Raw genomic sequence first — 72089 nt, 5'->3', positions numbered from 1 at the left:
TGGATATAATCTACATAATCATATTCTCCGCCATGATATGTGTCCTATACATATCTAGCCAAAATGTATTCTACCTCATATACCATATCAAACTCATCTTTTCCTACCACCTTGTGGACACCATACACTGTCTTCACAAAATAATTATTGTATTTGTCCAAGGACATCATCTTGTCTACTTCCTTAGGATAATTTCTCACCTTTTGAGGTCCATTGGGATGTGTTTCAATATGGTTTTCCTAGTGTAGACCTTGGTATTCCTTTCAAATTTCACTTGAATTTTAACTAAGTCCAATGGTTTGCTCATTACACCATCTAGTCCAAAAGCTTCAACGAAAGAAGCATGATCCAGTGTGTACAGAATGGTCCCATCATGCCTAAAGGAATTATTTAGTCATTGGATTGTAGCACTTAATCAAGGCCTTCAACAATTCAATGTCTATAAATACCTCTAAGAAGATGAGCTTTGCTAGATTCTTTTTTGATGGATTACATACAAGAATCTTCTCAAACCTATTGTTATAGAAGTATCTAAAAAGTTCATATCCATTGACATCAAGGAATGTCTCATCTCTACAAAATGCATATTCAACTCTCAAGTCATGATTATTTGTAGAAATAGGCTTTTATGAATCTAGGAATAACCTTATCCATTCATCTACAAGTCTATTGAGCTTCCTCTATCAGGTTTTTCCTCATTTGGAAGTAGAGGTCTTAGTAACCTCCATGTCTATAACTTGAATTTCTTCCACTTATCTTAACTATGAATTGAGAATCTAGAAACTCTACAACTACCACTGAAAACTCTAAACTCTTCGTATTGAACACTCTGCAACTTCTCAAATTATTCTTTTTCTACAAATGGTAATCTATTACTAGCATTAGAAAATTTCTTTATGCTATGTGTACTTCATCAATATTTTCTATGCATTGAAGTCCTACATGCACAAGCCTTAACTCAATTTTTCTATCATCTTAGTAGAGTGTCATCATAACTATCAAGCTTTGCATTCTTTTTACTTTCCTCAAATTTCATTGGTTCAAACTTCTTTTTGCTTTCTAGCTCAGAAAAGAAAAAGGTTTTTTTTCATGTCAAATATTTGGGCTTCTTTTTTTGCAAACGGTAATCTATTACTAGCATTAGACAATTTATTTATGCTATGTTTACTTCATCAACCATTTCTATGCATTGAATTCCTACATGCATAAGCCTTAAACTCATTTTTTCCTATCATCTTAGTGGAGCGTCACCATAACTATCAAGCTTTGTATTCTCTATACTTTCCTCAAATTTCATTGGTTTGGATCTTCCTATCATTTTCTAGCTCAGAAAAGAAAAAGGTAAATTTTCATGTCAAACATTAGGGTTTACAATCTTACAATTCACTTTGGAATTCAAACCATTCATATTCTCCCAAGTAAGAACTTTGGCCTTTATAATCTTACAATCAATCCTTCCTCATATTAGTGAAGAGCCCTTTCAAGTCTTTTATGATTTCATGATTAAAAGTCTATTGTAATTGGAGTCTTAACTATAAGGTCTTCTTCATAGCTATGAACTTACACTAAGTGGTTTACTAAACCTTTCGTAGTATTGTTTCGTTACACAAACTTTTACAATTTTATGATCAACAGTTTTGCATAGTATTAGACCTTGCTTTTTCATATCTTATGATGTCTCGATCACAGCTATCTAAGCATTTTCATAGTTTTAGAAGATTTCCTTCAACTTCTGCCTTTACCTCTCAATCCTATGAAAGTTGTTATCTCCTCTTGGTTATAACTTCAGAGGCTATAACATTTTATTTACCTTAACCCTTATGACCATATGCTAGCCCTTGTTTTGTATCCTTGAAAGTCTTCATGGTTTTTCCTTATAATCTCACAATATCTTTTCCTTCATATCTTTAAAAGTCTGCTAAAAAACATTTATGCTTATGTACTTTTCCATTCATCATAAGATTGTATCAATCTTTATCCACTACAAAATAGTTACAATGATACACTACTAGGACATAATAAGATCGAAACCTTCATAAAAAGCTTTCACAATGTTATGATTATATTGGATACCATAAGATTGAGAGACCCAAAATTTACCTTTATGATCCTTTGCTAGCCTTCACTTCATAAAATTGGGAGAGGGAAAACATAGAATTATGACTAGATGCATAAAAGCTCGATCATAATATTATATCACTTGATGGAAAACAATGAAATCGCGTGTGATCTCCCACTTAAACACAAAACCTAGGGTAAAGGCCATATCTAATTGTGGATCAATGAAAGTTTAATAACAAGGTAAAGCACAAGATCCTTAAGGCATTACAATATCTTATACTAGGTAAAATTTTCAAATTGGGTTAGGGAAAAAACTTATTAAGTTAGGGTTTTTACTGGAGAATTGATAACAATTGATAATAAACCCTAACTGCACAATACGTTGCAAGAAATTTTTGAATATTAGAATTTTCAAAATTTTGGCATAATGAAAATAAGGTATATCACATTGTTCTAATTATACTATTGTGACTCAACCTATACTATATACTGATATGAAAAATTACTAGTAATTCACTTTCGTATTATAAAAGACTTGTTGGATGTAAAATATATAAATATTAAACACCATAAATCAATCAATCAAAAGTCTCGCACTAGGATTTATTATGAAAACCAAATTTTTCTACAACCACTAGCAACATTTCACCACTTTTTAACTCTTTCAAAGTGAGCTCTGTTAGGAGCCAAAGCTATTAAAGGTTATAATATACATTGTTAAATCTGACTTGGTTAGAGGATTTAATCACCCTATTAGGAGTGGCCTTTTCAAAGGACTTTGATCGTTCCATTTAGAATGTCATCTAGCTAAAGGATTTATATAGATTGTTAAGTTCTTCAAATGACTATTAGGTCAACCTTTAATTAAAAGGATTTCTATATAGATTTTTTATGATTATTAGAAAGAAAATAGTAGGTTTTTTTTTTTCATCTTTTTGCTCTAATGAAAATAAGGGATATCACATTGTTCTACTTATACTGTTGTAATTCGGCCTGTAATATATAGTGATATGCAACATTACTAGTGATTCACTATCCTATTATAAAAGACTTGTTGGATATAAAATATATAAATATAAAACACCATAAATCATTCAATCACAAGTTTGGCACTAGGATTTATTGTGGAAACCAAATTTGGCAAAAACCACTAGCAACATTTCACCACCTTTTTACTCTTTTAAAGTGAGCTATGTTAGGAGCAAAACCTATTAAAGGTTATAATATACAATTTTAAATGTGATCTAGTTAGAGGATTTAATCACCCTATTAGGAGTGGCCTTGTTAGAGGACTTTGATCATTCCATTTAGAATGTCATCTTGCTAAAGGATTTATATAGATTGTTAAGTCCTTCAAATGACTATTAGGTCAACCTTTAATTAAAAGGATTTCTATAAACAAAATTCTGATTATTAGAAACAAAATAGTATGTTTTTAATTAGTATGTTTACAACTCACTTTTGTAGTTTCACATCACTATTTGGTTCATGCGTTGATTACTAATAAGTCTCGTTATCAATTGTGTCTCTTAACTTTCTTGGCAATCCTTCAAGAAATTGTCCTTCTTCACATCATCCTTAAGCCTTCTACTTAGATTCATCTATCAATAACATCAACATCTATGCAAGCATTTCTTTTCCTTGCTTCTCTCTCACACTCACATAGTCATGCGCACACACACTTCTCTTTGTCTCTGTGCCACATTAAATAGGTAATTATTTCTTTTCTATTTTCCATGATCACCATTGATCTTTAGGGTTTATGATATGATCCATAAAATTTATTGTATCCATCCATCTTCTTCCTCTTCTATAAAATTCTCATTGATCAAATTCAATCATAGGAATTATACCTATTCCTCTCCTTAAATTAAATGATCCAAATCATCAATATTATCTTCAACATGGTTTCCCTATCCTAAGAAATCAACTATATTGGCTGCAAATCATGATTCCTTAAATGCATTCAAAATACTATTACTCAAAAAGTACTAAGTTTTGATACTCGGTCATCACTTAGTCATTGGGTTTCTATAGAGATTGGTACCAACTATCTTGCTCAGTCGGTACTAATGCTTGATCAACACTAAATTTTTTGACACTTACTCTAGATCAATTGACACTAGCATCACTTGACATTCCTTACATTTTACTCATTTACTTGATTAAGGTTAAAATCAATATTATAAATAATCACTTTTTATCATTAGAGTCTATCTAATCAAATGTCCATTATAACTTCATTTTCATAACTCAACCCTTCCTCTAGGTATTTTTGTTATGAGAAATTTCTCAAACCATCTTCATCAATCAAAATGGACATGACATTTAGATCAAATAGAAACATATCTCATTAATAGATTTGACATGAATGGTAAAACAATAATTATTTCAATTGTAGTTTCCAAAAATCTCCCTCTTTGTCATTAATGGAAATACCTTAATACATCAGCTCAATACAGGAACACAATCTCCCTCTTTGTTGTCATCAATCCAATAGATTTCATTATCATCGATGAACAATATCATTGGTTTCATTCTAATTCTCATCTTGCATCCTTCATATTCAAATATCTCCCTCTATAGTATATATATCTCTTTCTCTCACTTTCATGATTCTCTCCCTTTGAGGTTTATCTCTCTCTTTAGTAATTCTCTCCATCATTCTTCTTCAATTATTCTCGCACTCTTTGAAAATAATGTCAAATATACTCAATTGATTTTATGCATCTTGATCATGTAGATTTTTGCATGTTTGGCTAAATTTTGTCATCTGTCTATAAATGGTCTATTATGTTGGTCTTCTTCTTACTATTCTTTACCAAATAATTTTGTAGTCTTTCATGCCATTCTTTTGGGGCTTGTTTCAATCCATAAAGAGATTTGTTTAGTTTACATACCATATTCTTCTTTTCTAGGTCCACAAATCCTTCAAGTTGTGAATGTACACTTCTTCCTCAAGTATACCATTTAGAAATACAGACTTCGCATCCATCTAATATAACTTGAAATTCTTGTAGGTTGAATATGAAAGTAGAGTTTTGACTCCTTCCAACCTTGTAAGAGGATAAGAAGTTTCCCCATAATCAACTCCTTCTTGAGCATATCATTTGCATACCAATCTTTCCTTGTTCCTTGTTACTTCACCATTTTCATTCATCATATTCTTGAAGCCCAACTTTCTTCCAATAATGTATTCATCTTTTAGTATTTGTACTAAAGTTCAAGTATTTTTCTTTTTAATTTTTTGAATTGCTTCATTCATTTATTGAATCCAATCTTCATTTCCCAAAGAATCATTCACTGAATTAGGCTCAAATTCATGAAGTAAGCATGTATCATCTTTGAGTCTATTTCTTTTGATAACACATAATTGAGCATCACCAATGATTTATTCAGGTTTGTGATGTCTTCTTACAAACTTGGATAGCACAAGTGGATTCTTTCTCTACTCTTCAATGGGCTCATGTTGAAAAATAATCTCAAGCTCATTTTCTCTTTCATGTTTAGGTTCTGGTCTAGATTCTGCATGCTCAACACTATCTCTTTAATGATTGGCATTGCATGTCTATTACACAAGATATTTAGTCAATTTCTTGACACCCATTGTTTGATGCTCAACAACCTATCATTGTACCTTGGTATTCCCTTTCCACCAGGGAACTAAAACTTTATTTTCTTGTTCAATAGGAGTGCTTGGAGTATCATCATCCACATAGATGAATGAAATATAATGTTCAAGTTCTTCTTTACATGTAAGGTCATTTATTTTTGCAAACTCATCAACTTTCACATTTTCACTTTCCATAACTTTGTTTGTGTTAATACTCAAAAACTTATAAGCTTTACTCTTATTGGAATATCCTAGGAATATACCTTCATCACTCTTTGCATGAATTTTTCCACTCCTATTATTTTTGAATATATAGCATTTACTTCCAAATATTTTTAAATATTTCATGTTAGGAGCATATCCATACCATAGTTCAAAAGGTGTAGCATTTGTACCTATCTTGTCTTGTACTCTATTCAGGGTATAGACAATATTACTAACTACCTCTCTCTAATACTTGTGTGATACTTTCTTCTCCATCATCAATACTCTTCATAATCCATTATTTGTCTATTTCTTCTTTTAGCTATCCCATTCTGAGGAGGGTTACTTGGTTCTAACATATGTCTTTTTATTCCTTTTTCATTGTAGAATGCATTGAACTCATTGGAAATGAATTCACCACCTCTATCAGATCTCAAACACTTGAGACTCTTCCCTATTTCTTTTCAACTCTAGCCAAATACCACTTGAATAGCAAATAGGCATCAAATTTAGCTTTCAAAAATATCACAGTCATTATCCTAGAATAATCATCAATAGATAGAATGAAATACTTATCTCTATAATAACTTTGAACATCAATAGGTCCACATAGATTAATATGAACCAATTCCAAAATATCACTAGATGTCTATGTTTTTCTCTTGAAAATAGACTTTGTTATTTTCCCTAATTAACATTGTTTACACATAGAATTTTTAGGCTCTTATAGTTTTGGCAACCATCTTACTTTCTATAGTTTACTAATATTCACCAAATTGTCAGAGTTTACATGCCATAACCAAACATCTTCTTGTTGTGTAAACAAACATGTCTGATTAGATAAATCTAGATAGAACAACTTACCTCTTGTCTGATCACCATTTTCAATTAGGTTACAATTAGAATCATAAATCTTGGCCTTTCTATGATGGAATTCAACTCTATATCTTGATTTGTTCAAATGTGAAAAACTCAACATGTTAGATTTAAGTCCTTCAACCTAGAAAACATTGTCACACTTGATTTTGTTAGTCAATTAAATTGTACATTTACTTTTCACAACACATGGAATATCATTACTAAACTTGAAAAATCCACCTTTGTATGGTCTAGTATCCTCAAATTTGTTTTTATCACCAATCATATGATTAGAGAAACCACTATCAATTATCCATCTATCGCTCTTGTTCACATAATAAATTAATGTAGTTTTATCATTTTCATCAAAATCTTCTTTCATAGCAACATAGATGACTTCATCATCATTACTTTTAGATTCAATGTCAGTTCTTGTTTAGTAATATAACAAGACTTCATACCTTTGTTTTTTGTGTTCTTCTTATAATCTCAGTCATGTCTTCTTCCTTTTTACTTTCTTTTCTTTCATCCTTATCTTATTTGTTAGGACACCTCGTAGTAATATGACCAACCTTGTTGCATGAAAAACAAATTCTGGGTAATTTACCTTTGTATTTAGATTTTCCTCTTCCAAATATTTTGTCAATAATGGCCACAAGTTCATATAGCTTATCATCAGTACCATTATTGTCACTCTTCACATGTTTGTCTTTCATTTTCTAAGAACCAATTATGATTTGAAAGAAGATTTAATAGTAGCAGGTGTATAGTTATCAAAGTTAGACATCTCAAAAGTGATAAGTCTACCAATTACACCTTCTAAAGTAAAAGTGTTACCTAGACTGCGTCTTAACTCTTGCATTGTAGAAACTCTAATAACATATATAGAGAGTAGAGTCCTCAATACTTTTCTTATCACGATTTCATCTTTTATTTCTCCATTTTCACCTTGAATAACATTGACAACTTCTTTGACTCTTGTGTAGTATTATACTATATTCCCACCTTATCTTGAATGTCATCAAATTTACCTCCCAAACTTTTCGATTCAGCTCTTAAGACATTGTCATATCCTCCATACATGGTCATCAATTTTCCCACATCTTCTTTTCACTAACAGATTATTTTATGTCATCAAACTCAACATAGCTTAGGGCTGAGTCAATCTCTAACATTGCATGATTGTATTATTTCTTTTGCTTTAGTTATTCAACTATTAGAGGAGTAGTAGTTACTTTCACATACTTGTTGTCTAGAAATATTATAATAGTGTAACTAATACTAGATATATGAAACCTCATTAAATTTTATTATGTATGAAAGTTCTCCTTATTCAACTTTGGTACCTTCCTTTTGTGAATCATGATCTTTATCTTTAATTATTTTCAAACTTCTCTCTACAAGCATTGTGCTCTACTTCCAATTTTTAGAAATGTTTAGAATAAATAAGAGGGGGGTGAATGAGTTACTCAAGGTCGATAACTACCATTTGAACAAACATCCACTATTCTTCTTATCCTGGTGTAATCTGTTCTCTACTATATATTGATAAGAAACATGTAAATGTAAACCACCATAAAATATTTTCAATCACAAGTTTGAAACTAGGATTTGACATGGAAAGAAAATATGGAAAGAACTGCCAACAACATGTCACCACTTTTTAACTCTTTTGAAGTGAGCTCTATTAGGAGCCAACTTTGTTAAAGATTACATTACACACTATTAAATGTGTCCTAGTTAGAGGATTTAATCACCTTGTTAAGAGTGGGATTGTTAGAAGATTTTTATTATTTCGTTTAGAATGTCACCTTGTAAAAGAATTTACATAGACTATTAAGTCCTTCAAACTTTTATTAGGTCAACCTTTGATTAAAAGGATTTAAGTACAAATTATTTACAATTATTAGAAAGAAAATAGCAGGGGTTTTGACCTCTATTCTTACAACTCACTTTTTCAAGTTTAGATCATTGTTCAATTCATGTGTTGATTACTAATAAGTTCGTTTGTCAACTCTATCTCTTAACTTTCTTAGCAATTCGTCAAGCACTCATCATTCTCCACATCAAACTTAAGCATTCATCTCAGATTCACCTATCAATATTAGCAGCATCTTTGGAAGTATTCATTTTCCTTTCTTCTCTCTCACACTCACACATTCATGCGTACGTGCACCCACACACACACCCACCCACACACACACACACACTTCTCTTTGTCTCTAGACCTCCTTAAATGGGTAAATCTTGTGTTTCCATTTTTAATGGTCGTTGTAGATCTTTATAGTTTACGATCTAGTCCATTAGGTTCTATGTATTTGTCCATCTTATCCCTCTTCTATAAAATTCTCATCCATCAAATTTGATCATAGGAATTATAACTAATCCTCTCCTTAAATTAAATAATCCAACTAATCAATCTTTTTTTCAACACAGTTTCCATATCCCATGACATCAACTAAGTGAGATGGAAATCATGATTCTTCAAATGTATTCAAAATTTTCTTACACAACAATTACTATGTTCTAACACTCAATTTCTACTAAGCTCGTAACCAACTATCTTTCTTGGTTGATAGTGATGCTCAATCCACATTGAATTTTCTTGGTAATTATTGTGGCTTGGTTAACATTAGAATCACTCAACATTCCTTACATTTTACTCAATTTCTTGGTAAGCTTTGAATCAATGATATAAATAATTAGTTTTCCTTATTAGAGACTAACTAATCAAATGTCCATTGTAACTTCCTTTTCATAATTGAACCTTTCGTGTAGGTACTTTTTTAATAAGAAATTTCTCAAATACTCTTCATCAATCAAAATAGATATGACATTTAGATAAGATAAAAACATGTCTCTTTAGTATATTTGACATCAATGACAAAAAACAATTGTTTCAATTGAAGTTTTGAACAGAGGTTAAAAAAAATGAAACTCAAACTTTTAATTGATTCAATTAGAAAATCACATGATGATTTCACATTGTAATAGATTGAATATTTAGAACAATTATTTCACTTATAAAAACTATTTATGAGAATGTAATTTCCAAACTAAACATCTCACCAATAATGTTGTTACTAATCTAACACTAACTATTGATATTGTAAAACGCTAATAAAATTCTTAAAACATATTGATGAACTCTATTGGTGAATTGGATTTCTAGAAACATAGAAATTATTATAGGTTATTACCCATGTATATTAATAGATTGGTCACTTTTTATCTAGAAAATATAATCAATTTTGACATAGGTACAAAATCTAGGATAATAATTAGAAAGTATGTGCATTAGGTTGTCCATCATGAGGGTTGTGATAGTTTAGCATCACATATGCACCAGCCTCAGGGTAATCCAAAAACACTTTTTCTTAAGGTTGTTGGTAGCTAAAATCACTTGTATGTGAGGTTCATGGTCACCCAAAACTAATTTTATATAAGGTTTGCAATCAGCAAAAACCTTTCATGAGAGTATGTAGTCAGCTAGAAACCACTTAAGAATTGTGTTAATTAGAGGTATGTCAGAAATGTTGAGAATTGTGCCTCAACCTTGCAAGATTTTTTTAGAAAACTCTAGAAAATTCTAGTTGGAAAACTCTAGGAATTTTTTTAGGAAATTCTAGAATTTTTTTGTGGTAGTATTCCACATGTTTATGAGTTGGAAAAAGGTGTATGAGTTGTAAAAAATGTATCTAGTCTCTAGTAAAATGTAGAAGGGCTATTTTTAGAGTGTAAACAACTCATTATATGAATTTTATGGGGGTCTAAACTAGAGGACAAAATTATGGACGAAAATGGTATTCTTGGAGTTACAAATTACAACTGGGTAATATGTGGCATGGTTGTTTTGCCTATGGTTTTGTAAAACCACAAATGGTTTCCAAATGGAAAATCACCATAAAAGGAGGGCTTGGGGAGGTGTTTGAACCATCAAGCTTAGTTTGCAAGACTAGTGCTAGAAAGAGTCTCTCTAAGTCCAAGTCTGAGTTAGAGTTGTGGTGATGTACTCCTATAAGAACATTCATTGCAAGTGTATTGTAATCTTTTAGATTTGAGAATACATTGTGTAGGTTTTGGTGGGTGGGGTTTTTTTCTTAGAAGGGTTTCATCATGGTAATCATTGTGTTATGACTTCATTTTTATTTTGATTAAGTTAGTATACATATCTTGAGATCTCTATAATAGGTAGTTGAATTTCCATAATTGTCTTCCCAAAGATTAGTGTAGGAAGTGATTCTGTACACCTTTGCTTCCTTACAAGGGGTATCAGAGCCTAGCCAATTTTGGTTCTATTTGTTGGGTACAAGAATTTTTGAGCTAATCAAGGTTTGAGTGGGAGCTTGTGCAAAGATTTTTATGTCTGTATTATAGGATTACAAAGGTGGAAAGTACATTAGGGAGGATTGATGTAGAGAATTTTTCTAGCACAAACTTTGAGATATGGAAGTTGAAGATGGAAGATCTATTGATTGATCAAGATCTATGGGGTGCAGATGATGAAAAATAACTAAGGCCCACAAATCCAACTTTAGCTTCAAAGTATGATTTGAGAGATAAAAAAGATAAAAGTCTCACTAGATTGTGTCTTGTAGACTCTATAATAATTAATGTCCATGAAGATCCTACTGTAAAGAAGCTTTCGAAGAAGCCAAGTGAGATCTATCAAGTGAAATCACTTGTGAACAAGATTTTCTTGAGGAAGAATTTTTATTCCTTGGGAATGGAAGAAGGTGGATAGATTTCTAAGTATCTTGATAGTTTCAATATGCTAGTGAGTCAATTGACCTTAGTTGGGGTGTGAATGGATGAAGAAGAAATCTGCCAAATATTGCTATGTTCATTGTCAAACTCATTGGACGACCTTGTCATGGCCATAGGGAGCACTTCAGCCATCTTGAAGATGGAGGAAATTTTTGGTTCTCTACTTTCTAAAGAGATGAGAAGGAAGGTCTCTCTTAATGCCAAAGAGGCTTTGAGTGTTCAAGGAAGACCAAAGGAAAGAGGCAAGAATGAGAAGCAGCATGGCCATTATAATTCCAAGAATAAGGAGAGATCAAAATCTCATGATAAGTCCAAGGTGATCTATTGGAATTATGGCAAACCTAGACACTTTCAAAAGGACTGCAAAGAGGAAAAGACAAAGAAGAAGAAGCAAGATTATGATATTGAGTCTAAGAAGGAAGATGGAGATGTTTTCATCATAGCCTTGGTCACTCATGTAGGTGATAACGTATGGTTGATAGACTCTGTGCATCTTTTCATATGACTCCTAATAGAAATTAGTTTAGTAAATATGAAAATTTTGATAGTGGTAAGGTGTACTTGGGTGATAAATCAGTTCTTGATATTGTTGGTCATGGAAGTATTCGTGTGAAATTATCTGATGGTAGAATTAGAAGATTTTATGGTGCCTTTCTATTGACTTGGTGGTCAACAACTCCTTTAGGGTTCGTGACATGGCTTAACTTCCTTTTGTGGATCTAGGTAAGTCTAATGTTTGTGATGTTCATTGAAAGCTCAAGCTTTTGGTGCAAAAAAAAACATACTAATAATTGGTATCAGAGCCTTGAGTCATGCATTTGAATCTTAGGAGGTCTCCTTCATTTCCATTAGTGTAGAACCCTTTAGTTGGTGCTGAGGGAGATATTGTTGACTTGGTGGTAAGCACCCCCTTCGAAGTTTAGGACATGGCTTAACCACTACTCGTGGATCTGGGTAAGTCTAATGTAAATCTTGAGATTTTGGTGCAACGAAAAACATACCAAATCTTGCATATCCCAAGACTAGTGAGGAATTTTTTATTTTTAAGAAAACTAATAGATGTAGGTGTGCATGTACAATTTTTTGAAGAAGGTGCATAAATGGTGAGAGGTGCTATGGTAATAACAAGAGGAAGTAGATTCAGTACATTGTACCAGATTGATACCTGCATAGTTGAGTGCAATAGTACTTCTAATAAGATTGTGAAGAGGACTACTTTGTTGGAGAAGGGGAGGGCTTCTCTTTCAATAGATGGTCATGGTTTTTGTGTACCCAAGGGTTCTCTATCTACTAAATCAGAGTTACCTATAGATAAGACTATGTTATGACACCACAGACTTAGCCACATAGGTGAGAAAGGTCTACGAACCTTAAAGAATAAAAATGTTTTTAATGGGTTGAATGGCTGCAATGTTGATTTTGATTTTTGTGAGCATTGTATTTATGGTAAACAAAAACACATTCAGTTTTACTACGTTCTTATAAGTCCTCATGTATTTTGGATCTAATTCATTCGAATGTATTTGGTCTAGTTGATGTTCCTTCTTTTGGTAGATTAGTTTATTATGTTTCTTTCATTAATGATTTTAGTAGAAGAACATGGGTTTATTTTTCTAGAAATAAAGCTGAAGTTTTCAATCATTTCAAAGAATTTAAATCAATAGTTGAGTTGTAGACTAGAAAGAAGATAAATCATTTGAGAACTAATAATGGTGGTGAATATTGCTCTAATATTTGTGACACATTTTGTAAAGATTGTGGTATTAAAAGAGAGAAGACAAATCTGTATTCTCCATAGTAGAATGGAGTTGTAGAAAGAATGAATAGGACCTTGATGAAGAAGGCTAGGAGTATGTTGAGTGAAGCTCGACTAGAATAAAATTTATAGGCCAAAGCTATAGCTATTGCCTACTGTCTGATAAAAAGGTATCCTGCATCAACTCTTGTTGATGTGACACCAATGGAAGCATGGTTAGGCCACAAGCCTTCACTTAGACATTTGAGAGTTTTTGGTTGTGAGGCATATGCTCATGTGTTAAATGAGAAGTAGACAAAATTGGACAACAAAGTTGTCAAATGTATCTTCATCAGATATAGTTATGGTGTGAAAGGATGCAAGCTTTGGGATCGTATTTCACAAAATCTATTTTACTCTAGAAGTTTTATTTTTAGAGAAACTGAGCCTTCTTCTATTATAGTGCAACCAGAATAGATAAAAGAAAAGAAAGATGTGATTCAACTTTGTGCTACACCTAAAGAAGTTGAATCAAGGCCCTTAGAAAGACAAGTCATTGAAGGGAGCTCTACAAGTTCTAAATCATTAGAGGAAGAGGGAGAACTTGATCATGAAATTGAACTTGAACCTAAACTAGATCTTGTTTGAAGGTCTAGTAGACAGAGGAAAGCACTAAAAACGTACGAATATTCTCTTGATGATTGGAGGTGTATATTTTCTTTGAATGCTAATATTGATGAACTCAAATGTATAGGAGACACTCTTGGTATGAATGATTTAGAGTCTTGGAAGATACCCATGGAAGAAGAGATGACAACTCTTAAGAGGAATGACACATGGGATCTTGTATGATTTCCTGAAGGACATAAGCTTATTGGTTGTAAATGGGTGTTCAAAAGAAATATGGGTTCAGATGGAAGCATTTAGTAGTATAAAGCACAATTGGTTGTAAAAGGTTACTCTCAGGTTATAGGAATTGATTATGGTAAAAAAAAAAATTCTCCTATAGGAAAAACAACATCCATTCGATTTTTACTTTCTGTTGCAGAAGCTTATGATCTAGAAGTTGAGCAAATGGATGTGAAGACAGTGTTCCTTCATGGAGATTTGGAGAAAGAAATTTATATGACATAGCTAGAGAACTTTGTGGTGAAAGGTAAAAGTAATTTGGTTTATAAATTGAATAAATCCTTGTATGGTCTAAAACAAAGTCCTAGGATGTGGTACCAAAAGTTTGATACATATGTATAGAGTTTGGGATTTGTGCAATCCAAATCAGATCACTGTATATACTACAAGTTAGATGGTGATTATTTCTTCATTATTGGCTTATACATTGATGACATGTTTTTTATTGGAAAAGGAAAAGGTTTGATTACATAATTAAAGTCTCAGCTCACAGCAAAGTTTGAAATGAAAGATCTTGGTGTAGCAAGGTACATTATAGGAATGGAGATTATGAGAGATAGGAAAATTAAAATGCTTTGGCTAGGATAGAGTAAGTATATTGGTACTATTTTGAGAAGATTCAATATGTAGCATTCCAGACTATTGAGTGTTCCTGTTACTATGGGAACAAAGCTTTCTAGCTCACAGTGTCCTTCATCCCCATTAGAGATAGAAGAGATGTGTCGAGTACCATATTCGAGTGTTGGTGGATGTTTGATGTATGCTATAGTTTGTACAAGACCAGATATTACCCAAGCAGTGGGAGTATTTTCCTAATATATGTCTCATCTAGGAAGAGAACATTGGGATGCAATAAAAAGAGCTTTTAGATACTTGCAAGCTGCCTCAAGAATACTCGATATGTTTTCATGAACAATGAATGAGAATTCTCTGGATATTCAAGGCTATGTGGATTTAGACTAGGCCAGTGATGTTGATAGTAGAAGATCCACTAGTGCATATATGTTTATATTATTTGGTGATGTAATCAGTTGGATGAGCAAGAAACAAGTTGCGGTCACTTTGTCCACTACAGAGGTAGAGTACATGGCAATTACTCATGCCTGCAAGGAAGTAATCTATCTAAATAGACTATGTTCAGATATAGAATTCAAATAGGGTATAGTAACAATTTTTATAGTGACAGTCAAAGTGCAATCTACTTAGCAAAGAACCTAAGATTTCATGTTATGACCAAGGAAATTGATGTACAATATCATTTTGTGAGAGATATGGTTGAGGATGCCAAGGTGAAGCTGGAAAAGGCAGAGACTTTAGTGAATGATGTTGATGCATTAACTAAGCCCATGAGCATAGAGAAATTCAGATGTTACTCAAAGTCTATGGGCCTCTCGACCCCTAGCAATTAAGTCCATTAACTATGGATCTCCAAACTCTTGGAAGGTGTTCAAAAAGTGGGAGAATGTTGAGAATTATGTCTAAACCTTGCAAGCGTTTTACAAAAAACTCTAGAAAATTTTGGCCAAACAAATCTAGGATTTTTTTTTTAAATTATAGAATTTTTTTATGGTATTGTTCCACATGTTTATGAGTTGGATAAAGGTGTATGAGTTATAAAAAATTATGTCTAGAGTCTAGAACAATGTAGAACGACCATTAGAGTGTAAACAACTCATTACGTGACATTTATGGGGGCCTAAACTAGAAGACAAAATTATGGATGAAAATGGTATTCTTGGAGTTACAAATTACAAGTGGATAACATGTGGCATGGTTGTTTTGCTCATGATTTTGGCCCATAGTTTTGTAAAACTAAAAATGGTTTCCAAATGGAAAATCACTATAAAAGGAGGGCTTGAGGAGATGTTTGAATCATTGATTTTAGTCTAAGTCTAAGTCCAAGTTCGAGTTGTGGTGACGCGCTTCTATAAGAACTTGCATTGCAAGTGCATTGTAATCTTCCAGATTTGAGAATACATTGTGCAGTTTCTAGAGGATGACATTTTTTCCTGGAAGGTTTTCCCCATGGTAATCATTGTGTTATGAGTTCATTGTTATTTTGATTAAGTCATTAAACATTTCTTGAGATCTCTACAATAGTTAGTTGAATTTGCATAAGTTTCCTCTTCACGATTAGAGTAGGAAGTGATTCCACACAACTTTGCTTCCTTACAAGAAAGTGCCAAGATGTTTAACATGTAGGGAAGATAGTCCAATTAAACTGAAAACTAAAGCCCTATAAGTAATTGGAGATAGGTACTTAATAATATCCATTTTTTCTATCTTTTGAAGGAATATTTCAAATAATTTATAGAATTTATTATGTGGGGTTTTATAATAAATTAACTATGAGCCTCAACAGACACTAAAATAAGTGATCCTCATTCAATATTTAATGTATTATGCACTTCTTTGAGCTACGCAACCCTAGTACAATTTCAACCATCCATATCCTATTCATGCCAGCCTTTTAAATGCTCCATCGAACTCTAAGATACATTAAATGATTCATCATGCATTTCAACTCATAATTTTGGCAAGCATGTGAAATACAAATATGATATGGTCTTATTCACGTAGGGCCTATTTGGTTGTAGGGATAGGAATGGAGAATAGGAATGCATATTGGGAATACGAATAGCTATTCCAATAACAACTATATTTTGGAAAGGGTATAAGCTCATTCTAGAGGGAAAATGAGCATATGTATTCCTATTCCATATTCCAATTGATGAACCAAATGAAAAATAGAAAATGTATTCCAAATTCTCTATTCCTATTCTAACAACCAAATGAGCCCATACTTACCAACCCACAAACTCTATAGGAAGATGATGTCAAATGATACATCTTTGAGTGACAATTGACACCACTATTATTTTTATTATTGTGGTGAAGAAGACTTCCACGAAAACTCTGTGAAAGATGTGTGATGGGCAGAAGTCAAGATCCTTTTATCTTTAATAATAATAAAGAAGAGATAAGTAATGTTATAGAGATTACATCAACTATTGTATCTCTGTACACCAATGCGATTTAAATCTATTTTAACATAAATATATTACCACAAGTGAATTCTATTGTGATGTCACATTAGATGGTAACTACAAAATGAAGACATGGATGGTGATATTAAGGTTCTAGGCATGTGATTTGTATTCTACTACAATTTTTTTGGTAATAGCTATAGGGTGAAAAAGTTAATATGTTTACCAAAAATAAATTATAATGAATAAATTTGGGTGTAATGCCGCACCAAATTTCATTTTCATAATAAGACATGGACGATAATTTATTTTTCTATTTAGATGTTGCCGCTTAGGTGAATATGATTTATTGTAATAGCTATACAGTGAAAGTAAAAATTAACACTATTGCAATCACTAATTATTAATCTCCTATCATAAACAATTATTAAACTACTGGAAATAAAGTCCCAAGTAATATCAAAAAATAACAGAACTGCAACTTCACAAATATAGAAAGAAATTCACAACACAATGAACACAATATTTTTGGACAAATTGTCCCTGAAAAAGGCCCTAAGGGAAAAACAAGTTCTACAAATGAGAAATTATATTAAACTTTAGCAAATCAAGAGATACAAAATTCCTTGCCTCTCACTGGTAGAACTCCGACAACCTCCTAATTTATCCTATTGATATTCCCCACTATTATCCCCATGCTAACACTATGCCCTTGCTAACATTGCAAGACAATTTTCTATCACTACAAATGCTTCTACAAAAACTTATCTTTCCAAATGACCCAATGACCCCTTTTTATACTACTCTATTTGGAAAACCAATGACTGAGACTAAATCAAATCAATGGCTAAGATTAAGATAACTCAACAACCAATAATAGAATTGGTTGCAAGGTGTCCAAAAGGGAATCACTAAAATTAGTAAATAATTATACTTGCAACAACCACTTACTAATTCCCAGCAAGTTGACAAATAGCAGTCCAAACTACCCATAACTAATGCTGCTATACATAGGTAAGGATGGACGGCTATCCAAGCTACCCATAAATACTGCTACTATTTTTGGGTCAAAAATAATAGTTGTTCAACTAACAATAATTAACACTCTCTCTTAGCGAGGAAGTTGTTCTACATGACACCCATCTTATCTCTGAAGAAGATAAATTTGGCCTTCCCCAAAGCCTTTGTTAGAATGTCTACTACCTGCTCTTTTGTAGGTATGTATTATAGTTGAGAAATACCTCATTGTATATAATACCTTATGAAGTGATACCTGATATCTATATGTTTAGACCCTTCATGAAACACTAGATTCTCAGACAACTTGATGCAACTCTGATTGTCACAATGTATCATAGCAGTCTCAACCTTCTAACCAAACAAGGCTACTAAAAACTTTTGAAGCCATATAGCTTCATATGTCACCATGCTAGCTGCTATGTATTCTACTTCTGCTAAACTTAGAGCCACAAACTTCTACTTCTTGCTAAACCAAGATACAACTCCTGATCCCAAACTAAAACAACACCTTGAAGTGTTCCTTTTGTCCATTGTACTTCCTACCCAATCTGCATCAGTATAGCCTATCAACCTAATACCTTCACCTTGGACATATTTGATCCCATACTCAAATGTACCATGCAAGTAATGCAATACAATCTTGGCTTCTATCCAATGCATTCTCTTTGGTTCTACCATGAACTGACTTAGACAGTTTACTGCAAATGCTATATTTGGCCTAGTGTTGACCAAATGCATAAGCTAACCAATCAATTGTCTATATAAGGTGGGATCTACATCCTTCTCCTTAGTTTTATCTACCTTCCTCCAATTTGTGATCATGGATGTAGACATGGCTTTGCAATCCTCCATCCCAAATCTCTTCAAGATTTCAATGCAATATTTCCCTTGACCAAGAAAAATATCTCCATTAGTTTTCCACACCTCCATGCCTAGAAAGTAGTGCATAAGTCCCAAATCCTTCATCTCAAACTCTTCAGCAAGATCCCTCTTGCAATCCTCTATGAGCCATAGTGAACTTGTAAGAAACAAGTTGTCCACATAAAAGAACAAGAATGAGAATCTCACCCCCAACCACCAAGTAGTAGAGTTTAGCATCTGCTTCAATCTTCACAAAGCCCATTCCTTGCAAGTATGTATCAATGTGCTCATAGCGCACTCTAGGAGCCTGCTTGAGTTTGTACAAGGCTTTCTTTAATCTGCACATGTGGGTCTCTTTTTCATGTGCTACAAAGCCTTCTAGTTTCTCTATGTATACCTCCTCCTTTAACTCACCATTAAGGAATGTTGTCTTGACATCCATTTGATGGATCTACCATCCCATATATGGTGCAAAAAAGATCACAACTCTTATAGAAGTATACCTAGCCACTGGAGAAAAAGTCTCCTCATAGTCTATTCCCTCCTTTTGAGAGAACCCCTTGGCCATGAACCTTGCCTTGTATTTCTTGATGCTACCATCTGCATCATGCCTTATCTTATAGATCTAGCATGATCCAACTACTTCTCTATTTGTTGGTCTAGGAACTACCTCCCACACATCATTCTGTATTATTGAGGAATACTCCTCAACCATAACATCTTACCATACCTGATGCTTTGCAACCTCCTAATAGCTAGAAGGCTCACTATCTACCAACTGACTAACTAATGCCACACAGTCATTAAACTTTGTTGGTTGGCTTCGCTATCTAGTACTCTTCCTCAGAGCTCTCACAAACTCCCGAGTGTCCCTTTTTGTATCTAGAACCTCATGGTTCTTGTTGCCAATTGTAGAGGATGAAATGTCAACCTATAAATCCTCTAGATTCATTTCATGTTGCACCTGTTGCTCTATACTCTGTGAATCTTCACTACCTGAGTCTACACTTGTACTAGTAATTATACTTGAGCTTTTCTACCCTTGCCTTGGCTTTGGAGCTTCTATTGGCTACTCACTCTGATCATCTATAGGAAAATTTCTATATATCTTGAATGCTTTTGAGGTCTCACTATACCCAACAACATATCCCCTAATCTGTAGTCTATTCTAACTTCATACGTGTATCTCCAAGAATATGACAATATGCCAAACTTTTGAATATTCTAAAGTGATTGACATCTGCCTTCTTCCCTATGAAATCCTCCTCTAGTGTCATCTTCCCTAGCACCCTATGTGGAACTCTATTTGGAATGTAGAATATTGTACTACACACCTCTGCCCATAAGTAATGAGGCATGTCTTGGTCATGTAGCATAGCTCTTGCCACCTCTGATATAGAATAGTTCTTCCTCTCAACAACTCCATTCTACTGTGGATTGTATAGAACAATTCATTCTCTTAATTCGTTCTTTGGTACAAAACTCCAAGAAGACATTTCCTTTGTACTTGCCTCCATTTTCTTACCAAAGAAATTTTATCTTCCTTCCTATCGAATTCTCCACAAGAGCCTTGAACTCTTGGAATTGACTAAAAACTTCATCCTTAGTCTTCAAGAAGTATATCTAGGTCTTTCTAGAGAAATCATCAATAAAAGTAACATAGTACTCATATCCTCTAAGAGATATCATTGACATTGATCCACAAACATTTGAATGTACTAGATCAAGAACACCCTTAAATCTAGAGTCACTCCTTGGAATAGATGCTTTTACAAACTTCCCCAACACATATCCCTTACATACATCATCATACTCTATCCTCACTTCTGGCACACCTATCATTGTCTCACAAAGAAATTTAAGTGCTCCATGATAAATATGGCCCATTATCCTATGCCATATCTATCCAAGATCTCTAGGATTATTGTTGCTCATGAGTTGCTTAGGAGCATCAAACTACAACCTATAAAGGTGACCACTCCTAACTCCAATAGTTATAGGTCATTTCCAATCATTCTGCTTAATCAACACATTTGTCCCTCCAAAGAGTACATTATACCCCCTATCCCAAAGAACAGATATAGAAATCAAATTCATACCTAAGCCTAGCACATGCAACACATCATGAAGTGGAATTATCTTTCCATTCTCCCTCTGAAATTGAATAGTCCCTTTCCCAACTAGGTTGAGTTTGGACAAGTTTCCCATAGAAATTTTGATGTTGGTGTCCTCCTCCTTATAAATGGAAAACTACTCTATAACTCCCATCATATGAACAAATGCCCCACTATCTATATACCAAACACACTGTGAGGTTGAGCTAGCTATACAAGCTATGAGTGCAAACTCATCTTCCATTCTACTAAAGAGTTCTTTCGCACTCATTGAAGCTATCACCTACTTCTTACCCTTCTTCCTCTTTGAGAAATCACTGACATAGTGGCCAAACTCATGACATCCAAAGCACTTGACCTTAGAAAGGTCCTTCTTCTTCTTCTCACTTTGTGAATTTGATCCTTTGCTAGATCCCTTCTTTTCTTTCCCTTTACCTTCTAGGGAAATGTTTTCCTATTCCACCTCACTCTTCTAACTCTTGTTGGCCCCATTGAAAAAATTTAGTCTAAACTCCTCCTGAGTGAAATCAATCTATAGTCAATCCCAACTCAGTAAAGTATCTCATCCACTGATAACTTGAACAAAGACACTCTATTGTTTAGTAAACCCATTTAAGGTTGTTCTCACTAGCTTGTCATCATTGGGACTATCTCCAATAGCTACTAACTTTTCCTTGACAAGTCTAAGCCTGGTGAGGTAACTTGTAAAATCTTCTCCCTGGTTCATCTAGGTATTCTTTACCTTCTCTCTGAGAATCATCTTCCCGTTGGTCGTAGCATTCTGGTACAGATTCAAACTAGATTCCCACATCTTATTCATTGTATCTAGCTCTATGATATGTGGAACAATATGATCCTTAACACCATCAAGCATAATCCTCCTTGCTTTGGCATTGTCCTTCTTATGTGCTGCAAGTTGTGTTTCATTTTTTGGTATAGGTACAACACTGGTAGTATGATCCATGATACCATTCTCTTCCAACAATAAAGAAATTATAGCCTTCTAGACACCAAAATTCAAGGCACCATCCAATCTGTCCTGATCTCTCAAACTAGCTGAAGCCATCTCAAGGAATTAAAGTAATAATGAATCTAAAGAGATCAAAATTTCTTTCCTAGGGAAAAACTCTTCTACCCTCAACAATTCTCTGATACCATGTGAAAATTAACACTATTGCAGCCATTTATTATTAATCTCCTATCATAAATGATTATTAAACTGCTAGAAATAAATTCCCAACTAACATCGAAAATAACACAACTGCAACTTCACAAATATAGAAAGAAATTCACAACACAATGAACACAATATTTTCAAACAAATTGTCCCTGGAAAAACCCCTTAGGGAAAATCAATTATATACATGAGTAATTATATTAAACTTCAACAAATCAAGAGATACAAAAATCCTTACCTCTCACTGGCATAACTCCAACAACCTCCTAATTTCTCCTGCTACTATCCCCATGCTAACACTGCAAGACAATTTGCTATTATTACAAATGCTTCTACAGAAACTTGTCTTTCCAAATGACCCAATGACCCCTTTTATGCTACTTTTTTTGGAAAACCAACGGATGAGATTAAATCAAACCAAAGGCCAAGATTAAGATAACTCGATAGCCAATAATAGAATTGGTTGCAAGGTGTCCAAAAGGGAATCACTAAAATTAGTAAATAATTATCCTTGCAAAAAACATTTACTAATTCCTGGCAAGTGGACAAACAGCTATCCAAACCACCCATAACTAATGCTACTATACATAGATAAGAACGAACAGCTATCCAAGCTACCCATAAATATTACTACTATTTTTGGGTCAGAAATAATAGTTGTCCAACTAACAATAATTAATAGTGAAGAGTTGATCTATTCCACAATAATAAATATTGTCATAGGAACGAGTTATCCACTCATATCATTCAACATGCCTAGATGCATCTTCATTATTACAGACATTCATGGCAGAAACAAGTGTGTTTCTCGTGAAATATAAATGTCCTATAGTTTTAACCTAATGAGTGTGCTACAATATTAAAGTTATTTGAAAGACTATTTTAACAAATTTTTTATTAAGCCAAGAGGCTTTCTACAGTGGTAGTAATTTTAATGTAAATATTTTTCATTTAAAAAAAAACTTGACGGTCATTTACTTGTCAGATAGAATGTTAGCAACATAGATTAAATATAATTAAAATCCAATGAACAGTTTAACTCAATGTGAGCTAGTGGTTTTTTATTTACAACTAGTTCCTCCTCAATGGAGGGTAGATTTTTTCTACTTTCCAAAATATGGTTTACAATCTTCTTATGATTATGCTTTGTTACTATGATTTTTTTCAATAGAGTATGATTATTTTTATTGCTATGATTTTTATACAATATAAATTTTCTTAAATTTGTATATTTCATGTTTGGATGTGATGAAGTAAATGATTAGCTAAATTTGATTTGGTGTGATTTTCCAGTCTTATAAAACTAAGAATTTAAAATTTTAAGATTTCTATGTATTTTTTTGGATAGATTCAAGATTATGTATTAATATTAAGGGATAGTATATATAAAAATATACAAGAATTTATTCATAGAGTTTTTGTGCTCACTTGAATACAACATTTATTAAACTTTACTTCAAATTAGATACCTCTGGGCTTATTTTTCAAAAAGATTAAATTAACTTTTTAGGTATGCTAGTACCTATATAGAGTTTTGTATGAATGTAGATGGAAAATTTATGTATGAAGTTATTGTCTAAGTTTTAAAAATGTTTTATCATTTAAAATATATATATATATACATATATATATACATACATACATACATATATATATGTATGTATGTATATATATATATATATATATATATATATACATACATACATATATATATGTATGTATGTATGTATATGTATGTATGTATGTATACATATATATACATATATATACATATATATACATATATATATATATATGTATATATATATATGTATATATGTATGTATGTATATATATATGTATATATGTATGTATGTATATATATATATGTATATGTATATATGTATATATACATATATACATATACATATATATATACATACATACATATACATATATATATACATACATACATATATACATATATATATATATACATACATATATACATATATATACATACATATATACATATATATACATACATATATACATATATATATATATATCCATTATTTGCACTTATTTATATAGTATTACCGAATAATTAATTATTAATATATTTTTAAAGACTTTTTATTAAAACAATAATGGTAAGTTGTTGTAAATATAATTATTCTTGAAGTTACATATTTGATGATTGGTCTTGTAACCTTAATTATAGGCTAGCAATTTGATAAGTGAGTTTTTTTAGAAAATTGAAAGTGATTTGTAATTTAAGAATAAAATGTGGGTGCTCAACCAATAATATTGTTAGTTAACTTCTAAAAATAGTGTGTACATCATTTTGTTAAATAATACTATTTAACTAATACTTTTAGTTAGGCGAGAGGATCTATAGTTGAGCACCTTCTTTTTGTAACTAAATTTCAAATTACTCTTTTTCTTTTCCACTAATTTACTTTAAAAGTCTCTTCTTTATAAATTTTTTTAGGTTCACATTATTAAATATGATGGCACATTAATATGCTTTTTTTTAGGGTAAATAGTCAAAAAATAAAGTGAGACATATACCCAGAAATTAAGTCATGCTTTATTAGTGTAATGTATCATCACATTATTTCTTACTTTTAAAGAAAGGGATATATTTCATTTAATTTTGCATTTCTTATCATAGGAGCAACTTTGAAAATGAAAAAAGCTAAAGAAATATTTTTAAAAGTATTAAATTAGATCAACAAAAACTAATTTAATAACAATTGTCACATAGTGACTACTACTTGTCTTATTAGTAGTATAGTATTTTATTTTAGTCATAGTATATTATTTTATAATAATAATACTTCATTTATTTTATTTGAGGTTAGTGTTTTTGAAGTATTAACAAAGTCAAAAAAATGGGGGGATGACCCTAAAGTACAAAAAGGCTAAAGAATTATCATCTAATCGATACCAACTTTAACCTTCAAAAAATAAGATATGTCCATAGATAACAATATATATTTTAAGTAATAATTGTAATTGAAATAGTAAAATGCTAACTATATAGAAAAGTATAATTAGATTAATTAAATGATTGAATTTTCATGATTTTTAAATTTTACAAAGTTCAATATTTTATATGAATTATATTGTATAATGTATATTAATTATAATTATTTAATTATCTAATAATAATACACATACAAAATTAAATACAATAGGATTATATTATGCATGGTACGATATTTTATAAATTGAGGGTCCTTGCCCTCTTTAGTTTATTCAAAAGACTATTTTATTTTTTTATGAAATTGAAAGTTTTTTTTCAATCTGAACATTATTTTAAAATATACTTTAATTTCCTATATACTTATATAGATGGAAAGTTAATGAGAGGGTGCACAAAACATTTATCAAATTATGTTACTTAACTTTAATTGTATTTTTCTTAGGCTAAATACTATTGTAATCACTTATACTTAATTGGTGATTAGTCTTTTCTATCTAGACAAATTAGATGTAAGTATTTTTCTTTTTAATTTTAACTTTTAATTTTTGTAATGCTTATTTATCAATTTTCAATTTCTAACATTTCTAAAATTATTTTACTTGAACTTCATTGGCTCATATATTTGGGGTCTTATTGGAATAGATTTTGAGGGAGAATTACCCAATTTTTTAAGATAAATAAAATAAAGCATATTAACTTTTATAATGTGAAAGAGACATATATTTTAGTTTTAAATATTTATATTAGTATATATACTTACTTTATATTATTCTTTTTTCTAAAGAGTATTAATATTTTATTATATATAAATGTTATATGAATAATATAATTTTGTTATGTTCTATATAATAAATTTTAATTTAAACAAAATATTAATACTCTTTGATACAACTTAGTTATAATAGTAGCATGTCATTTATATAATTAATGAAAAAATATGTTTAATTATAAATCTTGTACAAAAAATACATAATTTTTTAAATATTTAAAATAGAATGAGGACTTTTTAATCTTTTTAATTTTTTTTTCTTTAATGTTAAAGTGCCATCTAAAATGTTAAGGATTAATCAACTATAAAAATGTTAATAAAATTTTATTAAATGTTGTCAATTTCTTAACTTAACTAGTCTATCTAATTAAACTAGTACAACTTAGCAAATACATGCCACTATGTGTCACTTGTTTATTTTACCACATTCAATGACTAAATTGCTCCTAACAGTCTCACAATAAATGATATTTACCAAAAAGAGTAAAATTAGATGAAAAATTTGTTCAATAAATTACATTAAAAAATAATGATTCATAAAATAAATATAAATGAATACTAGTACAAATAACCACTTCTTTTTCCTCATTAAAAAGATACGCTATTCATTTAGTTGAAAATCAATGAATTTTAAAATATCTATTTTTGAGATATTAATAAATAAATAAAAACTAAGTGTTCAAGAGTTGTTTGCAATGAGGAGTCAACACTACAATAAATTTTATTCTTGATGGCACAAACAACCCTTGCTTAAATATTTTTCAACTTGATTTAATTCTTAGTTTCAGTTTAAACTTAAGAAAAATATTAGTGTCTACATTACAACAACTAGCACTATACATAAATGTTGGGCAAGTGCCTTAAAAGTTGACAGAATATTTGGAGAGACATGTTTCTTACAAAAAAATCCATGTGTATAAGACCTCAACTTTATCAGGCAATATAGCTCTTAACTAATTTGATTTATTTATAAATGTAAGGAATGTGCATCTCTACTATATAAATATTAATTATATAAAATTATTAATTTTGATTGGTAGATATTAGAAAGTTTAATCACTAATTAAGAGAAAGTGATTTCAATAGTACTATGTCTAAAACAAGTACTAATAATTATATTTACAAAAAAAATTGTATATATTTTTAAGTATTATTAATCTCTCTATCTCTCTCTCTCTCTCTCTCTCTCTCTCTCTCTCTGTGTGTGTGTGTGTGTGTGTGTGTGTGTGTGTGTGTGTGTGTGTGTGTGTGTGTGTGTGTGTGTGTGTGTGTGTGAACATCCTAAGATACACACATAAATATTTAGATCCTTATAAAATATAATTTGTATGATAGTGTAATTATTATGAAAATAAAACTAAACTTAACCACATTAATAAAAAATGACATGAAATTTATCATTCATATATTATAATATTAATGATATTTAAAATAAGTGAAGAAATAAACCAAAAAAATATATTTTATTTTTAAATGGTTGGTAATATCGCTTTTGATTAGAACATTAAATTAGTAGGGAAATAGTGCATGACCCCATCTCCATGGTGATAACAATGTTGAGGTTGAGCACCTCCATGATAGGACATGTGTTAATGGATTCTTCTTGCATTACATCTTCCAATCACTCTCCATATCATTCCATTCTCCTTATATTTCCCTGAGCTTCTTATCACTTGATTATCCTTATGTCTCCCAATTTACCTTCTTATCTCTCCATTCTCCCTGTGTAGTGCTAAGATCCTTATCACTCCATTCACCTTGTGTCTCTCTAAGCTCCTTGTCACATCATTCACCACCATGGAATAAAATTCATTTTAACTCCCCTTATGTCTCCCTTGACAACAAGCACCTTTTATCTCCCCTATCATCCATGATTATCATTAAATTGTTAAGATATAAAGTTCACACCTCATAATAAAGGGGGACAGTGTGTGTGAATTAGTTGTGAATAAATATGACTAATTCAAAACATATAAATTCATCAACAATAATAACAATAAAAATTCACTATAAGAAGTAACCATGTTCCATAACACATTGATTTTTGTTCTAGAGGAGAACCCTTGATTAGATGCAAAAAACCCAATGGTAATGACACCCACAAAATTATGTACTAATATATGCAAAAGGACATGATCTTGTTAGTAGTAAAATGAAAAAAATTTAGTAAAATTATCCTTATTACACATCCCTAGTAGGAGATCTTGAATCTTTTTTAGAAGGTTCCAACCTTATTAGGAGATGATGATAACAGAAGGCTTGAACTATTTGAGAACACTTCTCAAGGGATGAAAGGTTAAGCCACATTTACCTTAGAATTACAAATCTAAGAAATTTGAACTGACTAATATGCAAGTTACTTTCCAAAATAATTCATTTAAAATCCACTAGGAATTATAGATTCCACATATACCTCTTCTCAAAATATATCATATCTTCTTTGACAATATAAAATTGATTTTTGCATCTATACTTATCATTCCATTCCTTACAAATGAAAAAAATCACTGTCCTCTATGCTTGTATGAATAATTAATTTGGTTAATTCATTAGGACTTACTAATGCATAACTAAATGCATAATTATATGTTAAAGTATACATGTTTTCTTATGAAACTATACAAACATTACATAAAATGTTTCACATGTTAATAGTGTTGCACTAACCACGAGCCTTCCCCTTCAGGATTTGTGACATGGCTTAACTACCTCCTATATTATATAATTCTAGTGGTTGTATTGGGCATTAATAGGTCAATCTTTTGGTGCAACTATAATTCTAGCTTATAACAAGTGGTGTCAGAGCTTGGTCACAGATTTGAATCCCCTCAAGTAATGTTGAGGGGGGAATTGTTGGACTAACTGCTAGCCTTCCCCTTCAGGATTCATGACATGGCTTAATCACCTCCTATGTTCTAGAAGTCTGGTGGTTCTATTGGGCATTAACATGTCGATCTTTTGGTGTAGTGACAATTCTAGCTTATAAAAAATAGATTGTTAAGTATATTGCACACATCAGCAACCATTCTAGAGTTAAGAAAATTACTCACAAATCCAAAAATAAATACACAAAGAATTATAAGGAAGAAACTACAATGGGAGAATTTGTAGAAATATCTAACAAAGGATGATAAGAAATAAGAGTTAGATATGAAGAACACAACACAAGGAAATATAACATACAAGAAGGATCGTTAAAAGAAGAACTAGTAGTTGTAATTGCAAAGGTTGGTGTAGTATGAATCAAAGTAGAAAAAGCTATAGAGATGGAAGTGGAAGGATGTGGATCAACTTAAAAAGTGATCGAATTGATGGGCCCAACTTGTAGCAATAAAGGAATAATGGATGGAGAAACTTAAAGACATAGATAGTCATGGAATAAAATATAAATAAACAAAATGATCTTTTATCACTTTTATTAACTACAAACTTGAAAAGTGATTAGACAATATGTTGGATGAGTTTAAGAATGAAGATGAAATGGAAGGTGAAAATGTGGTAACTTTTGATGATAGAGAAATGTAGATGTATATGGTGAATAGATTTGAAGATGTGCAAAACTTTGAATTTCATTAAAATTGTCCTAGTGTATTGTATGAGAATGATCAAATGAGTACAGATTGGGGTGGAATGATAGAAAATAGACATAGTATCATACAAGTAGAGAGAGCTAATAATAATAATTTTGGTTTAGTATGGTAGATAAACTAGAGAAATTGTGGAAGAAACAAAAGAAGTGTATTGATAATTGATTTTGAATGCATCACCTCATGTGATGAAGTGCATAATCTTCTTATCCCCTCAAGAATTTGATGAAGGGGCATTGGATGAAGCAATAGATCTTTCCTCATTGTAAGATAAAAGTCTAAATTTTGTGAGTTTCCTATCCAACAATAATAAGAAGTATGAATAGAAATTTTTTTATATCTGGTCTCACCAAATAAGTATTTGCTGATCAATACTCAACCATAGGTGAAGTTTACTTCATCAATTAGGAAGAAGTTAAATATTCAAGTGTACCATAAATTAAGAAAATTAAGGGTCAAATTCTGGAAGGTGAACTAATAAAGGAAGAGGAGAGTAATATGTAAAAGAGTGATTGAATTTTTTAAATGGGTGGAATGAGAAGAAAATATTGTGATATGAATAAGAAGACAATGAGGGAGAATACAGTGTCGATGAGACATGGTAGAGGAATGAAAACCCAATGATGTAAGATAGAAGAGGAGTTCCATGGCTATTAGCCACAAGAAAAATATATGGAGGAATTGGTGCCAACATATGATAAGAGAGTTGAGAAATAGTGATGTGGGAATTAAGACTAGAAGTTGGTTTCTAGAAAGCCAAAAAATTAAAATGTATCAAGTAGATTAGATGAACAAACTTAGAGATTGAGTAATAGTAAAATTGAACATATAATTTTATCTTTTGTTTTACTACATTAATTGCTCCATCATTGATTAATCAACATACATTATTTTGAGATTGGCCATTCAAATCTTAATTTCCAACATTATTTTTCAAATTGATTTTCCAACCTATAAATTATTCATTAATGAACAACCCAACACATTTTTTGTCTATCATTTTCTATAACAATGTGGATGTTGTATGTATTGTGTTATTTGAATCGGTTTGTATGAATCTAGAACATTTGTAACACTTGTATATATTTTTATCTCTCTTACCTTTGTTATGAGTGTGACAACTTACTCTAGTAGAACTTGTAGATTCAAATGCTTTTGTCTCTTCTTCTTAACATTCTTTAAATGAAAAATATCAAGCTAGACCACCATATCAAATGGGAGAAAATCACTTCCATCATATTAGACATCAGGTATAAAACACTTAAGTTTGAGTCTCTCATTTTTGTTTTTAGCAACTTGAAAATATTTTTTATAAAATCTTCACTATTATCAAAGATATTTTCTTCTAATTCTTTTTTTAGATATCCTTTTTATTTCTTTAACATATACAATAATTTGTTAGTTAATTGAGTTACAATTGTAATGGTTAGTGTGAATACGTCAATAACAATGCACCTAATATCACTTTAAATGGTGTGAATAAGTTGCTTGTAATTCACTTATTATCACTTTCAACAGTGTGAACAAGATACTAATAGCACACTTAATGTCAATTTATTTTACTTCTCTGGTCAATAATATTCTCATATTATAATTAGCTATACATACAAGAGTTGTATTAATGATTACTATAAGAAATATGACAACAATATTTTAGTTGTCTTACTTGTCTAATCATCGTAGTTGGTCTAAATGACTCCATGATGATAAACTTAGAATCACTTTATTTAAACATCACCCTCTTCAAGAAATCCCATGCAGTGTAAATAGATATAATTATATAGTAGAAATTATCGTTTTTTAATATCAATATATTATCATTGTTCAAAAAATAAAAAATTCACAATAATATTTAAATCTTCCTTTTCGTAAACGTGATTGTTGTTGTGAATACGTCTGTAACGATACACATAATGTGATTTTTTGTCAGCGTCACTTTTTAAACTACGACCCTAATAATAATCGTACTTTTGTAGTTTAGGAAATATGTCGACAATAAAATTGAAGTTTCCATTCTAACAGATGGTGCAAACTAATGAAGAAAAACGACACTTTCTTCTTTGAAATGTAAATATATAATTTATTTGTTTTAATCCATGCTCATATGCAGTGTTAGGAAAAGACCACAATAATAATGTCTAAGTGACCGGCATTTCATTATCATGTGATACAACAGATACCGACCTAATCAAAATCGATATCTTAAATGCCATATTATTGAAAACCCAATCATATAAAAAATAGCTATATAGAGAGCCATAACGATAAAAGAAAACCAATAATATTTCTATTGTTTATCAAAGGCAAATGGTTGAGTTTTGGGCACGAGCGGGTTGGAGAAAGAAAAATGGATTCGGTGATGATACTGGGCAGCAAATGTTTGTTATCAGAAAGGAATGCTAAACCAGGTAGCCATGGATTTCAGTCCTCCAATTTACCTGTGCCAGTTTTACGGAATGATAGAAGAAGTCAAGTTGGCTTTCGTCCTCTCGTGGGATATTGGCAGTAATTGTTCTTTCATTGCATTGCGAAGAGGGTGGATACAATCCCAGGCTCACCTTAATGGTGGGATATTGAGATCTAAGAAAGCAAGTAGGAAGTGTACTTCAAAAACGAGAAGGGCTGAAGCAGAAAGCACCACGCGAGAGTTAGATAGAATGTCTAGGAATAGTTATTCCAGAATATTTATTCTGGAATAGAAAATGGGGGTACTGCATATTGCTATTTTCTGTTTGGTTCAGTCATAATTTGATGGGGAATTTGCAGACTCAAAAATTTATGTTTTTTAAAATAAATAAAATAAGAATAAGAATATGTATTCCAATTCCACCTATTTAGTTACAATTGCAAAATCTCATTTTTGGACTAAAATTGAAATACGTATTCAAAATTTTAAGAATTTACATATGCCTATTCCGCCTGCATTAACTATTATAAAATTAGGGACAAAGTAATATTGGATAAAAGTTGATTGATGGGACCGAAAATTTCTCTCGAGCTTGTCAGCAGCGACCAAGTTTATTCTGGTATTAATCTCTACCCACAAGCTTTGGATTTAGAACTAATTATTATTATTATTAAATTATTAATGGAAAGAGCCTTTGTAATTTAAGTTGCCCCCCTCCACCCGAGGCACTGGCCTTTGTTTTGTTTGAGTATTGCTGCGTTCCAAAAATAAGAACCAACATTGATATACGTAATTTAATTTATTTAACTTTTTATAAAGACAACGCAATGGATAGATATCACAAGGACTCCGTTGAATGATCTTCAAAATTAATTGTTAAAAGAATAGGGTTAGCCAGAAGGATAAATATTTGTCTTCAATCTTTAGAGCTTACACACGAAGGCCACTTGTGCTGACGTGTTGCGTGTAAAGACGGGAATGGGGAAAACTGCCCGGCAACTTTCTTACTTAAGCCACGGGTTTGACGACACAGTCTCAATCAAGTTGAAATGGAACTCTGCTCTTGGATTTCCGGGTGCATTTCGCATTAAAAATATGCACTCCAAGGAGTTCCTTTTAAAATCTCTCACCATAAAAGACCCAGGCCTGGGTGAAATTCATTTCCATTGTAGTTCATGGATTTTCCCCTCTACTCTTCAACCGATTGATCGTGTTTTCTTCGCCAATCAGGTGTGCTGTATCCTGCCATTAGGAAACCCTGTGGGTATTTCACGGATATAATTCATATGTGTTTGACATAAATGTGTTTGCCAGAGCTTTCTTCCCGAGGAAACACCAGTGGGTTTGAAGAAACTGAGAGAAATCGAGTTGGAGAGCCTGCGACGAGATGGAACGGGAGAAAGGAAGAAGTCTGATTTCATATGCGATTATGATGTATACAACGATATTGGAGAACCAGACAGATCCAGAGCTGCGGAGGAAAGTGCTTGGTGGATCACACGAGTTCCCATATCCGAGGAGATGTAGAACAGGTCGTCCAACAATGGAAATCGGTAATGCATATTCAAAACATTTAAGACTCCAATGGGCTTATAAATATATTTTCTCTACTCGAAATTAATTTTCGTTGGCCATTCTTTTGAAGCTCCCGAATTCGAGGCCCGGACAAAATCGATCTTTATTCCTCCGGACGAAAATCCTCGCCACTCTTCCGACTTTGGAGCTCGCCTCATAAAGAATGTCGTTGGATCGGTTATTACCTAACTCCGTGACGCCTTCAAATCCTTCGACGAGATCAGCGAGCTATATGAGCGGGGACTGAAAAGCACCTATTATATCCCACAGTTCGATAACATGGATGATGGGGAACGACATACCTCTCATAACTTTCAGCCGCCCACAAGTTTGTGAAGGTAAGATTGAGAAAGGTAGTTTACTAGTCCTATTTTTGGGGATACAATCTATTGGCCTAGTAAACTACCTTTCTCAATAGGACTAGATTGAGAAAGGTAGTTTAAGTGTGGAGATTGAGTTGACTTTTGGTATTGGTTCAGCATGTAGAACATCAAGCATCATCTGTCATGGCTAGACGGTTGCATCGCCCGTGTTGCATGATTGTTGCTTTCAACAAGGTCAATCTGAATGTTGCAAAATCAATCTTGCTCTAAACGCCTTCTTCTACTATTCTACCTACTAATTCTTCAAGAGAAGTCTAGATGTGGTGCAGAGGAAACAGGAAATGAATTTCTCATTCTAATTAGGGTATTTCATAAATAGATCCTATTCGTATGGACACTGATTTCCGTGATTCAATATTCAAAGCTCTCCTCTCGGAAGAGGTTTCAAGGTATTTCTAAAAAAATGCATCATTGTTGTCGTGTTAGTACAAACTGAAAGTTGCCTGAGAGGAGAGAGACCTGTTGGAAGGAATTTTCAGTAGAATTGTAAAATTTGTAGAGTATGAGGGATATTTATTCTGGCAAGTATTGTAAATTTGATTTTGTTGTTTAAGCGTATGGTGATTTTGGATTAAAATGCTTTCTGTTATGATAAAACGATTTCTGTTATGAATTTCAGTCTTGATCTTCAAGAGAATGACTGTTTTGATCCATTGGGTGGCTATTGTGTTCGGATCCCCTGTTATATACTGGAGATGCATCACACAAGTGGTTTATTACCCAAAAGGATTAGAATGGAGGTTTTCTACTTTTTCACATTATTTTCAAAGCGAGGAGTTTTTGAAGTGTTATTTGTTGAGGTTGATGCGTAGCTCCAGAAGTCATGACAAGCTGGACGAGGTTGTCTATTAGGGATGATCTTAAAGTTGTGTGGGATTATAAGATTGCATAAGTTATCATATGTGCTTATTTGACTTCAGATGTTTTCCATTCTGTTTAGCAAATTTAGATTTTTGTTATTTCAATTGCTGCTCTCCAACAAAACTTCAGCATACCTAGAATTCTCAACTTTATACAGACACAAGCTTTAAAAAAAATAATCATCCTCTTTCCTGTATCTGTTTTAAATTTTTGAAATGTGAATCTATCTTTACTGCCCTTCATACAACCTAACTAGGTTCTTGACACTGGAACCAATATTGACAAGAAAATTGGGGGACATAGACCAAGGTTTCACAGGCCCCAAGTATTTTTTGTATGTTGTAATTATACCCTAGACTTACTTATACAAAGCGAGCAAGGATTTAATCAGGGCAATGCTTTAACTTGTAAACAAAATAATAAAACATAAGGCATTCATAAGATGTAGTACATTATAAATGAGGCTCCAGTATATTTTTATTATTAAATATCATTCATATGTTTTCAATCGATCTGTTTGTCTCCCTATTTAAATCGTCTATCTTTAACTTATCACATATTTTATCTTTTCTTCACATATCTTCTGTTATCTCTTTTTTACCTTATACATTCCCTTCTCTTACATTTCTGTGCTTGCAAGTTTAAATGCTTCTTTTTTGAAATTTATTGTGCATCTCTCTACTTCAATTCATTTCTAGTGATCAACTTTCTGTGTGATTGTGGTATCTATTTTAAAAGTGTTCATTTTCTTTTTAATGTGGCAAAATTCTTTCCATTTCTCAATTTCTGCTCCTTTGTTGTAAAATTTGAATGCATTTATTCCATAGTTATGAATAATTTTAAATGTCTTTCTTTATTTTCTATTAAAGCATACCTCAGTTTTGATGAATTCAGAAACAATATAAACATCTTTACAAAATAGAAACAATATGTCATCGTGAGAGCACATTCCCTCAATCTTCTAATACTCACATTTAGAATCAAGTTCCACAACCTATTACATCTTGACTCTTGAGATCACATTCCTGTCCCAAGCCGAATTCCTGCAACAATCATCTTACCATTCATTGTTCCATGGTCCTGCCCTTACCATTGTCCATCTATTTCCATATCATGTCATTGTTCTGCACACAAACTTATGATCAGTTTTGATTAAGAAACCACATATGTTCCTTTATCTTCGAGTCCACCTTTTACCAAAGTACGATATCTATTTTCAATGAGGGAAGAAACTAATAGTTGGCTGGGTTATATCTATTACGTTCTACACAAAAGAAACAGATGAAACATAAGTTGGTTTTGTTATATCTACCAGACTATGATATCACTTGTCGTCTTTACTTAGATTTTTTAAGAATAGACATGTTAGTTATATCCATCTATTTGATTTTGCCGAAAAGAAAAGAGAGGGGAACTTCATATTTTGGTTTATATGCATCTGATTATGAACATTGATTATGCACTGAGAGAGTTCTCTAACAATGAGAGTGATTGAGACTGATTCTTAGAAGTTTATATAGCTGTACAATTTTCATAGTACATGAGGATGTACAGTAGATTATGTTGTTGAACTTCATACTGACCTTTATAAGTTTGTCAAGGTGAATGAACTAGATCATCACCATCACACATTGCAACACAAAACACAAATACCTGTAGACGATGCGAACACGTGAATTAATGTTTCTTCAGTCCATTACTATTCACTCGATTCATTTCATTGCTTGATCAAAAATGGTTTTACATCCATCTGTCTGATTCTAGACAAAATAAAAGATAGAGTTTCATAGTTTGGTTACATGAAATTTGATCATATTGCACTAAAGATTTTTATAACAATGAGACTTATTCTAAGAGAGTTTATACTAATGTAAATCATTTAACTTTCACAGCCAATGAGGATATATAGTAGATAATCTATTGCTGGGTTTCATGATGAGCCTTATAAGTTGGCCACTATTTCAATTCTTGTTTACTGTCATCGTGATTGATATTTCTTGACCTTTGTATTTTTGTGTTTAGAGTGGAACTACTCCTGAAGTGGTGGCACTTTCAGATGAGATGATTAAGGGTAACATGCATGGGAGAATGTCTCTGACTCTGTGATAGGAGCAGATCCTGAGCTAGATCATTTCATGTTGATTTTTAAATAAGTTTTTGAGTTCTTGTATTGCCAAAGTAGGTGGAAATGAAATTGGAGAAATGGAGGAGAACCCTAGTTTCTTAGGTTGCAAGCTTTTTTCTTTAACAAGAAGCCTATTACAAAATGTTGGGGATACGCCGATTAGAAGTCTCCAAGACCTGCAAAGAAGCCATAGCGTTTATAAACAATATGGAAAGTCAGCTCAATTCATTAGCCATAACTCTTCCTCCAGGTATGCCTTCCTCTTCTTTATTTTTCTTTAATGAGTGAATGTGTGGAAGTATTTTAATTCTTGAGGTCAGGTCAAGCATTCTACAATCTTAATGCATCTCTAAATTCCAAACATTAGATTTTCTACCATGAAGAAATCAACAACAAAAAAATTGTGCACCCAAATAACTCATTGAGACTGCACACCTGTAGAGGTTATTTTAAAATAGTCCAATAATACATGTAGAATCTCTTCTCTTATTCTTACAATCCCTACATTTTGATCAACCCCTGACAGAATCATACCAAAATACTATTTTAACACAAGCCTTATTGCACAATCCACTTTCAAATGGATTTATTACTGGGTATGGCCATTAACTGACCATGCAAAAGGATGAACTTCTATAGGAACCTCTACATTAAGAATACATGTATTATTGAAAGAATAAGAGAAGAGATTCTACATGTATTATTGGACTATTTTAAAATAACCTCTACAAGTGTGCAGTCTTGAGGATAAATCCATTAGATTGCATGGTCAGTTAATGGCCATACCCAGTAATAAATCCATTTGAAAGTGGATTGTGCAATAAGGCTTGTGTTAAAATAGTATTTTGGTATGATTCTGTCAGGGGTTGATCAAAATGTAGGGATTGTAAGAATAAGAGAAGAGATTCTACATTAACTAACCATGCAAAAGGACGAACTTCTTTAATGAGTGAATGCATGGAAGTATTTTAATTCTTGAGGTCGGATCAAGCATTCTGCAATCTTAATGCATCTCTAAATTTCAGACATTAGATTTTCTACCATGAAGAAATCAACAACAAAAAACTTATAAAGTTTAGAGGACGAATTTAGAGAAAATCTAATGTCTGGAATTTAGAGATGCATTAAGATTGCATCTCTAAATTCCAGACATTAGATTTTCTACCATGAAGAAATCAACAACAAAAAAATTGTGCACCCAAATAACTCATTGAGACTGCACACCTGTAGAGGTTATTTTAAAATAGTCCAATAATATATGTAGAATCTCTTCTCTTATTCTTACAATCCCTACATTTTGATCAACTCCTGACAAAATCATACCAAAATACTATTTTAACACAAGCCTTATTGCACAATCCACTTTCAAATGGTTTGTTGCTTGTAGAAACTCGTGATACTAACAGTGTTTGCCAATTCATTTTAAGATATATACTATATTCCTTTAGTCTTCTTCCCTGAACTCTAAACCCCATAAGAATATGTTGGAAATCATTTATCTATTATACTGATTTGAGAGTTCTATCCAACTACTAATTTTATTTTAATTTCTTGTGAAGCCCAAAGATCTCTTTGGCTATGGTATTATAAATTTTGATGTTGCCATGATGTATAGCAGGATGACAATTCATTTTCCTAATGAACAAGAGAACAAGATGCGTTGGTTAACAGAGATTTTCTGTGGGTACATATGAACAGAAAGAATGAAATATACATTAGTAATAAAGTTAAAGTAGGATTAATTGAAAGATGGAGGGCTAGTCATTATCTTGAGCCACTGCAAGTAAGAGGAAAAAATAAACTAAAATAATAGTCATATATTACCAATATTTACTCACTGTTGCATGAACTTGAAGTATTTTTTTCCACTTCCTTGGCATGAAATCCCTAATGCTAGATGAGTTTGAGCTGAATCGGATCTTTTAATTGAAATAGTGATCAACAATTTAGTCTGCAGAAATGGCTATCTAGTCCTAAACATGTGCAAATGCATAAATCACCTATTTATATTATAATTTATACATTAGCACATCCTTAAGACTTGATAATCACTTACCCATTCTATAAATTAGAGAAAGAAAGATCCAAGCACTTTGACAGTGCCTTTTATTCCGAATATTCGTAGCATATTGTAATAAAAAATTGTTTCATTAGGTCTTCCCAAGGATGGAGCTTCATAACTCTTTTAATAAAAAATATTTGCATCGCTTCGTCAAATAGAGAAAGTTGAAAGTATAGCTATTGAAGACTGTTAAATTTGTTAAAATATAGCTATTGAAAATTGTGAGTAGCAGGTGCACAATAATGGTTGTTATGTAAATCATAGGTAATTGCAGGTCGAGGGACCATGGAAAAGAAGGGACCCTTGCCCTGTCTTATTCAAGTGTTTGGGCTCATATTGTGACTACCTCACATGCATTTAGTGCATTAAAAGCATAAATATCTCTTCTCTCTCCCAATGCTGAGCCATGGGATTTCACTTTATGCTTATTTTTCTTCCACAAGTAATGCTCATGCAATTAAATTCACAATAAAGTAGGTGCCCACCTTCCTATTTAAGGTTAGGGTTACCATTTCCCTTTTTTTGTTTGCTTTCTAGGGACTGGTTTGCAATCCCACTTCGAGGTTGAGTATACTCTATCAAGAGAGGAGAGAATCGTAGTCTAGCTTGCAGCTTTTCATCTGCACATAGATTACAGTGTGCTTGTAAGTTGTATTCGAACTGAGCTTGTGGGTGTGTGGATTTGTTATTGCTAGATATGAATGATTTTCTTTTTATGGTAATATTGGATAGGTACTTGACTTTTGTTAGCTTTTTAGTTTTTTAATTTGATCTTGTAAATATCCTGTGTATGAATGTAATGTTGTAAACTATATTTCGTTTGATTAGGCTAATGCCATATGAATGATTTCAAATTTCCTTAGAACTGATTAGTGAAGAGAATGTTTGGAAATGATACTACAAAAGATTCCAAACCATACTCTATGAGAGAGAAGAGAATGGTGAGAAATATTGATAGAAAATATTAGACCATACTCTATGAAAGTAAAAAAAAAGGCAACATCAAGAATATTTCAAAGATTGCTCTGGTGAGAATATCACCAACTAGGTTTCCAACAACATATCCAAATCTCAATAAGATCCAACCATAAACTTTTGAGTTATGACCTCTTCATAGAGACTGTTTATGCTATCATAAAAAATCAGTAAGTTTCATGGTTTGCTATGAAACATGTTCCACATCTCTAAATCAATATATATCAATACATGTACATATGATGCCTTGTAATTGCCATCATAACCCATGCAATGAGGTTGCAGTTAAAGCTATGGGAATTGATTTCCACACCAACTAATCACATATTCTTGGATGTTACTAAAGATTCTAATTCATTTTGTGAGGTGACATGTCTTTTGAGGTATTCTTGTAAACTGCCCTACTATGCTGTATGTGATTACTTCATCTATTCTTTGAGAATAAATATCTTTGACAGATTTACTAGAACAATCTACATGTCACCTATTTTTATGAGAACAATATAGGGAGCATAATGTGTCTTTCCTAATATCCTCTTAACTATAAAAAAAATGAAATTTTATTTTGGAATTTATCTACAGGTTCCAATGGCTGTTTTAAATAGGCTTAACTCCTATCTACATTTGTGGTTAAAATCATGCAGCTAGAAAAAAATTTGCAGACCCAAATTTTAACAAACTTGGACAATCTTGGAAACATTAGACAAAAGTAGTTTTTCATTTATTCATATATATAAAAATTCAATACTTATGACTGTCTCAGTTTGATAGTAAATTGTTATTGTGTTTAGGAAGGGTAGAAGTTTTATTGGTTCCAGATATTTTGAGAGATGTAGACTGCAGTATTTGAAGAGTCTCCACATTCATCAGTATTTGAAGAGTCTCCACATTCATCTGATGGATATTTGAATAATTATTTAACTCACATTTTAATAGATTTTTTATTTATCCTACACTCTTTGGAGGTTTGGCAATTGTGCATATTTTCATGTTTAGGTGGCCTTTATTCAAATGCTGAAAGCTCTTATTATGTATTTATCTTATGTTACAACCCTTTCTAAAATTTATATTTTATTCTATGTAATTTCCATTTAACTTAAAAAATTCTTAATTTAACAATTTTCAGTGCCAATTGCAACCTACATGATGGTTGTGATTTGTCATACTAACAACCAAGATGTGACTTGTTTCTCAACATATTGCTGGGTCAGTATTGGAGTCCCCATTTCTTCTTATGGGGATACATATTTCAATATAGTTGGTACAATTTATCAGGTTACAAGTATATTTACAGAAGTTCTTCGTTTGGTATTAACTCAAGTCCTACTTCAGAAAAAATGCTTGACTCTAAATCATGTCACTAGTTTATACTAAATAGCTCCTTCCAGGCATTATCTTTCTGCTGAGAACCCAATTATTTGCAGTTTGAAACTTTGGCATTCCTTTGTTCTGCCATTGTAGTCTTTTCTGAATATATAGTTTTCTTTCCTTAGTGATATACATACATACTTACTAATAATAAATTAATGAGTTGACTGTCTTCATTACTTGAGTAGTTTTTTAAATATATTTTATCTTTGTAGATGGGGAGTTCTAATTTGTGCAAATTTGTAAATCCCTCCACGGGCTATGAAATGCTCAATAAGTGTCTCTTTGATAGATTGTCCTCCAATAAAACTCTATTCTATTTTGAAAAATGATTAGCGTAGATGATGAATGAAACTCAAATGGCATTGTCTTGCATGTCCATGGTCTTGTAATATCAAGAAATAGTTAATGTCTTCACTTTTGGTTACAATTTTAGGTGCACCCTGATGTAAGAATGCTAGTATATTTCAATGATAGTTAGTAACAAGTGATGGGTTATACTCCGAGTAGAGTTGGAAGTGGTGATAGGGTAGCTTGAATTTTTTTGGGTTCTATCTAGTAGCATACTTGGTAGAACCTTGATATGTATTGAGGGCTTGCTGAAACATTTGGACACCCTATAGAAGATTTAGGAAAATCTAATATATCATATTTATCAGCAACATATCTAGATCTGCTATACTAGTAACTCCTCAGCGACATCTGATTTCTTGAAGGGTTGGAATTCTGTAAATGTAGGCTATAAGGGAAAGATAGATTTTGAAAGAATCAAAAGACAAATTTTAGATGTGTGTTAAGGATAGATGATAGATCTGTTTTCAAATGAAAAAATGGAGGTTATAAAACATAAAATAATTATGCACTAAATGTTATTAAACTTCATCTTCCCACACTTCAATAATTCCATTTATTACTGACATTAGAACACATAGCTTTAGAATTTCAGTTTGAGCTCTTGGTCAATTATTTTCAGCACCAAAATTAGGCCAATGGACAATTGTCTTATTTTAATTTAGATTATTTTAATTGTGATTTGATTTGAAAAATCATTTTACAGGACCCCATGTTGCAGCAGCCATTACCCATGATAGTGCAGTTGAGTTTGGCTAGAAGGGACAGACACTCCACGAATGCTGGTGGTGTATAGAGAGAGCTTTGGACTGGGGTACTAGTGGTGGCCAAGATCTGATTGTTGATGATGAAGGGGATGCCACCCTTCTAATTCATGAGGGGTCAAGGTTAAGCAATAGTTTGCTAAAACTGGCAAGATTTCTAATTCTACTTCAACTACCATTCTTGAGTTTTAGATTATTTAGGGATTGATGAAGGATAGTCTCAAGGAAGATCCCCTGAAATATCACAAAATAAAGGACAGGTTGGTTGGTGCATCTGAGGAAACCACTATAGGGGTGCACAGACTGTATCAGATGTAGGCTAGTGCCTCTCTATTGTTCCCTTCCACCAATGGTAATGACTTTGTTATGAAGAGCTAGGTATATATATCTGAATCTATGATCTTTTCTATTTAGATTTAGGTTTTGAAGTGTTTTTAGGTTATGATTGATACAACAATTTGGTGTTAGCTTTTATTGATGCAGGAAGTGGGTGTTAGCTTTGATCTAGTTCTGATTTCAGAGAGTTCATTTTGAACTAAATGATATGCAATGCTTTGTTTTATAAATTTTTGAGCTTAGTAGGCATCTAAATATAGATGATATATTGCATGCGAAGAACGTGTGGCTTTATATTTAAACTTGATAACATAGCGTGACTGCGTAGTTTATTTTTCTTGCTAAATTCTAGATATTTATATTTCATGGGTGCCAGCTAACTTGATAAGGTGACAGAAAATGCTTCTGGAAACCATTAAGTGTGTCTAAAAGCAATATTATTCAATTGTTATAAGTACAAAACTGTCAATTAATTATTTATCATTTACTAATTTGAGGTTTATTCTTTTTCAATTTTTCCATTGCACAATTTACAACAAGGATTGCAAAGAAACCCATGTTCACTTAGGTATGGATTCTCCATCTTTCATATTTAAGAACCATTTTAGAGAGTGCGAATGGTCACACATGTTAATTGAGTTGTCTGCTCATATTTTAAATTCATTTTGGCTATATAGGGAACTTGTTTCAAAAGTTCTAGCATAATGAGGTAGAGTGCTTCTAGAAGTAACTATGTGAATATCTTTAGCATCAATATTTTTGGTTACACTCTACAATCCATAAATAGAAAGAGGAAAAAATGATAGACAATTTAGAGATTTATCAGTATTTCATTTATTTTCATTGCATTAAGTGTCGAACATCTGCAATTCCTGTTGTTTGGTTTCCAAACGATAGATTTATACTGATTTCTTTAGCTTTGACTGGTCTGTACTATTCCCTAAAATGCGAACTTAAAAAGTAAAGAAATTAATTCGCAAGAATGAAGGAGGAATCTTCACCAATTATCTCTGCCTGCATTTGAAATAAAAGATTCATCTGAGCCATAATCAATCATCATGAGAGATAATGCTTGTCAGAGATTATCCAAGTTCAAAAGGCCCAAAAACAAATAGCTTGTCATAACATCAGTTTCAAATTCCCTCAAAATAGTTACATTAAACTTTCCTCTAGCTTAAGGAGAAAGTCTCATGTTGCATATATATTGCATGCCTCGAATTTTTTAACCTCTTATAGGCCATAGAACCCACTATGATTGAGTGGTCTGTACTATTCCCTAAAATGTGAACTTAAAAAGTAAAGAAATTAATCCGCAAGAATGAAGGAGGAATGTTCACCAATTATCTCTGCCTACATCTGAAATAAAAGATTCATCTGAGCCATAATCAATCATCATGAGAGATAATGCTTGTCAGAGATTATCCAAGGTCAGAATGCCCAAAAACAAATAGCTTGTCATAACATCAGTTTCAAATTCCCTCAAAATAGTTACATTAAACTTTCCTCTAGCTTAAGGAGAGAGTCTCATGTTGCATATATATTGCATGCCTCAAATTTTTTAACCTCTTATAGGCCATACACCCCACCATGATTGAGTCCATGTTTTCATTTCATTTTCAAAGCACCAGTATCTTTGGTTGCATCTTCAAGATAAATTGCTATAATTTACAAAATTTCAAAGCTTTGATGCTATCATATGAGTTAGAGTTTAGGAAACTCATCTTAGGTATTATTGGTGAACTATGCAAAATTTCTTGCTTAAAATCGTAACTAAGCAAAGAAAAGTTCACACATGCCATGCTAGTCTAAGTTTGTTCTTAATGGTCCTCATCCATGGACCACTTTCAGGCTATCCCAAAAAGCTGGCATATTGGTGCCTCTTGTCATCCCCACAAATTGGCATCTTTGACTGCTATTCTTTAAGCCTTCCCTGCTATTCCTTTCCTACAAATTCCATGCAATATAATAGAGAAAAATCAACATCATTTATGAACCTTAAACAGGTTAGTAGCAGTAGGAGCATCAAGAGCATTGAAAGGGTCATCCAAAAGATAAATATAAGCATCCTGGTACAGAGCACAGGCAAGTTATGTATGTTGTTTCTGATCACTACTCAAATTAACACCTCGCTTCCCGATTTCAGTTAGATCACTGAAGGGAAGATTTTCCAGATTCTTCTCTAATGAGGTATTTTTTATCACCTCTTTATATTTTTTCTTGTTCAGGGACCTCCCAAATAGTATGTTGTCCTGCATTTGTTCTACTTTGAACCCATGCAGTCTGAGAAACATATGCAAGAGTGCCACAGACTCACAACTGTGGAAGCAAGAGATCAGAACAATGAAAAAAAGGAAAGTGCATTAATAAATAGCTTGTCATTAGGCAAGAGTTTACAACACAACAGTAAATTGTATTTGCGGCTTCTACATATCTCTGCACATAGTTTGTCAGCATCCTTCAAACCATGAATAAAAGTTTGGCAATCATCGAACAAGGTTTTCTAGGCGAAAGTCTCACCTGATAATCAATTGGTCTATTGTGAACTTGGATACAATATAACATTTTTGGTTCTCTTCTTACATGGGCTCTAGGAGATTATGCTTCCACTTGCTTATTATTGTTGAAGAAAACCAATTAGTGTGAGAGTGAGCCTCAACATGAAGATTGCGTGTCGCTGTTATAGTCTTTGATTTTTATACAGTATTCAATTGCACTTGTATGGGATATTTGTGCTTCAGCATATGTCACTTTCATTTGCAAGCTAGGATTTATCACTCACAAGCTCTCAATCAGGGCCAACATCATAAACCAAACTAACAGCTGCCTGATCTTAAAATGTCGACCACGCAATACCTTGTCTTGTCTGATTTATAGTAGCCTTTGTTGTTTTATACTTCCTACCTTTGTCTCGATTAGTTAAGAATTTGATGGGCTTACTAGAAGTAGATATATTGTTCATTTGAGATGCACCTGGAGATGGTGTTGGTATGGTTGTAGGTGCCTGTGAAGACATATCTAAAAGTTGCTTTGAAAGTTTCAGTTTCTTCAAAGTTGTTTGATCAAAAATTCCTTGTGATAGGTACTTGAGAAATACGTATGCTTCTTTTACCTATCTATATATCAGTAGATTGACCACCCTTAGAATTTGTTTTAACAAATATAGTTTTACCACACCGCCAGGCTGAGTGTGACTGTACCTTTTGCTCCCACTGACTGTAATATTGCTGCCTTATTTCTGTGATATCCCCTTTCTCTTTGATTTTCTACATGGTTTCTAAATCACATGAATAATAGTAATATACTTTTGATGTCAATCAGTCTCTTATGCATCATTTGTGATATTTACTACATTTAGACTGTCTTTAAGGTTTACTTCACTGTAATCTGTTAACTCCATAACAATGCTTTTGCTTCTTTACCTTATCCTTGACCTGTATGACTTGAATAATTTCTCATCTGTTATATATGTTATGATAATATTTTCAGTCTTCTATTTATAGTGAGTTGTATGCCCTAAAGAAATCCTGATTCATGTAAACTTGTCACATTTTGATTTTATTTTACACGACTCTAGTATATCTCCATGAATGCACAAACTTTAAAATCAAACTCTTATATGTAGCTTTAACTCATCTTTGGCTTTAGTGCTTTTGGATTTTCGGTCTCCTCTACTCTTAGCCCCTTTCTGATATTCTCGTAAGGCCAGGGGGGTTTGAGAAACTGACAGGATAACTGATAAATATATAAATTCTCATAAGCTGAAGGGAGATCTACAAGCGTGTTTTGTTCTGGAACAATTGCTGTCTGAAGGGGGACTGATATAGATTCCATGTCATTAGAGTGTGCTTGTTGGTATTCTGAATTAAGACTTTCATCGTCAGACCCCTGATGTATTCCTTCCCATAAAGGAGAAGAAACATGGTGTGTCTTATGTGAGGGCTACTTGCTATTAAGATAATCAAGGGTTTTGGTAGTAATAATTAAAAATTAGTGTATTGATTGAAAATTATAGAAAGAAAGAGACAATTTAAATTATTAGCCAATATGCTAACTATTCCATTAAATTTATATCATAAATACCACATAAAACATAGAAGCTTACATTAATGTGGTAAAATAACAAAAACAACATAATTTTTCTTTTTTTTACCATTCTAAAAACAGAGTATACTATGTCAAAATAGAGAATTCAGTTTTCCTTTCATGCTGATCATTGAGTGGGTTAGATTGTTCAATTATTTAGTGTAATATCCCTTTCTCTATTATTGATTTCTCTCTGCTTTAATAAATTCTACAGGTTTGAATGTGAATGAATAGGTTTGGTTTAATTATATTATATATTAGATGATACATAATCATCTCTAGATTCTTTCTCTTTAACAAATAGCATGACCTGGAAAATTGTTGAATAATTAACTTGTCTTTCCAATCTTTTTGTATTTTCCTTCAGATTATCATCAAATTTACACTTAGTCTGAGACAACTTAAATCTACAGATGTTTTCATATGATATGACACATTTATTTTGTAGTTTCTTGTAAAGTTAGCATAATATGAAAGCCAATAGTTTTAATGGAGGAAGTTCGTTAAACCATAATGAGATTTTTAATATGCATATACATACAAAGGATATGATAGTTAACAATAAACATTATGTTTCTATGGCATTTGAGCTGTTCGAACACTATCAGAAAAAGGAAGTTTTTGCTTTCTTGCAGAAATAATCTGAGCTCAACTTAGCTTATTGGTAGACTCAACATACTATGGATTTATACAACATCTATAGGAATAAGGATTTTTCCAAATAATTTGAGCTCAATATGCTTTGTCAAATAGCTTTTGATATTAGGAAAGATTTAGTAATAGAGATATGAATCTAGGTCCTCCTCTCATAGGTGAACCCTAAATTGTTTTAGAACACTATTTTCTGGAATATGGTGAAGAGTATTCCATTCCAAGTCATCACAATCCCTTTGGACTTGATTCTTGCTTGAGTTCATAGTTTATATTGGTCTCAATGTCTTATTCATGTTGAAAATAAACTGACAATAAAAATGATAAATGTTGATTTTGAAATTTGAAGACATTGAATGTCAGTGGAAATATCATATTATTAAGAGATAATATTTTCTCTTCTGATCTTATTAACTTTGTGGAGAATGCATCTGGACTGAATCCATTTTGGGTATTTTATATTATGAATCTCTAATAAATTTATGACTAAATAGTAGTCTTATAGACGCGTTTTTTCATGTTAACTATACTTATTTATCATTGTGAATTGGATTTTTACTCACTTATTTGAGACTTATAGACTCTTATCATTATTGATACTTATTTGTTTGCTTTAATCACTAGTTTCTTATTCTTGGGGACCACTCCCTTTATATTATAAGGTTAGAAAATTTATGAAAGCTGAGGAAAGATCTCATTTACAAAAATAGTTCATAGGTGGAAAACATACTCAAACAAGTTATTGGTAATAAGTGATGGCATCATGATACCTTATAATTGTTTTTTTATATTTGTTTATGCAGGTTCACCAATTTCAAAATGAAGCTTCAGAGAAGGACCTAAAAATTGTTTTGTTTCATTGTTCACAAGGCCTTGGACAACACAAGCTATATCAAGGGAAGATGTTAGCCATTAGTCATGAACACGAGGCAAGTTCTTTTTAATCTTAGAATGTTTTATCAACACCTTCTGTCCCTGCACTTTTTAATAACAATAGCTTACTTGATTCTTATTGTTTATTGTCTTTTGGAAGATGTTATCTGCCACGAGACATAATTGATTTGTATGCTATTACTTAGTAAACCACCATGCATCTCCATTTTGAAGAAATCTACAACAAATTCTTTGGGATTTCTATTTGCTTATTTGTGTACTATAAATGCTCATTGTCTTTTAGCATGATACATTAGTGAGTTGTTGTAAATGCTTATTTATTCTTAGCACGATACTTTAGTGAGTAAATCCTAGGGTTTATTTTTATCTCTATTTTAATAGCATATTTGGTGACATTGTCATAATATATGACTTTGTTGATCATCATTAGTATTAACTATAAACATGGTTGACTGTCATTCAAGGCTGTGCACTTATATAGTCCATCAAACAATAATCTTTTGCAATTGCCAATGGTATTATTAATCATAACACCTCTATTGTACTATCATGTCACTTTATACACCACAATTTCCTTTCATGAGATATCAATAATATTCATTATATTAATGTTTCTTTTATTGCTCATCACTTCTTTTGATTTGAGACTGCTCAATGAGTGCATTAACTCCTATAGCTGCACGTTACCACTATAACAGCACGCTGCCCTAGTGCTATCATCACTGATGCAGTAATGACTTCATTGTATTTCATAAGCTTACTGCTATAGCATTTCATACCATATTTCTCAAACTTATATTTAGATTGATCTTTGGTTAGACCCATAGTTCTTTTTGGTGCGGTGATTTGGGGACCATCTATTCTTGATTCTGATTGGGTCTTGATCGAGATGGTTCATTTACCTTCTCAAAAACAAATACTCGTACCTTTTACCATTCCTCTATGGACATTTTTAGCTTGGTGGGGACAACTAAGGCTTGTTCCTGGTATACCTAGGCCGCTATTTTATAGAGCTCGACTGAGATTGACATCGATCATCTTTCGCCATACCAATTCTCCTTGGATGCTCCCACCCATCTCCTCCCTTCTTGGCACGAGTTGAATGGACACATTAGACTTGACATTTTCAAGTAGCACATCTCCAAGACTTGGATGAGCCCTCTTGGTGGTTACGCCCTTAGACTGCCTCTACTCACAACACTTTCTGGTGATCTGTGATGGCATTACTATTCATCCCTCTTACTTGAGTCAACATTGGAGCCATGCCTTGCACATCACCCTGGGGCCTTTTAGAGTTGGATCACTTTGACTTGGTTGCCAGAATGATCACCACCTGACCAGAGAGGAACGAGTGTGTCACCTTTGCACCATATCCAAGATAGAGATTGAGACCTACTTTATCTTTAGGTGCTTCCATCTACTATGAGATTAGAGGAAGTTTCCATTGCCTATTGCAGCTTCATGAATCCAATCTTACTAAATTGTATTTTTTGTTGAGTAGCTCATCGACCTCCCTATTTTATATTTTTAATTTTGCTAATAAGCATAGAGGATCTTATAGTAACTTGCTTGAGTCTACAGTCCATAAATTCTATTTCTCTTCTTTAGGGTTAGAGGTAAAAGTAATTAAATGTGGTATGCTTTAAGATTATAGTGTAGCAAAATATTAGTTGAATTGATTTTCTTGGGTGTTCTCTTAGGATGAACTATTGTGGGGAGCTAGGTGGATATATAAAGCAATAAAAAGTGACAAATATTTGATCTACATTCAAGAAAATGGCTAGAGTTTTGGAACTCATGGATCATACAATATATTTGGGTAATTCAATAAACATGTTGGAACCAGAGTGATTTTATTGAAGGTACAAAAACTTGAAGTCGTGGGTATTAATATATTTCAAGTTTTCATTGTCTGTATTTTTCTGTCTTATATTATTTAAACTAAAACTAAGTAGATGCTATACTAAAAATTGTTTTCATGGATTGACTACAATTGGGTATGCATTGTTTTGTGTAGGAATTCTTGATGAGGAAAGTCTTTTCAAGACTACAAATATCACATTGATAACTTTATCTTCTCTACTGTGCCTGGAACATCAGCCTTTGGAACTAAATACACACCAGGTTAGTTAAAACTTTCTTTATCTAACTGAATGGATTCTACTATTGTGATAGAGACCCAAAAACCAAAAACTAGTGTTTATGGCCTATCAAAACCATTCACATACATCAGCCTCCAAATAGGAATGGCAATGCTCGACTTAAACTAACAAGTTTTTGATATAAACTGTTCATAGTTTTAAGTCCTTGTGCATCCAGAGAGATTTGATCAAGCTCGCAAAAAATAACCTATATTATAATGGCATCCATTTGCAAATATTGAACTCTAAAATTTGTCTTTGACAAAGATTCACTTTTCTGTAGTTAGTGATGAATCCAAACAAGAAACACAATCCACATCTTTCTTCAGCCATACATTATTCTTTTGTAGTCTTCTATTTTTTTTATTTTTTTCTGGTATGCACTCTTTTGTCTTTTTGTCCCTCTATTTTCATCTTCCCACACACTTATTAGTTTGTAGGCACTGGGTTATTTTCCCTCTTACTGCACCCTTCTTCGCTATTTTCTTCCTCCTTACATCTCCTTGTCTTTACCCACAACCCACTTCTCTTTCTTGTTCACAACAGCCTCCCTAATTTTCGATGCTCTTCCCTCTTTTATTAAAACTGAATGCAACTCCCTCTTTTTAAAAAAATTCTTCCATTCGACGTTCCTAAGGAGATTCAACTTCTACTTGATGCGTATTTTCATGTTCAGAATTGGAGTTGAATGGTCTTTCTAAAGAGATTCAACTTCTACTTGATGCGTATTGTCATATTTAGAATTGGACTTGAATGGTCTTCTTGGAATGCAATGATTTACAATTGATTTAATAAATTAGTTACTTTTAATGGCTTTCATTCTTCACATAAGAGGTAATGAAAAATGGTTGACATGCTTGCCTTTGCTACACATGTACACCAAATTAGCTGCAGTTAAAATCTCTCTGTTGTTGTATTTACATACCCATTTTCAAAGCCTCAGGTCAACACATGTAGAGAACATACCTTTAAAGTGTTGGATTATCTTATTGGAAAGAATGCTTTTGAGATGGGGGGGGGGGGGGAGGGTGAATCAGAAGAACTAAACTTTTAACTGTTTCAAAACCTTAATAACATATTTTTGAAATGAACATGTATGCATATAAATATTAAGCAATCATAAGAAATCAATATGCATCACCACATAACACTTAAGATTTGGTAACCCAGAAACCCTCCAGAAATAAGAAGGTAAAATTGGGGTGGGGATGATACCCACAAAATCACTATAGTAATAATGTTTAACCACTTCTGATGGTCTGCCCTATTAAAGGCCTGCCCTGTCAAAGGCTTTTACACTGTATCAATAGTGACCTGGTTAAAGGATTTACAAACTCTTTACATGAAGTGTCACCCTGTAAAAAGATTTAGTCACCTAGTTAAAGGATCAATAAAATAGCTGCTAAGCTAACCTATCATCATAGGATTTCCTTTCTAATACAATGGTTAAAGAGTATTAGGTATGATAAACCTGATGGCTTACAATCCTTCGATTGTTGAATACAAGGACTTGATCTGCTCTCTCTAATCTTGATCCTCTATGATCTGATTCTCTTCTCTCTGATATTAGACTTCCTTATACACTTTTTCCATGCTTTCTATATTCAATCTGATTTTGTCTTCCTTATAAAGACACTCAAAAAATTAGGGTTAGGTATGGATCTACGATCCATATTTAATCTCTGATTTTTCGCTTATTTCTTGCACATCTCTTGTTGGTTGCATGCCTTCTCCATTTTTCTTATTGGCTGCATGAAGATTGCATAGGAAATATAAATGATTTGATCTTATCACTTAGATCCTTCAAGATTTGTCTTATGTCGGCTAGAAAAATGGTTTACATTTGAGTTTGTGAAGTCTCAAACTCATATGCTGATTCTGAGTTACTCGACACTTACTGCTTTCTGATGCTCGGCACCTACTGTAGCTTAGCTTCTGTATATGTTACTATCTTGCTTGGCATCCTTTAAGACTCGACACCTGAATAATGCTCAGTACTTAGATCATGCTCGGTACCTGTACTTACTCAGCACCTGATCTTCACTCGGCACCTGAAGATCACTCGGCACCTGATGAATTTCCTGACTCGGCACATGCTGTGGCTTGGCATACACAGTGTACTTGGCTTCAATGTGAAAGGTGGTTAAGTGTGTTGGCACTCAAATGTCAAAACCATTTTTAGACTAACAATCTGCCCCTTTGACATGAGTGTCAAAAACACTTAACTAAGCAATATTTATCTGATGTTATGAGTACGCTTTCTGATCTACTTGATATGTATACAGAGGTTTATCAAAAATGTGTAACTTAATAAAAAATGTGACTCCCCCTGAGTTGATCATGTTAATGTCTTGTGCCATTATGCTTAATGTTCTCTTTAATATATCTTCAACATATTATCTCCCCCTTTTTGATACTTATGTTAAAGGGTCCTAAATAGTAATGCAATGTTTGGCCAAAAATGTCTTGTTTACCTCAAGGAGTATTTGGAGAGCTGCATCCCAATTATTTAAAGCAATATCCAATGACTTTTGTTGGATTGCAAGCTCTACTGCGAGATCAACTAGCCCTTCATGTGTAGAAATATTAGGATCCTTCTTTAGGACTATTTTTGCATACATTTTCTCCTTGTGCAAGACTTCTAAGTGAGGAGTAATGGAGGCTTGAATTTGCATCAGCTTTTCTTTGATAGTGGCCTCTTCTGTTGATAATGCAGCTAATTCCCTTTGAGTGTGTAATGTATGAGAAAATTGCTTTTCACTCTATGCAAGATCTGAGGGTAGTTGCATGCTGGAGAGTTTTAATTTACTCTCAAAGTTCAAAATTTTTTTGATTTATTTCGTGTGTGAACCTGGAAAAATCACAAAATTTGCTGTAAAGGGAAAATATGTTCCCTAATATACTTTTTACATTTTCCAATTTCTTGGCTAGGTCAACCTCTCCCAAAATTATGTTGTTAGCTATTTTTTGGTTGACTTTTCCTATAAACTTCTTTTCTGACCATACCATTAGTTTTACATTAGTATCATGGTCTTCATTATTTACTTGGTCAACTATATCAGATAATTGCTCAAGTATTGGCCTGTTTTCATCTGGAGGTTGAAGACTAAAAGCATCCATGAATATATCTTTTATTTCATTCATTGCCTGCTTGTATTTGTAGTCTTTTCTCATTTCCTCTTGTCTCCTCCTCTTATCCAATGCACTCTGTATTTCATTCATCTTTTCCTCATTGAGAGTGCTTGAATCATAATAGGGTATTTTGATTTCTTCATCAAGCTCAGGAATACCATAATGGATGGTCCTGGCTACCCTTGTAGAACTTGAACGTGGAGTACTGACATGTAAAGTTATCTTTTCAGTAGTCTGCTCATGACTGGGTTTGGTGGGAGTTGCTGTTTTCAATAATTTAACCAAAGTTTGTATTGCAGACTCCTCTTTATTTTGGGTTTCTTCCTTCTCCTCTTCTTCTTGCTTGTCTCCTTTTTGTTGTGTTACTACTGCTGGAGGTGTATTCACTGTCTGAGATGTTGTCCCTGTGATTACCTCTGTTGTTGCACTCAGCTCCTAATGAATTTGAGTGACTAATCTTGGTGGTGACGGAGGTGGTAGAAATGTAAGCCCAGTAGTTTGAATGACTTGAGGTGGTTGTTGTGATGGCACCTTGACCTCTTTGAGTTTATCTTCTGACTTTTGAAGATTATCCGCACTGACCAATATGGGATTTGTACACAATTGTGCTTGTAGATTTGTTTGGTCAAGGATCTTAGTAAGATCCGTTGCAATTAATGGATTGATGTTTTGACATGTATTATCAACAACATCCTTAATCTTTATGATTTCTGTAGGTGTGGTAGGTGAGTGCGGCGAGCTAGGAGGTGAAAGATGTGTGCTTTGCACATTCTGTTGTTCATCAGTTCCTTTGTCTTCATCTTTTCTTTCCTCCTCTCTTTCTTTCTTATTTTCCTCTTCTTCAACCTTTTTCTCTTCTTCAGTTTTCTTTTCTCTCCTCTTTCTTCTTTCTTCTTTCTTTGGGTTTAGCAACAGATTCTTCTTTGTATATTTCTTCAAGAACATCTTCAAATGTTTTGTACAAGTTTTTCCATACTCTTGTTGTTCTTTGCACAACTTCTTCAATTTTATTTTGCAGGATGGAGAATGCCCTATATTTAGGTGTAAACCTTTTGTTGTGCCTTTTGACTACTTGAGTTACCTGTTCTTTTGTCAAATCAGGCAATAGGTTTGCTAGGGTTGATTCCCTCATCTGTTTCTCCATCATTTCGCATAAATGCCATTTTTCTTCTATAATTTTAGACAATTCTTTTGGCAACTGTCCATCTAGTTCAAGAGGTGTATACTTGAACTGTGCCATAAATGCATAGACTGATTCTTCTATGCTATTTTGTTCCTCTTTACTCAACTTATTGAAATCAATCTTTTTCATTTCATTTGTCTCCATTCTTAATCTTCTTACATAATATATCAATTGAAGATTTAGGAGGACTTACATCTTCAGTCTGATCTTCTTCATCAGTATCAGGTTGGGCCACATATCTTTTCCTTTTCTTTGGCTCTTCTTATGCCTTTGTGTTTTTCTTCTTTATGGCTTCCTCTTTAGCCTTCTGGGTAGAGGCCCTTGTTGTAGCTCTGGTTGTTGGCTTCTTTGGTGTTTGCACAATAGCTTTCTTTGGTGGGGGCTGAGAAGCAGGAGAGGTCTTTGTTTTCCTTTTAATGACTCTGCCTCTGATGGGTGCTTCCTTGGTTTTTGTTTCCTCGGCACTCTCATCTTTTTCTTCTCCTTGTCTTTGAGGTAGTTCAAGCGGCTCTTGTTCTGGCTCACCTTCTTCTTCTCCTTCACTAATCTCTTCTTCTTCACCTGTTGCACTTGATTCTTCAACACCAAATTTCTTCTTTATCTATTTTACCAACTTGTCCTTTTTCTTTACTGCTGAGGCTGTCTTGAGTTCTGTAACAACTCTTGATTTTACAATGTCATATGTCCCAAATACCTTGGCAGATTTGTCCATTTCCTCTGCAAGTAAAGCTGTGATGGCTGCAGAAGCTTGGTCAACATCAAGCTCATATCCTAATGGTCTAAGCTATCTTGTCCTTGGAAGGACTCCTTGAATGTAGATGTAATCAATATCAACAAGAAAACATATGTCATTCATATGCTTTTCTACCAGTGAGACTGGTATCCTCATTATGTTCTTCATTGCATTTTTGAAATCCTCAAAATAGATAGACATTTGATCGTCAAAGCTATCTTCCATTTGTGCAATGAAATCATTAATTTGATCAACGATGGTTTTATTTTGACTCCATTTGACTTTGCCAAATGAAGGGAATTCCTTCATTACATAGAAGAACATACAAACCAACATTGAACCAAATTTGCACTGTGCTCCCTTGGATTTTCTAATAGCTCCAAGATTTTCATTAATCTGTTGCAACAAGAGCTCTACAAGATCATAAGTGTGATCTTTCTTTACAAGTTTATGTGCCACGTCTACTACTATGCATGGTACACTATTTAACCTGCTGGATTGGTAAAACTTATGTGATATGATCCTTACAGCAAAATTTAAAAGGGGATCAGTTATGGTGTGTATAGTCATGCCTCTATTGTTCCACTTTGCTCCTTTGTTCTTCTCAATTGTTTCCTTCTTTTCGCTTCTCAAGGTTTTTGGCCGATCTAGGGTTGGAAAGCTAGTAACCCTATGAACCATCTTCTTGGTAATCTTGACTTTCCCTTGTTCTAACCAGAATGATCCATCATGGATTCTGCTGAGTATAATGCGTATCCACTCATTTTTGAATACTATTGGAAAAACTAGGGCTTTGGTTAAACCCTTCTTTTCTATGACAGAAAAATCATCTTTCAGAATACCATTATCACAGAGTTTGTCATAGGCATTAAAGATTTCCAAATCTCCTATGGCCCCTATTTTACAATTATAGCATTTTTGCACATCCTGAACCATGACAACTTTTTCAAGGATGGCGAATAGGGCACCAGCGGGATCATTTTTGTATGCAACCTCTGGTATTGGTCTAAACTCAGGTTGCTTTACTTCGTTGTTGACAAGTTGAATTTCATGACTCATTTTCTCTTGGGTCGTTTTTGAGCTTGTCGCCATTTTTATCCGAACTAGGGTTTCAACAATTTAAAGAAAAACTTTTCAAACTGTAAAACTTGACACTTGAAGGAAATACCTGGATAGATACTTTGATCACTTGGGTAGATGCTGAATTGCTGCAAATCACTGGTTGAAAGCTTGAAAATCGCTCAGACGTGCTCAAAATAATCGCTCTTCGTTTGAATGGCTCAAGAATGAATTGAATTTTACTTTTAAATGACAGAAGAAACTTTTGCATTTAATGCATTTTGGTGCCTACACCTGTCACTCGGCTTCCAAATGTTTTTCAACTCGGCATCTATTCGACAACTATGCTTACTCGGCATCTACTAACTTTGTTGATTAACTTGACATCCAAAGCAGTTTTACCCGGTATTCAAAGACGACTCAGCATCATTGTTTGAATTTTAGTCTTAGCATCTTATCTTATGCTTAATTCTTCTTTTTAGTGCTTCTTTGTCTTGGGACTGATGTATGATATATCTTTGTATATTAGTCCCATATATCTCCCTTATGCTTAGTTTGATGAAGTGTGATCACTTACCCGTTAGGTGAAGTGATCTCTTTGCTTGATGTATTGTACTCATCTCTCTTCTTCCAAGTCTTATTCATTTGTCCTCTTATGACATCAATCTTTTCTTTTCCTTTGTTGGCTTCAGTATTTGGTGCTTTGGACCTTCTAGGACAGTTCTTGCTGGTATGACTAGTTTTCAAACAACTGAAACATGTAATTTGGCTCAACCATCTTTTATAGTTTCCTTTGAAATGTGTTCTTATGCAATTTTGGGGTGTATGTCCATATTCCTGACAATAGTGACAACTGTACCTGGTATTATAATCCCAATGGTAGTGGCTTTCATTGCCTTTTTCTGGTTGATTTGATGTCCTCATGGGCTTTGATCTGCATTCAAATGCCCTATGTCCATATTTCTTGCAGTTATGACAATGTCCATCAAATCTTTGTGTTCTTGGGGTTTTGGATTTACAATCTTGTGTCATTGTCCTTGCATTTTGCACTTGTGACAGTAACTCTTGCTTTTATGTGTGTTTGGCTGATTGATTCTTCTACTCCTGCAAATATTAGCAGTATGTTCCTTTTTATTACAGTAATGACAAGTGGGTTTAGAATCCTTACCTTTGTCACTTCTTTGCTCAACACTCTTTGATGATTCACCAACTTCAGTGCTGTTGTATCTAAGTCCTGACATATCATGCATTGATCTTGGCATTTTAGCAACTGTTCAAAGTACTTTATGGCTTCACTTGACTTGTTGAGATTTTCTACTATCTCCTTTTCTTTGTTCAGTTCATTTTGTAATTGTTCATTCTGTATCCTCAGAGTAGAGATCTCAATATCTTTCATATTAAGTTCATGATGAAGGTTCATCATTTGAGAAAGTGTATCCATCTGCATGTTTGAGATCCTTGTTAATGCAGTACTCTTTTCTTCCAGTCTGTTTGCAAGATTTCTTTTGTCATCTTCCATCATGACTCTATCCTCAACTGCTCTTTTCTTTTGTTTAGTGATTTCACATAACATTATGGTCTGTGATTCATGTTCCATCTTGAGAGATCTTATCTCATTTGCTTGAGCTTCATTTTTCTCCATCAGTTCTGTTATTGTTGCATCAAATTCTTTAGTGTCTCCATTGGCAAACACTTGTGTGGTATCAATTTCCTTGTAGTGTATGTCATTTTTAGTTGTGGCTATCTCCTTCTTTTTAAAGGTTTTCTTAATTCCACTCTTGCTTCCTCTACCTTTTGTAGAGCAAGATGCACATCTATCACCTGGTTTTCAATGATCTTTCCAAGTTTGAAAACTTCCATCCTTAGATCTTTTCCTCCAAGCTGTTAGGCTTCTCTTTGAGAGAAACTATACTCTGGTACCAATTGTTGGATTATCTTATTGGAAAGAATGCTTCCTAGAGGGGAGGGGGGGGTGAATTAGAACAAGTAGACTTTTAACTGTTTCAAAACCTTAATAACATATTTTTGAAATGAACATGTATGCATCACCACATAATATTTAAGATTTGGTAACCCAGAAACCCTCCAGAAATAAGAAGGTAAAACTGGGGTGGGGATGATACCTACACAATCACTGCAGTAATAATGTTTAACCACTTCTGATGGTTTGCCCTGTTAAAGGCCTGCCCTGTCAAAGGCTTTTATACTGTATCAATAGTGACCTGGTTAAAGGATTTACAACACTTTACATGAAGTGTCACCCTGTAAAAGGATTTAGTCACCTAGTTAAAGGATCGATAAAATAGCTGCTAAGCTAACCTATCATCATAGGATTTCCTTTCTAATACAATGGTTAAAGAGTATTAGGTATGATAAACCTGATAGCTTACAATCCTTTGATTGCTGAATACAGACACTTGATCTGCTCTTTCTAATCTTGATCCTTTGTGATCTGATTCTCTTCTCTCTGATATTAGACTTCCTTATACACTCTTTCCATGCTCTCTATATTCAATCTAATTTCGTCTTCCTTATAAAGACACTCAAAAAATTAGGGTTAGGTATGGATCTACGATCCATATTTAATCTCTAATTTTTGGCTTATTTCTTGCACATCTCTTATTGGTTGCATGCCTTCTCCATTTCTCTTATTGGCTGCATGAAGATTGCATAGGAAATATAAATGATTTGATCTTATCACTTAGATCCTTCGAGATTTGTCTTATGTCAGCTAAAAAAATGGTTTACATCTGAGTTTGTGAAGTCTCAAACTCATATGTTGATTCTGAGTTACTCGGCAGTTACTGCTTCCTGATGCTCGGCACCTACTATAACTCGGCTTCTGTATATGTTCCTATCTTGCTCGACATTCTTTAAGACTCGACACCTTAATAATGCTCGGTACTTAGATCATGCTCGGTACCTGTACTTACTCGGCACTTGAAGACTACTCGGCTCCTGAAGATCACTCGGCACCTGATGAATTTTTTGACTCGGCACATGCTGTGGCTCGACATACACAGTGTACTCGGCTTCAATGTGAAAGGTGGTTAAGTGTGTTGGCACTCAAATGTCAAAACCATTTTTAGACTAACATAAAGCTTTTTAAATTAGAAATCAACTCTTCTTTAAATTATCAAAAGCTTGTAATCAACATTTAAAACCATGCTTTATCTAGTTTACAATTAAAAAAGTTTTAAGTCCCATCTAATTTGTTCAAACATTTGTGTGATGAGCGAGCAACCTTGAGTGTGAGATTTGAATGTGCCAAACCTAGCACTCTCTATCCACATGCAGGTCTAGCTCACCACCAATGTTCCTACTCATTGAATTAATTTGTTTTGTTCCCTTCTTGTAGGCCATATCTGCAAAACTATAAACTTCTAATTTTCCTTATTTTAAAAGGTGCTAGCTCAATGGACAAGCACCTACATTAAAAGTAGGGGATGGTGGTTCAAATCCATCGTGCCTTAACATGAATGAATGAATTATATTTTAATTTATATTAAATAATGTGTTTTTTTAAATTTATTAGTTTATACCATCTTCTGTATAATCATCTTAAGAAAGACAATAAATGAGATTAAAGACAATAGTTTCTATAAAGACAAAATTAAGATTGTCTCTAAGAGACAATAATAGTGTTGTTTTTTATTGTCTTTATAAGACAATAATTTATGATAATAGTTTAAGATACTCAGTTAAAGACAATACGTAAGACAATACATAACTTTTTTTTGTCTCAAATTACAACAATTCACTTAAAAATTGTCTCTAATAATGTCTTAAAACCCCCCTTTCATGTTGTAGTGTATATTTTGTGCAAAAGTTACGAGCATGCATGGAGAAGTGATGAGGAATTTGCACGTCAAGCACTTGTAGGCGTAAATCCAATTGTGATTGATTGTTTACAGGTAGCACAAATTCTCATTAATCTAGCTCAATCAGTCTCTTCTCTCTTCTTTCTTATCATAGAAAACATTTTACTGCTTTTTGACAGAAATTTCCTCCATCCAGTATTTTAGATGAAAAGACATATGGTCCCCAGAGGAGCGCTATCACAACCCAACACATAGAAGAGAAACTTGAGAGCCTTTTAGCGGATCAAGTAATTTCTCGATTTAAAAGTGCCCTTGTTTTATAGAGGTTATTAAATTGTAATAGATATTTGATGTGAAAATTATAGGCTATTGCATTGTAAAGATTGTTTGTTGTTGGCTACTATGACGTTTGCATGCGCTATGTCTACCATATCAATAAGCTTTCGGATGATGTTAAAACATATGCAAGCCACACAATTTACTTTCTCACGCAGGATAGAACCCTAAAGCTAGTGGCCATAGAGTTGTGTCTCCCACCCATTGATGATAATGTAGTTGTAAGAAAGGTCTTTATACTAGGCAAGGACATAACAGAGGAAGGAGCGATGTGGCAACTTGCCAAAGCCCATGCGAAAGTCAATGATGCAGGATACCATTAGCTCGTCAGCCATTGGGAAGCATTATTACCATCTAGACTTTGTTAAAACAAAACAAGATTACTGAAGGCAAAGATAAAAAAATACACAAAAATAAAATTGATTTTATTTCCTTACTGCCTTTGCTGAAATACATTACATAAGGCTTCTATTTATAGAGGTTTGAGAACTCTCTCTAGAATATACCAAACATTTTACCCATGCTATAATATTAAATATGGAATTAAATATGGATGGCTTAAGTTGTGGCTAGAGCAGCTGATTGTCTCCTATTTATTATGGATGGCTAAGAGTGTGGGTTGGACGGTGGATTGTCTACTGTGCAATTACTTTGGACGGTGGGTGGTTGCAGAAATTAATACCAACAACACTCCCCCTTAATTTTTGTCATTAACAAATTTTACATCAATAATACCCAATTTCTCCCATAGATATTCAAAGTTATTCTTTGGCAATGCCTTAGGGAAAATATTTTCCAATTGATCTTTAGATTTGCAAAACTCGAGGTAGATTTCTCCATTGTTGACCAATTCTCTGATGAAGTGGTACCTTGTATCAATATGTTTGCTCCTCTTATGAAATACATGATTTTTAGATAATGCTATTGCTCATTTGTTATCATAAAGAATTGGTGTTGATTCCTCCTGATGATGGTGAAGATCAAACAAAATTTGACCCTTCCATACTACTTGACATGTTGTGGAAGTGACAGCTACATATTCTGCTTCAGCTGATGAGATCGTCACTATAGGTTGCTTCTTTGATGCCCATGACACGGCTCATGATCCAAGGTGAAAAATATATCTGGAAGTGCTCTTCCTATCATCAATGCTACCTACAAAATCACTGTTAGTATAACCAATCAAACAAAATTTGTTAGTTTTGGAATATAGGATTCCATATCCTATTGTTCCTGCAATATATCTTAATATTCTTTTTTCAACTTGCTAGTGAGAATTTTGTGGTGACTCCATGAACCTTGAGATCAAGCTAGCACCATACATGATGTCTAGCCTTGTAGCTATCATATACATTAAACTTCCAACAAGTCTTTTAAACATAGTTGGATCAACATTTGAGTCCTCTTCCTTGCTAAGTTTTGTTCCTATTGCAACTAGAGTTGATGTTGGATTGCAATTCATAATTTTAAATCTCTTCAAAACATCCTTTATATACTTGGATTGACAAATGAAGATACCTTTGTCACATTGAATAACTTCAGTACCTAAGAAATATCTCATCAACCCCAAATTTGTCATTTCAAATTCTTTCATCATTTCTGACTTGAACATGTCTATTGATAGATTTCCAATGAATATCAAGTCATCAACATACAAACATACAATCAAAATCTAGCCTTCCTTATTAGTCTTAACATACAATGTGGCTAATTGTTACTTCTATTGAATTGATTACTTATCATGTATGAATCAATCCTCTTATACCAAGTCTTAGGAGCTTGTTTCAAACCATAAAGTTCCTTATTTAGTTTATATACCTTGTTTTCATGCCCACAAACCTCATAACCAGGTGGTTTTTTAACATATACCTCTTCATCAAGAAAACCATTCAAAAAAGCTGATTTTACAACCATTTGATACACTTTCCAATCATTTTGTGCAACTATTGCTAAAATAGTTCAAACCGTGTCAAGTCTAGCAACTGGAGCAAATGTTTCATTATAATCAACTCCATATTGTTGTGAAAAACCTTTATCAACTAGTCTTTCCTTATGCTTAACAATTTCACCTTTTGCATCAAATTTAGTTTTGTAGACCCATTTGACTCCTATACATTCTTTTCCTTTATGTAAATACATTAATTCCCATGTGTTATTTCTTTCAATAGAGTCAATTTCTTCATCCATTTCCTTGATCCATTTATCTTCTTTAATTGCTTCATCAAAATACAATGGATCACAAGAAAATAAAGCAAAATTTGAGTAAATATCTACATTCTCTTCTTCTTGATCATATATCTCTTTTAACCTTCTTGTCTTCTTACCTTTGTAACTTGGTGTTGAGAATGTAGAATCTGATTTATCACTTACATTTGAACCTAGAGATGAGGCCCCTTGCAAAAAGTTCCTTGGTGGAGTATTGGGTTTTGATTGAGTCCTTTGTTCCTTCAATTCATCATCACTTTGTAATATTGGTGATCCTCTTATGACTTGTTTGTTATCATTTTCATGCCATGAATCTTCTTCTTCAAATTTAACATCCCTGCTAATGATTAATTTCTTTGAAACAAGGTTATACAATCTATAAGCCTTAGATTCTTCACTATAACCAATAAAGATGCATTTTTCACTTTTATCATCCAATTTCTTTCTCAATTCAGATGGCACTAATGAATAAGCAACATATTCAAAAACTCTTAAAATGAGATACATTATGTTTCTTTCTATTCCATGCTTCGTGTGGAATTGTGTTATTAATACTCTTTGTAGGACTCTTGTTCAAGATGCATATAGCACATGCTACTGCTTCTGCCCAAAACTCACTGGATAGATTTTTGGCCTTCAACATACTCTTTTCCATTTCCATTATGATTCTGTTCTTCCTCTCTACTACACCATTTTGTTGTGGTGTGTACCTTGGGGTAAACCGCTTCTTAATTCCATGAGATCTACAAAATTCTAGAAACTCGTTAGAACTGAATTCACCACCTCTATCAGATCGCAATACTTTGATGTAGAGTCCACTTTTTTTTTTCAGCCAAAGTTTTATACTCCTTAAATTTTTCAAAAGCTTCACTCTTTTGTTTGAGAAAGCATATCCAAATCTTCCTACTAAAATCATCAATAAATGTTAGGAAATATATACTTCCTCCTAAAGATGGAGTTTGCATAAGTCCACATATATCAGTGTGAACTAATTCCAATTGTGCTCTTGTTCTATATGAACCTCCTACTACAAAGCTTTCTCTATGTTGTTTTGCCAAAATACAACATTCACATGAACTTGGTGGTTTCAATATCTAATGCAATCCTTTCACCATATTTTTCTTTTCTAACAAGCTCAAAGCATCAAAATGAAGATGACCATACCTCAAATGCCATAGCCACAACTGATCTGAGTATACTATCTTAAAACTAACTTCTTTTCCTCTTTGAATGCAATGAATCTAGAGGGGGAACATTTGATTTTGTGTCATGTTGACTCTTGCAATTAACCTGCCATCAGGATTTCTATCCAAGATTATGCAAACATCATTATCAAAAGAAAATTTATAACCCTTTTGTACTAGTTGACCAACACTCATGAGATTGTGTTTTAATCCATGCACAAAATACACATCAGGAATCTATCTTTTTCCTCCATTTTTTGTCGAGACATTTATAACACCTTTTCCCATTACAAAGACTTTACTATCATTTCCTAGCTTTACTTCAGATTTTACCAAATCATCCAAGCTAGCAAACAAATTTTTATTTCCAGTCATATGGTTACTACATCTACTATCTAGAAACCATATATAACTAGAACTTTCTTGAGCAACATTACAAGTTATAAATAAACTTCCTAAATTGTTATCAGATACATCTGAGTAATTAGCACCACTCTTTTCAATCTTGTCTTGTTTCTTTCTATATTCGCTTGCAATATGACCAAATCTCTTACAATAATGACACTGAATTTGAGATTTATCAAACCTTGATGATGGGTGTTGGAATGAACTTTACCATGTTCTCTATTCGAACTTTGAATGGATTGATTTGTTCTTTCTTATTGATTTGGACTTCCACATCCATCTATGCTTCTACCTCTTTCTCTTCCTCTGCCAAAAGATACTTGTGATCTAAAAGAATTCTCCAAAGAAGAATTTTTATTTCTATTTATTCTTGATTCATGAGATAAAAGTGAACCCATTAACTCATCAATAGACAGTACTATCAGATTCTTAGATTCTTCAATGGCAACAACAATGACATCAAATTTTCTAGGCAAGCAACAAAGTATCTTTTCAACAACTTTTTGATCTATCAAATCATCACCATGTGATCTAATTTGATTAACCACATTCATTCTGTAATTTAGAAATTGATCAACTGAGTTTGAATCCTTCATACACAAATTTTCAAAATCACACCTTAAAGATTGCAATTTAGCAATCTCAACTTTTGATGTTCCTTGATATTCTGTTTCTAAAATATCCTATGCAATTTTAGACTTTTTAGCTGGACATTAGGGAAAATTGATTCATCTAAAGATTGTTGAATTAGAAACAATGCTTTAGCATCCTTTTTCCTATTATCTTGTAATTTATCTTTTTCATCTTGTGTTAATGTAGATTCAACTTGTGGTTCATTAAAACCCTGTTCAATAAAATCCCATATGTCTTGAGAACAAAATAATGTTTTTATTTTTATAGCTCGAAATTCATAATTTTTACCAAAAAATATTGAAATTTGTGGTTGAGCTATACTACTTTTTGAAGCCATATTAATTCTCACAGTTACAATTGCACCTTACAATTTTAAATTTTGTTTTAAAAAGAAAATCCACCAAACAAGTCTAAGCCAATGACATATAACTTAAACAAACAACAATAAAATATTATTTTTCCCTTTTAACAATTTTTGCTCATTAGACTTCACTTCATGAAATCAGCTCATACCTTCTTGAAACATTATCTGATATCTTTTTTTTCTCTCAATCTTCATAGCCACTAATCTTTGACTTTAGAAGCTACTGATGATTTGCAATAAACAAAACATTAGAAGCTCCATTCACTGCTACAGTAGTTGTGCATATCAACAAATAATTCTTTTCTTCCCAAGCCTAGCTCTTCATGCTCTGATATATATTTGAAGACAAAGATAAAAAAATACACAGAAATAAAATTGATTTTATTTCCTTACTGCCTTTGCTGAAATACATTACATAAGACCTCTATTTATAGAATTTTGAAAACTCTCTCTAGAATACCCCAAACATTTTACACATGCTATAATATTAAATATGAAATTAAATGAGCTGGTGATTGTCTCCTATTTATTATGGATGGCTAAGAGTGTGGGCTAGACGGTGGACTGTCAGTTGTGCAATTACTTTAGACGGTGGGTAGTTGCAAAAATTAATACTGCCCACAATTACGACTGCTTTTTGTACAAGGCATTTATTGCTATATTTTTGTAGCGAGCAAGGTTAGGTAATTTTCTTCTTTCCTAAGCGACTGTAGGCTAAGAATGCATTGCCTCATCGAGCCCTTCATTATAGCAACCCACAAACAACTAAGAAAAATACACCCAGTCTACAAATTATGGATCCCCCATTACCTCGACACTATGAACATCAATCAAGCTGTCCGTCAGGCTTTGATAAATGCATCAAGTGTTATTGAAGAAGGCTTTACTCCTAGCAGATATTGTATGGAAATGTCATCTAAAGCATACAAAGAGTGGAAATTTAATGAGCAGGGATTGGAAGATGGCCTACTTAATATTAAAAAATAGAAAAGCAAAAGAAACATGGTGACAGTTGATAACAAAATTATTTCACTGATCTGGTTGCACACTGAAATCCAATTACATAGTCTCTATAAATAGAGGATTCCAGCTACAAAACCAGTAGAGGAAAATTCTAGGCTTTTGACAAGTGGATGGTTGCATGAGCTGTAAGACTTAGTCCACAAGGAGATGTAGATTTTATTCACATGGTTTTTTGACTATTTCTAACATCCTCCCTTAATTTCTACCTCTAATGATAATTTATGGGAGAAATTACAATAAAAAATATAGATAGGATAGGTCCCGGCATTCAGCCTTGTGAGGTGCCCATTTACAACATAGAAATTTTTAGTTTCCCCTATCACAATCACTATGAAAATTTCATTTTTCTTGTTAAGTGGTTTTAGCTTACCACAAACTCTTCGAAAAAAAATGCTTTAGGATCTTTCACCCAAACAAGTGGTTTTAGTTTACCACAAACTCTTCAGAAAAAAATGCTTTAGGATCTTTCACCCAAACAAGTGGTTTTTGTTTACCACAAACCCTTCAAGACTTTTAGGTTTTTCACCTAAATAAGTGGTTTTGGCTTACCACAAACCATTCAATAGATTTACTTAAACAAGTGGTTTTGGATTACCACAAACCCTTCAAACTTCACAAAACCATTGATCCAATGATAGGTAAACCAACTCTAAACTTTTCTCTAGCATACTAATATTGAGTCCATATGAAAAATAATCCATCTACCGAGTCACATGGGTACCCAGCCGCTGTGCTCGCTAGTTCTCTAGGAATATTTTTCAGATACATGGTTCATCAATATAGTAAAAAACTTTTGAAGTGTCGGGTACAATCGATAGTACACCTCTTGCTACAACCATCACTATTGTGATCTTCATATTGCAAACATTGACTTCAACGATTAGCCTTTCTTTTCATTTGACAACAACATATCTTCTCTAGCTTGCTCCAACTTGCATTTCCACAACTCCTTTTCTCTATCAGTTTGGTGAGGTTCCCCAATTTCTTTATTTACTAACCTCCATAAAGCCTTCTCTCTTAGAGCATTCTTGACTGCAATCTTCCAATTTGCAAAACCACTTCCATCAAAGATAGGCAAAACTTCATTTGAAGAACCCATGTTAGCAAAAAAATCAGCCTTCAAACAAATCTAGCAATATTCCAGCAGCATAACAGCCCTGCAACCAAATATTACTTCAAAAAAAAATTAGCCCTGCAAACAAACCATTTCCAACAATATATTTCCTTGAACAAAACCCTCTAGCAATATTTCTAGCTGAATTTCTAAATAAATCTCCAGCTGAACTTGGCTAAACCTTGCTCTGATAACATCAAGACACAACAACGCTTGGCATGATAAACAATAGGACCCAACAGCACAGCCCAAAAATCTAACAGCTATGATACCATATTGAAAAATAGAAAAGCAAAAGAAACATGGTGACAGGGGATAACAAAATTATTTCATTGATCTGGTTGCACACTGAAATCCAATTACATAGTCTCTATAAATAGAGGATTCCAGCTACAAAACCAGTAAAGGAAAATTCTAGGCTTTTGACAAGTGGATGGCTGCATGAGCTGTAAGACTTAGTCCACAAGAAAATGTGGATTTTATTCACATGATTTTTTTTTACTATTTCTAACACTTAAAAGGAAAGTGATACATGACCCACTGCAATTCAGTTTTGCTATTTGATCAATGGTTGCTATTTAATGTGTAGAAATTTCAAGGTCTATCAAAGCCACGGCAAAGTTGATGATGCTAAGAAGATGATTAAGGTTAATCTTGCATGTTTTTGATTTGTCTATTCTAATTAAGTGGGCTAATGAAATGGATCCATACATTTAACATACACTGTGCAGGGGGATGGCAGTCCAAGATTCAGAAGCTCCAAATGGCTTGCAGCTTGTGATCGAGGATTACCCATATGCTGCAGATGGCATTGAAATATGGTTTTCCTTAAAAGGATGGGTTTTAGACTACTTGTCTCTATATTACAAGGACGGTGCCTCGGTTAAAAGTGACAAAGAGTCGCAGGTTTGGTGGGATGAAATAGTAAATGTGGGACATGGAGACCTGAAAGACGATCCATCTAGATGGTACAAGATGGAGTCTTTATAAGAAGTAGTTCAAGTAATGACAACTATCATCTGGATTGCATGTGCTCACCACGCTGCAGTCAACTTTGCATAGTACTCCTATGGAGGACACGTGCTCAACTTACCCACCATGAGTAGGCATTTGATTCCAGAAAAAGGAACACCAGAATATGAAGAACTTCTTAAGAACCCGGATGATTTTTTACTCAAGACAGTGTCTAGTCCTAGACAGGCCACCCTTGTTATGGGTGTACTCGAAGTTTTATCAAAGCATTCAGAATATGAGGTATACGTGGGACAGCTGCAGGGATCTACTAAGGACAGAGTAAATGATCGACGTGTCAAAGAAGCATTCTTGAAATTTTCAAGAAACATGACAAAGATCGAGGAAATTATAAGGGACAAGAATAAGAGAAGGGAACAATATAAAAATAGGGCTGGGCCTACAAAAGTTCCTTATAACGTACTCTATACCAGAAAGAGTAATTTACTGAAATCGGGTTGTCTCACAGTTGGCGGGGTACCCAATAGCATCTCCATCTGATATGATAAACGCACCTAATATGCTCCAACCCTCATATTGTATTGAAACTATCGTCTTCTGTTGTTGGTTTTGTTAGAAGACGTAATTTTTTCCACCAAAGAAAGGAGCAGTTTGTTAGAGCTCCGAGTAAATAATCACCTTCAGTTCTTCATCGAACTAGAGTTCAAAGTCATGCTTTGTTCCTATTGATATTATAATGATAATTGATATGTAGTACTGTTAAAATGTTAATTGATATGTATGCCGTCCCTTAACTATGTGAACAACAACCACCAAAAGAAAACAGTATTTATTAGGGGTAAATTAGAGTTTTTAATGTTATTTTCTACCATCGATGGTACCGAGCCTTTTAATAAAAGCAATGTTATAATGCTCTATCACAGAATTCTAAAGAACAGGCCACCATCAAAAATATTTACAACTTTGTACTCTTTATTAATTTATAATTATTTTAAAGTTCATATTTTAGTTAACTATAAGTTAATTAACTATTATTCTACTAAAGTAATTATTTAAAAACTAATAATCTAATTCAAAACCTCTAAAAGTGTATGCTTAGATAAATATTAGCGTAGGTATTGTCTTTCTTTCTATTTCAGATCAGAGGCCGAAATCAAGATTATTTATTATTATGTGTTGTAATTAATTATTTTGATATTATTTAGACTTCAATCCAAGACCTCCCAAATTAGAAGCTAACAATTTACCAGTTTAAGAACAACTCAGTTTTGAGCTTTAAAAGGGATAGTCACTAGTTGAATTTTTAATTGTTTTATGGTCTTGTAGTCGCCCACTCATTTCTAATCCTTCAAATTTCATAAATCTGACACCTAAGTGCCAAATTATGACATGTTAATGAAAGGTTTCAAGATGCATGTTAACACATATTTTTTATTGGAACATTAACCTTTAAAACTTTTATAGGTTAAGAAATGGGATTCAAAACACATATTTTTCGTTCGATTTCTTAACCTCCCCATTCAAAAAGAATAAGAGTAAAGAAAAGTGCTTCAACTATGCATTTTGAGAACCAAACCTTAACCTCCCAAAACTAGAACTGTTGAGAATAAAACCTAGAACACATTTTTTAGAGATGATCCTTAACCTCTTTTCCCAAGTATAAGAGGTTAAGAATCCAAAGGTTAATGAAACTCATTAAAAGTTAGTTATTTAGATGTCTGTGACAAAATGGGAAAAATTTCAAACATCCATAGCGAGACCAAATTTATAAATTCTACTAAGAATTTGATTGACCACTAGACGACGTGAATTTCATTATTTAGAGAGAGGTCATATCTCTAGGAAAATGAATTGATTGCAAGTTGTTCTAGATAACTGATATGATAAAATGAGAAGGCATGTAAATTAATTTCCAAATGCCTCAACCTTAGTGGCTTTGTATATCAATGGAAAGATTTAGAATTAGTTTGAAGATGAAGTGGATCATTATTGAGTGATGGTTGTCAATATCTATTGATCTCTCAACCTATGTTGTCGATTAGTGTCCAAACACTTAGTCATTTGCAAGTCTTTTACTAGGAAAGATTACAAGGTCACCAATGTGACTGAGTTATCTAGTAAAGGTCGAGAACATAATACTTATAGAGGGAAAGACAATGATTGTTGAGCATTCAGTAGATACCGAGTAGATATGTGAGCTGAGAAATATAGTACGAGTCAAAAAATATAATGAAGACTAATCATATTGAAAAGTTAGTAAGAGCTGAGAAAATAGACATATAGAAGTTGAGTAACAACATAAAGGTTTATGCATGATTGAGCATTAGAGCATTCAAGTGCTGAGTAATTCAGTTTTGAGATGAGAGTTTGTAATCACACAAAATCTTATGTAAACCAATTTGGCCAAAATTTATATGATATTTAATATCTGGAGAGCTAGATCACATGTTGTGTATGCATCATTATAGAAGGTAATAATCCAAAGGTGGACAATTCAACTAATCAGAAAATGAGATGTAATTGACATAAGTTGATGAAGTTTCAATCATTGATCAAGATCTAAAAACTTCACACAATGTCTATTTAAGGAGGATTCTAACCCTACAATCATATAGACACAAAGATAGAGAAGGAGTAGAAATATTTCAAGTGTTGTGAGTTGTTATCAAGATGTGAATGTGCATGTGAAGGAGTAAGACAAAGTTTCAAAGACAAATCTAGTAGAGAGAAATTAGAGCAGTGAAGGATTGAACAAAATTATTAGATTATGATAATTAGATCAGTAATACAACAAGGAGGAGACCCAATATTAGCTTGCAGAGCATACTAAAGTTTAGGTATTGAATCAATTACTTGTTAATTGAAATAGGGTAAATCTCTTAATAGAGTGGTCCTAACAGGCCTATGTAAATCTCCTAACAGAGTCCTTACTTCAATATGAGTATAAGATCCTTTAGCAAGGTGAGACCTAATAGTCTCTTCATCTTTTAACAAGGCATACCATATCTTATGATCAAGCATTGTAACATTAACATGTTCACTTTTTTGTTGCAATAGTAAAGATTTGCGAGTTTCAACCTCACCCTAGTTTTACCTTCATTTTGAAGTGTTTATGGATTACCAAATCATTGTGTTATGTGTTGAATTCTCATGGATGTGATGCATTTTATTTATGTTACAATATTTCAGTTTTATTAATAGATCTATGAGATGAATTAGGTTTGAATTTACAATATTGTTTTTGAGCCTGATTCACCCCCCACCCCCCAACCCCTTCTCAATTACTTGTTTCCCATATACTTATCCCAAAAATTGG

General features: G+C 32.9%; 1 pseudogene; it reads left to right on the top strand.

Annotated features, from left to right (window-relative positions):
- The first annotated feature begins 31980 nt into the window (after nt 1-31980).
- Nucleotides 31981-69313, top strand: LOC149576708 (linoleate 9S-lipoxygenase-like; annotated as a pseudogene).
- The last annotated feature ends 2776 nt before the right edge of the window (nt 69314-72089 follow it).

This window comes from Cupressus sempervirens, chromosome 1, assembly GCF_028749045.1.
Source record: "Cupressus sempervirens isolate cs-2001-9-10 chromosome 1, ASM2874904v1, whole genome shotgun sequence".
In the NCBI taxonomy this organism is placed as follows: Eukaryota; Viridiplantae; Streptophyta; class Pinopsida; order Cupressales; family Cupressaceae; genus Cupressus; species Cupressus sempervirens.
This window is presented reverse-complemented; position numbering and strand designations above follow the sequence as displayed.